Below are 70,002 nucleotides of genomic sequence, written 5' to 3' on the forward strand. Positions count from 1 at the left end.
CTCTCTTGACCAAAGGTTCGATCTGGAATTTTCTGAGCAGACTGGCTCCTCTTCCACAGTGCCTGGGCCAATGAAGCCAGGGACGGGAGAGGCTTGTGAACACAGACCTAGAGGGCCACCAGGAGAGCAGAGTCCTGGGCGTGAACCCCCAGCTCAACTCTCTAAGGCCCAAGGGAACCTTTAAGTCCTTCTAGTTTAACATTAGAATAGTCTAGGATGTCGGACTCTGAGTATGATGGTCAAGGTTGCTGATACACACTTTACCAGTGAAGCACCTCTGTCTTCTGTGTGTGTGACAGAGGAAAAGATGGGAAGGGGCACAGCTGACCACCCACTTGTGTGCCAGGGATGATGCCTCGACAGACTGCAGCTCATTTCACCCCCCAAACTGTGAGCCAAGTACTACTGGCCCTCTCGAAAGATGCAAGAACCCCAGCTCAGAGAGGCTTGCTGTCTTTTGGGAACCCCTACCGCTGAGAAGTGGTAGAGGAGGGACCTGAACCCAGAGTCTGACCCCAAGGCAAGCTCTTCAGGCATCACTTTAAGATGCTGGGGAAAAAATCACAGACTAAACCTAGAGCAAGCAGAAAGGAAGAAGATAAAAGATTAGAGCCCAAAGTATGGAATATAAAAGAGAAGATCAACAAAAACAGAAGTTGGTTCTTTGAAAAGACTGACAAACTTTTAGCTTGATTGACCCAGTTAAAAAAGAGGGAAAACACAAATTACTCACTTCAGGAACCAAGGAGGGGCTATTACTACCTACCTTAAAGAAATAAAAAGGATTCTAAGGGAATCCTATGAACCAGTGTATGCCAACAAGTCCGATACACCCCATAAAGTGGACAAATTCCTCAAAAAACACAGCCTACCAACTGACTCATGAAGAAACAGAAAATGCGAATAGACCTATAACAAGTAAAGAGATTGAATTAGGAATCCATAAACGACACACAAAGAAAAGCCAGAGGCCTTCCGGTGTGAATTCTACCAAACATTTAAAGAAGAATACCAGTAATCTACAAACCCTTCCCCCCATTTCCCCCCCAACCCCGCCGGCAAAAAAAAGAGGAAGGAACATGTCTGTAAAGTGTTCCATTAAGCCAGTATTCCCTTGAAACCAAAACCAAAGACATCACAAGAAAACTACAGACCAACACCCCTCATGGATATAGCAGAAGTCCTCAATAAATCTCGCAAACTAAATCCAGCAACATACAAAAAAGATTATACACCATGACCAAGTGAAATTTATACTAGGAATGTAAGGCTGATTCAACATTTGAAAATCAGTTCATGTAATACACCATATCCACAGAATAGAGGACAAAAAACACAGGGTCATATCAACAGTTGCAGAAAAAGCATTTGACAAAATTGAACACCCTTTCATGATAAAAACTCAATACACTAGAAATAGTTTGATAAAAGCTATTTAACCTGATAAAAGGCATCTACGAAAACCCCATAGCTATCATTGTACTTAAATATGAAAGACTGAATGCCTTTCCCCTAAGATCAGGAACGAGACAAGGATGTCCACTGACTCTTCTAGTCAACACTATACTGGACGTGCTAGTCGATGTAATTAAGCAAGAAATGAAATTAAAGGCATCCAGATTAGAAACTTATCTCTGTCTGCAGATGACATGACTTTGTATACAGAAATTCCAAAAAACGATTAGAATTAATAAATCAGTTCAGCCAGTTTGCAGGGTACAAGGTCAGTAAGCAAAAGTCAACTGGTTTCGGGACTTCCCTGGTGGTCCAGTGGGTAAGATTCCATGCTCCCAATGCTGAGGGCCTGAGTTCGATCCCTGGTCGGGGAACTAGATCCCGCATGCATGCCGTAACTAAGAAACCCACATGCAGCAACTAAAGAGCCTGTGTGCTGCAACTGAGACCTGGCGCAGCCAAAATAAATAATAAATAAATATTAAAAAAAAAAAAAGTCAACTGGTTTCTATATACTAGCAACGAACAACTCAAAAATGAAATTAAGAAAACAATTCCATCAACAACAGCATGAAATATGATAAAATACTTGGAAATAAATTCAGCAAAAGAAGTGTAAAACTTGTACTCTGAAAACTATAAAACGTTTTTGAAAGAAATCTAAGACCTAAATAAGACTGCCCTGGTGGCAGAAGTCCTGTACCCCTTGTTCACGGATCAGAAGACTTAATATCATTAAAATACCGATATACCCCAACTCATCTACAGATTCAGTGTCATCCCAGTCAAAATTCCAGCTGGCTTGTTTTGCAAGAATTAAAAAGCTGTCCCTAAAATTCACATGGAAGTGTAAGGAACTCAGAAAAGACAAAAACACCTTGAAAGACAAAGTTGGAAGGTTCACACTTCTTCTCAATTTCAAAATTTGCTACAAAGTGACGATAATGAAGACACTGTGGTACTGGCATAAAGACAGACATATTTATCAATGGCATAGGATTGAGAGTCCAGCAATGAACCTTAACATGTAGGGTCAATTGCTTTTTGAGAAGGGTGCCAAGACAATTCAACGGAGAAAAACAGTCTTTTCTCAGATGGTGCTGGGGGAGCTGAGCAAAACCACATGCAAAGGAATGCAGTCGAAACTCTTTCCACACACACACACAAAATTAACTCAGAATGGATCACAGATCTCAATGGAAAAGCTGCAACTACAAACTTAGAAATATATATAAGAGTAAATCTTTATAATTTCAAGATAGGCAAAGCCTTCTTAAAGATGATACCAAAAGCACAGGCAACATAAGAAAAAATATACATATTGGACTTCATCAAAATCATCAAGAAAGTGGCAAATCAAAAGTACAGTTAGGTATCACCTCACACCGGTCAGAACGGCCGTCATCAAAAAATCTACAAACAATAAATGCCGGAGAGGGTGTGGAGAAAAGGGACCCCTCCTACGCTGTGGGTAGGAATGTAAACTGGTACAGCTGAGACAGGCCTGGGACCTGGGACCCTTTGCTGCAGTGCTTGCACATGGACACGCCTCTCCTTGAGCAACAAAAGACAAAGAAACTATACGGGACTAAAAGTAACTGCGTGCATGGGCAGTTGGGGCAAATTCTGGACAAAATATACAAAAGACCAAAAAACTCAAATGCCGCTTCTGAAGAGCCGGGAGCAAAAGCAGGGTGGTGAGAGCAAAAGCAGGGTCCTGAGCACGCCCCCTGCACTCAACCCCCGCTAAGGGGTGGGCAAACCTCCTAAGCCACCCCTCTGGCTCGACCGCTGTACACACCCCTACCCTCACCCCATATAAGGAAGCAGCTCGCACCCCCTCAGGGAGCAAGCCAGCAAGGGTACCTGTTTTTTGCTCCCCTCTGCTGCAGCAGGGGTCCCAATAAAGCCTTGTTTGAATCTCTTGTCTGGCCTCTGATCAATTTCTTTTGGCCGGGGAAGGCCAAGAACCCTGGTCACTATCACAGCCACTATGGAAAACAGTATGGAGGTTCCTTAAAAAACTAATAGAGTTGCCACATGATCCAGGAATCCCACTCCTGGGCATATACCCGGAGAAAACCATAATTCAAAAAGATACACGCACCCCAATGTTCATTGCAGCACTGTTTACAATAGCCAGGACATGAAAGCAACCTAAATGTCCATCAACAGAAGAATGGATAAAGAAGATGTGGTACATATATACAATGGAATATTACTCAGCCATAAAAAAGAACAAAATAATGCCATTTGCAGCAACGTGGAAGGACCTAGAGATTGTCATACTGAGTGAAGTCAGTCAGACACAGAAAGACAAATATCATATGATATCGCTTATATGTGGAATCTAAAAAAAAAGGGTACAAATGAACTTATTTACAAAACAGAAGTAGAGCCGCGGATGTAGAAAACAAACTTATGGTTACTGGGGATAAGGGGGAGGGAGGGATAAACTGGAAGATTGGGACTGACACATACACGCTACTATATATAAAATAGATAACTAATAAGAACCTGCTGTAGAGCACAGGGAACTCTACTCAATACTCTGTAATGGCCTATATGGGAAAAGAATCTTTAAAAAAAAAAAAAAGAGTGGCTATATATACAACTGATTCACTTTGCTGTACACCTGAAGCTAACACAACATTGCAAATCAACTATACTCCAATAAAAATTTTTTTTAAAAAGTGAAATGACAACCCAGAGAATGGGGGAAGAGATCTGAAAATCACATATTGATAAGGGACTTGTACCCAGGCTACACGAAGAATCTTAAAACTTAATAATAAAGCCAAATAACCCAATTTAAACGGCTCAAATAGACATTTCTCCAAAGATATACGAATGGCCAACAAGTTCATGAAAAGACTCTCAACAGCATTAGCCATCAGGGAAATGCAAATCAAAACCAAAATAAGATACCACTTTGCATACCCTAGGATGGCCATGGATCAAAAAGATAGATAATAACAAGTGTTGATGAGGATGCGGAGAAACTGGAACCCTTATACATTGCCGGTGGGAATGTAAAATGGTGCAGTGACTTTGGAAAATTTGGTAATCTTTCAAAAGCTTAAGTATACTGTTAGCACCTGACCCGGCAATTCCGCTTCTAGGAATATAGCCAAGAGAAATGAAAATAAATATCCAAAGAATATTCATAGCAGCATTTATAATAACCCCAAAGTAGAAACAACCCATATGTTCATCAATAAAATGCAGTCTCTCCATACAATGAAATACGATTTGCCACAAAAAGGAAGGCAGTACTGGCATATGCTACAATGTAGACGAACCTTGAAAACTTGATGCTGAGTGAAAGAAGTGAGACTTGAAAGATAACAGACTGCATGATCCCATTTAAGTGAAATGATCAGATAGGGTAAAAAGAGAGAGACAGAAAGTAGGTTAGCAGCTGCCAGGAGCTGGGGAGGTGGGAAGATAAGGATTGTGACAACTAATGTGTCCAAGGTTTCTTTTGGACTGATGAACATGTCCTGGAATTAACAGCGGGGTTGGTTACACAACTCTGTGAATACAGGATAGGGAAAACCACTGATCTGTACACTTTAGATGGGTGAATTGTACAGTGAGTTATAGCTCAATAAACAGGTTAAATTTAAAATAAAATTTAAAAAAAGTAAGGCACAGCTCTTGGCGGAGACCAAGTGCCCCCAAATACAAGCTACAAAGTCCAAGGGAACTTTGTATCTTTCTGGACTTCCCTGCAGGCGGCCCCATCCCTTGGTTGGTCCAGAACACCACACTTCTCCCGCCTCTGCAGCTCCTCTTCTGTCTCCTTGCAGACTGGGCCTCAGCCACTCTCGCCCTGCATCATCTCATCCGTTTACACTGACTTAATTCACCAAGGGCTCCCAACTCCACACCTCCAGCCCCATGTGCTCACTGGCAGCTTCCTGGACACCCCTCTCCTCTCACGTTCCAGAGGTCCTCAAACTCTGAATGTTCGGCATGGAACTCACCCTCAGCCCCCGGCTCTACCTGTCCCCCTGCAGGGCCAGTTCTTTGCTGCCAGTGGCCCAAGGGTTAGTTGATCTATAAACCCAAGTGTCATCCTGGAATTCCCTTCTCCTTTGTGCCCCATAATCCAATTAGTTTCCAAGCCTTCCTCCCCCCCCACCCCCCATTGCACCTCTTTAATGCCAACCGAACCCTTTCGTTTCTCGTTGCTCCTATTACATCTATCATAATAACCTCCAATTATTGAGCAAACATTGCGTGTGGGTGGGTGTGTTAATCTCACACGTTGCTAACAGAGATTGAATAGTTGATCTCCACGGTGCTGGCAACCCCAGTATAATCAGTACTCTCACTTTACACATGAGGAAGCTTGTCAGAGTGGAGTAAATTGCCCAAGGTCTTAACGCTGTCATCAGGCACATCCCACCCCAAATGCCAGGATTTTAAGCAGCAAAATGCCGCCTGAGGTCACCAACAGTACTGCATGATGGTTCAGCTGTTACGTACGAGGATCTGAAGCCAGACGCCTGGTGTCAGATCCCATCTGTAGAGCTTACGCGTCGGGCTAATTTGGCAAAGTCGCTTCACCTCTCGGGGGTGATGACAACACGGTAAGGCTAGTCCTGTATCTAGTCTGCAAGCTGTTGCCATTCACGGGGGCACTTGGAGCAGTTCCCGGCATGGAATGTCCATACCATTATTGTGGCAACAGCCGCTTGCAGACAATTTCAGAGATGGCCCTACCATGCGGATCCGATCATTCTCCCTTTAGGTGACCTCAGGGGACAATGTCGTAACTCCTCAACAAGTCTCGCGCAGTTACCCGCCCGGCCGCCGGCCCTTGCAGCCTCTGCGCCCAGCAATCCCGCGCGGGACACACGTTTGCCCCCGGACCTTTGCACGTGCCACCCCCGCGCTCCCGGGCTAAGGCGGGCTGGACCTTCGGAACTCGCCAGGCCCTCCGGCTCGCGAGTCCTCGCACCGCCCAGCGTACACAGCAGGCGCTCACCGCTCGTCCCCGGGACATAGACCGAAGTCCCAGACGAAGAGGAGCGCGCGCAGCCGCAGACAGGCCCTGCCGTCAGCACAGGCCCGGTTCTCTCCCCGCCCCCTGACGTCATCTCACCGCGCCGCCCGCCCCGTCGCCAGGGAAACGCAGGACGCGTCCGCGCGCAGAGGCCGCTGAGGCTGCGCGCAAACGGGGGACTTTCCTCCGACGGTCCCTGGCGATCTTCCCAGTGGACCTTCCTGCAGAAGAATCCCGGGGATTCTGTTCCCTCTCTGGTTTTAGGACACTGCTTGACGTGCATTTGACAGGGAACGTGCTTTGGACATCTCTGGGTGGAATTGGGTGGACATAATGACTTTGGGGGCAGTGGCGAGGTGGGGAGAGAAGAAGGGTTCACACACTACTCGGGGTTGTTTTGCTGGGTAGGTAGAGATGCCATGGAGACCGACATAGGAGGAGCCACTTGGGGGAAGACAAAGGGAGTTCTGTCTTGCATATGTTTTCTTAGCTACTTCCTGGTAAAGCTGCCAGGAGCTGGTGTGAGCAGTAGGGCAGGGTGCGAGCTCTTTCGGTAACTCAGCTGACGATGATCTGGCTGTCCTCTGCTGGGGCTCTGCCGTCAGTCCCCATCCGCCCACTCTTGTCCTTTTGACATCTGGCCCACTCCACCCTGTTAGGCACACCCATTCCCTGCTCATTTTGAGTCATTTGCTCTGTTGGCCGTTGTTGGTAACTGCAATTATTTGAACACATTGTTAACACTAAAGTCTCCTCCAAAACTCCGGCCACTTGTCTCTCCTTATCCCCTTCCTCCTTTCTCTCCCACAACCACCACCTCCCTTACCAGTTCAGGGTCCAGAGAAGAGTGGTTGGAAAGGAGTCACCAGGTCACTGGGTTGGGATGGGCCGTGATGATTTGGTACCAAGTATGGTCCTGTCACAGCTCTGCCAGGACCACAAGCGCCAACCTCCTTCCCCGTAGTAAATCTGCATCAAGTAGTAGGCAGCTGAGAATGGTATTGGAAAGAGTTATGCAATTCAATATGGTTCTGTATGAGATGCACACAGAAAGCGCCGAAGCTTTGATCTTCGTGGCAAATGTTACAGGCATGAGTCAATGAAAGAGTTTATTTTTGGAAATCATAAACCCAACAATTCAATCCAAAGGGTTTAAATACTGAAGGAGGCTTGGCATCAGGGGAGTGTCTGGCTGAGGACCTAGAAAGTAATGGGGAGGATGGGCTCCTACTGAAGTGGCGTGAAGCCCATGTTCAGTCAGCACGATTGGGCTGGCACTCAGGACACTCAGAGCCTAGAGAGCCTTCCCACTGAAGCCTCAGCTGCTGCTTTCCCTGAGCTCCACCGGCGTCCGGCACTTAGATGTTGAGGACCCAGCCTGGAGGGTGTTTGGGAGTCCCACCTGGGTATCTCTAGAGTTACACTGTCCAGTACAGCAGCCACTAGCCTCATGCGCCTATTTTAATTCAAACGTGCATTAGTTAAATACATTTCACATTAAGTTCCGCAGTTGCGTTAGCTACAGTTCACATGCTCCATAGCAACCTGTGGCTACTGTTTCAGACAATGCAGACATAGAACATTTCCAACCTCACTGGAAGTTCTCTAGGCTATCAGTATCCTGAGACCACTCCCAACCCCAGGCCATGGCTTGCAACCTTGACCTAAGCCTGGCTCTGACACACTGCCTTCCCTCATGGACATTTTCACTCAGAAATTATCACTGGGTGTGCCCAGTGTGCCAAAAACTAAGCTAGGGCTATGGTGGCAAACAAGCCAGATAGAGTTCCTGACCTAAGGACACTTGTGTTCCAGAGGAAGGAAACAAAACACACTACAACGCTTGGATAATTATAAGAAAACAAAACAGGGCAATAAGATATGAGATGTCTGGAGGGCTCTTTTTTTGGTGGGGCGGGGGTCGTTCGGGAAGCCCTGTCTGAGGAGAGGACATTTAATCTGAGCTCTTAATTGGGAGAAGATAGGGAACGAGCATTCCAGGCAGAGGGAACAGAGTGGGAGAGAGGGGAATGAGCTTCCAAGTTCCAAGGACGAGAAGCACCCTGTGCAGGACTTAGCAGGTGAGGGAAGGGAAATGAGGTGGCAAGGGAGGCAGGAACCAGCCTGTGTGGGGCGTCGGAGGCAGGAGGCCAAGAGGCAGGAGCCCAAGCGGGAGGATACCTGCAATTTTGATTCAATGTGTGGGCTTCCGGCAGGGAACCGGCATGAGCTTATGCAGGGATACCGCCCCCATCGAACTGGAATTTTCCACCTCCCCCTAAACATTGGTCTCTGGATTTATGACCTCTCATTGCTGCACTCAGGTCCAACTGCTTGCCACTTGAAAGCTGATACTTGAGAGGCAGGTGTCGGTGTAAAGGAAAGGTTGCTTTATTCAGGAGTCAGCAACCAGGGGAGAAGGTGGACTCCTGTCCAAAGGCCAACGACCCACTGCCAATCAGCAGGCAAGGGCTTTTATTTTTACTTTTTATTTAATTAATTTATTTTTGGCCGCGTTGGGTCTTTGTTGCCGCGCGCAGGCTTTCTCTAGTTGCGGCGAGCGGGGGCTACTCTTTGTTGAGGTGCGTGGGCTTCTCATTGCGGTGGCTTCTCTTGTCGCGGAGCATGGGCTCTAGGTGTGCGGGCTTCAGTAGCTGTGGCTCGCAGGTTCTAGAGCGCTGGCTCACTAGTTTTGGCGCGTGGGCTTAGTTGCTCTGCGGCATGAGGGATCACCCCCGACCAGGGATCGAACCCATGTCCCCTGCATTGGCAGGCGGATTTCCTGCGCCACCAGGAAAGTCCCAGAGGAGCCTTATAGTGTAAAAAAACTTCCCTCCTTCTGCAGCCTCTGCACCCCGTATATCTTGACTGTTGCACTTTTCATATTCCTTGATCATTGTCTTACCTGTCTGCCTCCTCTGTCGGCCTGAAGGTTCCTCAAGGGCAGGAACTTCCTTCGCCCTGCATCCTCAATACTTAGCCCAGGTCCCTCCACATGTTAGCAACTAATAAGGTTTGTAATTATTAATCTTTTGGCTATCTCACCTGGCTAAACATCTTTGGATAGCGGCGGAGGTTGAATTATGTCTCCCCCCAAAGACATGCCGAAGTCCTAACCCACCGTACCTGTGACCTTATTTGGAAATAGGGTCTTTGCAGGAGAAGAGACGCAGAGAAACACAAGAAGGCCACATGACCATAGAGGCAGCGATTAGAGTTAGTGGCCACAAGCCCAGGAACACTTAAAATTGCTGGCGACCCCCAGAAGTTGAGAGGCAAGAAATAGATTCCCCCTCCGAGCTTTCAGATCTGTGAGAGAATAAACTTCCGTTGTTTTAAACCATCCAGTTTGTGGTAATTTTTTATGGCAGCCCTGGGAAAGCGTACAGACAGCATGAAAATCAACTCCATGGTCAAAGACTATGAGGTTTAGCATTCATTTATCTTTTACGTAATTCAACAGACATTTGGTTTTTGCTCTTCCCTCTGGTAAATCACATGATCTGAGTTAGTTTTCACTCCTTGATTCTGACAGAGACCCTTTAGGGAAAATCCCAACTGAGGGACTATAATGTACAAAAAAAATGAAGAATCTTTGAGGTTTTCGGGATATCACTAGATTCTGCACTGTGCAGTTGACGTTGGCCTAAACCCGCAGTACCCGCCCTTCTCTGCTCCTCCTGGGAACACGCAGGTGACAGCTGACGTTCACCTGTCCTAACAAACACCCCCGGGCAGCGGTCAGACGCAGGAACGCACCAGCTGCAACTCTCCCACACGAGAAAGCACGCCAGAGTAAAAACGGAGACGCGCGAGCTTTCATTAGAGGACAACCCTGAACATTCACAAACGTAGGCTCCATGACTTTGATCGGTAACAATACGGAGACAATCAGACGTCGGATGCAGGATTGACCTTTATGATTCCATAAATACACCACCTCCAGAATTCTCCAAAACTCAGCTCCGGTCATGTTACTATCCGGCACCGACACCCTTGGATGTTTCCCCGGAGAATAAAGCAAAGGTTAAATTCCTCAGCCCCCAGAGTGAAGTAAGTCAGAAAGAGAAAAACAAATATCGTATATTAACGCATATATGTGGAACCTAGAAAAATGGTACAGATGAACCGGTTTGCAGGGCAGAAATAGAGACACAGATGTAGAGAACAAACGTATGGACACCAAGGGGAGAAAGCGGCGGGGCGTGGAGCTGGTGGTGTGATGAATTGGGAGATTGGGATTGACATGTATACACTAATATGTAAAAAATGGATAACTAATAAGAACCTGCTGTATAAAACAAAATAAAATAAAAAAAAAAATTCCTCAGCCCCGAACTCCCCAGCCGAATAACGATACAGAACCCAAAGCAGGAAAGGAAGTGGGTCCGTCTTCTACCGCTTCACTTCCGGCCGCGGCGTCCCGCCCCCATGACGCAAACACGCCGCGCCGTAACGTGCGTCATCCCGGCGCGCCGCCGAGGCTCTGGCGGAGGCAGAACATGGCGGAGGTGGGAAGGGTTGCTGTTCGCGACCCGGATTCGCTGCTCCCTGGGGGCTTCTGGGCGGCGGTGGCCGTGTGGGTGGAGAGGCCGCACGTGGCCAACAAGCGGCTGTGTGGCGTTCGCCTAGAGGCCCGGCGGAGCGCCTGCTTGCCCCGGGTCGAGCATTCCGGCCCCCGGCCGAGCTCAGGCCCCGAGCCGGAGGAGCGGGCCCCGGCGGGATGCGGGCCCAAGGAGGGGCCGGGACACGGCCAGTGCTTCCCCGAGGGGGGGCCGGGCCCTCGGCCGGGCGCAGTCCCCGAGCAGGGCCCCCAGGAGAACCAGGGCCGGCGCCAGCAGGGGGAGGACCAGCGGGAAGCAGCCAAAGCGCCTCTGCTCTCTGGGGCCCCTGGGCAGCCCGGCAAGGCTGGAGCCGGGGAGGGCGACTTCCCCGCCACGGACCTGGATTCTGTCTGGGACGATTTCTCCCGGAGCCTCGCCAGCGGCAATCGAGAGATGCTAGCCTTCTTCACCCGCTCCGGGGCGGAATCGCAGCTAGAGGCTCAGCACGAGCTCGACGTGATTCTCAGAACCGTCATCCCAAAAATGAACACACACTTTTGTGCTCCGAGGAGAGAAATAGTCGTGCAAGGTAAGAGTATTTCTGATAGTGGCAGGTGTCAAAGATACATAGAGCCGGACACTAGTGAAAGTGGCAAGGATAGGTTTTAATTGGTAATGCACTGTCACCGTAGGGAGAAGAGTCCAGCATGAACTGAACTCCACTGTGATTTGTGCAGAGGTGACTGGGCTTTTTACAGGGAGAATGAAGGAAGAGGATGGAGCGGTAGAGCCCGGGAGGTGAAAAATTAACCAGAAGCAGGAAAGGTGGGGGATCGGTCCCTGTGACACCATCTGGGTTTGCTAACTGGTGCATGTGGATGTTAGGACCTCCCCTCCCACAGAGGCGGTCCCAGGGGCTCTTGCTCAGATGTGGGCTGGAACAGTCTGTTCTTCTCTCAACCTTGAGTTTTTTCAGGTGGGCACTTTAAGGGGGCCTAGGGTCATGCTAGGGATGTGGCCTTGAGCTGTTGGGAGCTGTGACAATGTTTGTTCAGGTCTTCATAGGCCAAGGTTGAACCCTAATTGAGACAGGCCTCAGAGGAGCCTGCCTAGAGTTTGGTCCCGAGGAGAATCTCTCGCAGAGGCTGCAGTTAGAATAAAAACCAGCCAGTAAGTGAAAAGGCACTAAAGGCACTTAGTCTGCCAATTTCCTTGCCATGCCCCAGGGAGGTTGTATATTTTTTATTGTTTTTGGAGGGGGCACGTAGAAATGTGACTCCTTAGTACAGAGGGTGGGGTTGTGGATTGGGGTGGTGTCTGGAAGGCTTGGGGAAGATGGTGAAGGAGCGCTGGACCATGAGTGGTAAAGGGATAAGGGAAAAGGCCAGCTCCTGGGGCAGCTCGTGGAGGCCTCCCTACATCTCAGAGCCGCACCCGTGCCGAATTTGACTCATGCTCAGAGCCTCATGACTTCCCCTGCTGCTGCATCTTTTCTGCCTCTAGCTGGAGATGGTTCTCAGCTCTTCAGGGCTCACGTGGCTAGACGCGGCCCACGTGTGTAATCCAGGATACCCTCTCTCTCTTCCGAGGTCCACAACCCTCTTCACAGCTGTAGAGTCCCTTTTTGCCATGAAACAACTCCGTGTGGTCACAGGTTCTGGGTTTCAGGGTGTGGGTGTCTCTGGAGGCTGTTCTGTCCACCACAAGCAGCGCTGCTGAATTACTGGTGGGTGCATACCCCCTCCCCGCCCCCCAGTACTGAGGGCCTCTGTGCCCCTGTAAGACTCTTCGCAGGTGTCCCCTCCTCCAGGAGGCCCTCTCTGACCCTGCTGCCCAGACTAGTTTAGGAGCCCTTCCAGCTTTTATCACCTTTTAAACTTCACCTCTCCTGGCCTGAGGGGATGAGCGCATCAGTGCCCACGAGGCCTTCAAACGTGGATGTCTGCATTCTCACGTGGGCTTCACAGAAGAGCAGGGCGGGCTAAGCCTGTCCTCTTCCTCTTGGTGAGCATCGCTCCTCCACGGGGCTGGGGGGGGGAGGCGGGGGGCAGCCCTTTCAGGACTACGCTCAGCTCGGCGCGCGGTGCAGGCTGGGGGATGGGCCGTGGCCAGGACATTCGCTGATGTAAATCGAGTGGGGAAAAGCCCTGGGGGTTGAAGGCACGGTGGATTCAGTACTGTTTTTTTTTAAGACCGCTTTTGATGAGACTCTGAACTAAGCACTTTAATCGATTATCCCTTTCTTTTTTCCCCCAGATGTCCTCAATGGAACCGTAATTTTTTTACCTTTGGAAGAAGACAGTGAAGGGAATTTAAAGGTTAAGACGAGCAACGTGTATCAAATTCAGCTCAGTCAGAGCGAAGGAGAATGGTAAGGACCGAATAACTTAGTCTTCTCTCAGTGATTGATGCTTTAAATCAATGATTTTTAAAAATTAATTAATTATTTTTGGGGGGCTGCATCGGGTCTTGGTTGCTGTGCGCGGGCTTTCTCTAGTTGCGGCGAGCGGGGGCTACTCTTCGTTGCGGTGCGCGGGCTTCTCACTGCGGTGGCTTCTCTTGTTGCAGAGCACGGGCTCTAGGCGCACGGGCTTCAGTAGCTGTGGCTCGCGGGCTCTAGAGCGCTGGCTCACTAGTTGTGGCGCATGGGCTTAGTTGCTCTGTGGCATGTGGGATCTTCTGGACCAGGGCTCGAATCTGTGTCCCCTGCATTGGCAGGCGGATTCTTAACCACTGCGCCCCCAGGGAAGTCCCCGGTCAGTGATTTCTTTAGGCAGCTGTAAGATTCCGGTCGCCAAGGAGCAGCAGGGACTCTCCCTCAGGCAGTTCGGGTTTGTGGGAATGTGCTTTCTAGTTGGCATTTCCCTGACGCGTCCTTGTTCCTGTTGGCGCCTGGGTGGTCATAGCCTGGCTGGAGGGCCCGTACATTCTGTGTAGCCTTGATGGTTAGTAGCACCTGGTTCTAGCACCGAATTCAAATAATCACCGTCCATTCGTCTTTTGTTATTTCTTACACCTTGGTCATGGGTGGTAAGTGGAACCTTCTTTTTTATTGTCCACTGAGGCTCACGTGGTCTTAGACGTAGGGGGTGTTCTGTGATGTTTATCATAAAAGCAGCAGTTTCATCTGTTCCCTTAATTCCACGTGGTGTTTGGGCCTGTCTGGACAGTGTGACATTTTACTTACTTCCATTTGGTATTTTTTAAATGAAAAAGTCAGAAGAAGGTTAAATCACTTGCTGTTCTTCTGCTGGTGTTTTCCTGAGAGCCACATGCGTCTGTTCTTTCAAGACAGCCTCGGGGATGGGCTTTGCACGTGGTTTCATAGAGAGCTGAGGGGTACATTGGGAAGAGCTTGGTTTTGGAGTCACATAGACCTGCGTTTCCCCACCAGCATTGAGCTTGGGTACGTTGCCTCTGTGGCCCTCAGTCTTCTCATCTCTGAAACGGGTTTAATCATTTTTGAGCCCCCCCAGGAGGGGGCTGGGCCGGGCTTCCCAGGGACCTGTTGTAGGCTTACCCGCTGGGTGGGGTACTCAGGGTCGGCCGGGGTGAAGCCTCTTGCCGGTTGTTAAATGCTCCCCAAGGGGCCTTGCCCCGAGGCCCTTTCCTCTCCCCTGGAGAGTGAGGGCAGACCCCGTGGAAAAGCCGGGTGTGCCCGTGTGAGTCACCCAGGGGGTGCCGATGGCGGAGCTGCGGGGTGAGCGCTGGAGGCTGCTGTCCCTTCGCCTGGTTGGGGAAGCCCGGCCCGAGTCCGGCCGCGGCAGGCGCTCAGTGTGGTTGATGCGGTGGAATCCCAGCCCCTGTGCTCCATGAGCTTCCGAGTGCCTGGGTGGCTACTCCCCATCTTTCCCGGCTGACATCTCCTGTCGTTGCCCTGCCGGGCAGCTGTCACCTGCATTGCATTGGGAACTGGCCACACCGTGGGGCCAGGTATGGGGCCTTCTCAGCAGAACACGAGTTAAATGGACGTTTGGTGGCTGCCACCGTGGGATGCGTCACTCCTGGTCTGTGCTTGGCTTCAGCAGGACCTCGGTGTGCCCACCGTGTGCTTGTGCTGGGCACCTGGGGGTCAGCAAGGCCTGGGAGAGACAGATGAACGCTCTAATGCCAGGTGGTGCTGGGTGCCGGGCAGAGAAGAGGTGGCTCAGGCCTCTATTGCCGGTCCCTTCATCGGCAAGGGCAGCGCTGTGCCCATCGTACCAGGGTGGGCGGGAGAGGCCCCTGAGGCCCGAGCGGGTGAGGGGGTAGCCGTGATGACCCCGGTGACACCTGGGAAATAGCGTGGGGCCCAGGAAGAGCAGAGGAAAGGCCCGAGGCTGTCAGCCCCAGCAGGATAGCTTCCGAAGGGGAGGGACGGGAAAGGTGAGCGTCTTGGGGCGTGTTTCTCAGTGGACACTTGGCACCTGTTACTTATGGGAGTGAGCTGTGTCCCTTTGATGCGCCTGGTGGCAAAAGCCTGACAGTCGTAACTCTCACCAGACCGGCGACCCCTTGCCCCTGCCCCTGGCCCGCGCCTGCCTCCAGCTCTGCCCCCTCACCCAGCCGCCTGTGCTTCTGGACGCCACCTCCTTTTCTGTGCGCCAGCAAACTTGATGCTTCTCCCCGTCATCGCACTGCCTGGGCCGCAGCCTCGGTGGATGTGTTGTCGTGACCTGGGCCCGCGGGTTGCGCGTTTACTCAGCGCCCAGACAGCGAGCGCCCGCCGTTATCAGGCACTGCTGGGGCCGGGGTCGAGCGGCGAACAGAACAGACAGGGCCGCGGCCTCTGCATTTTGGTGGCAGAGGACACACGGTGACCTAGAAGGACTGTGAGCCACAGGGACTGTGTATGTGTCCTCAGCTTGGTGACCGAGCGCTCAGCTTTCTGGATGGGAAGTACTCAGTGGACCAGCGTTCTACATCTGGGTAGCACATGTGAAATGTATAAAACCTAGAAAAGTTAAAGAAATCCATAAACGTTTTAGCATCTAGCTAATCGGTGCATGAAGTGGGAGGTGAGAGGAACTTTGTCGTTGGGCTGATGGGCTTCGTAAGATGTGTAAATGCATTTTAACAACGTTTGCAAGAGAGGAGGAACTCTTTCTGCTTTTTAAATGTGTTTTTCTCTGTAGGATGAGAATTCTGTAACTAGTTGCAGATTGTCTTGTGTTTGGGGTACCATATTTTGTCATCGTAGCTGTCTTAGTTTCTCTCTTCTTTTGGCAAAGAAATGTGTAATTAGAAAATAAGAATTGAAACCAGCTCTGCTTACTCATATTTCTCTTATTTTCAAAGGTTCATATCTGTTTTAATTTTCTGTCCAGAAAGATGGCATTCAGATGGCATTGTGTATCCCAAACCCACCTGGCTTGGAGAAGAGCTGCTGGCCAGATTGGCCAGGTGGTGTGTGGAGAGCAGGCAGAGTGGGTTCAAAAGCACCCTGTCCCTCATTTCCATCATGAAGTACAGCAGGGTTCACCAGGCGCTTAAAGAGAAGTATAAAGACATAGCCAAGGTAATTCTGGACAGAGACGTCTGTGACTTCCCCCACCCCCACTGACACGAGGTGATGCACCAGGCTGCTCCAGGTGACGTTGTTTCACCTGTGTGCTACAAATGCAGACATTAAGTTAAAACATACCCACCTAAGGCCCACATCGCAGCCTGGACTTTGACATAGTTAGGGATGCAGACCATAAAAACATTGGCAGTTACGCTGTGGAAAAGGATTTGGTTTTTGTGTTTTGTTTTGTTTTGGCACGTTACTATTTTTTTTCAAGAGAACAAAAGGAGAATAATTTAATTTAAAATAATTGAATATTTAAATACTAAGTTACCATAATTCTTTAGTATAAACATAAAGGTATTGGAAGAAAATATATGAAAAATTAAAGTACAAAAGCATGTACTTCCAAAAAGGAGACCAATTTTGTAAAATGTCCTTAACTTGAAGATGTAGAAAGAAGGTAACCACAAACATCTGTGTATTCACACCCAGCTTAAGAAATAAAGCATCACAAGCATATCTCCATTTATTGTGCTTTGCAAATATTGTAGTCTTTACGAATTGAAGGTTTGTAACGGCCCTGCACGGAGTATGTCTGTTGGCGCCGTTTTCCAACAGCGTTTGCTCACTTCGTATCTCTGTGTCACATTTTGGTAATTTGCACAATATTTCAAACTTCTTCATTTTTATTGTATTTGTCACGGTGACCTGTGATCAGTGACCTTTGATGTTACTATTATAGCTCACTGAAGGCTCAGATGATGGTGGCATTTTTTAGCAATCAAGTATTTTATTTTTTGGCGGCACCAGGCGGCTTATGGGATCTTAAGTCCCCAAGCAGGGATTGAATCCACGCTCTCTGCTGTGAAAGTGCTGAGTCTTAACCACTGGACTGCCAGGGAATTCCCAGCAATAAAGTATTTTTTAATTAAAGTACGTCCGTTGTTTTTTTAGACGCAACGCTATTGCACACATAATAGACTACTCTGTAGTGGAAACGGAACTTTTATATGCACTGGAAAACCAAAAACTCTGCGTGACTCGCCTTACTGCGATATTTACTTTGTTGGGGTGTCCGGAACTGAACCCGCAATATCTCCGAGGCGCCTGTGCTAACAGAGTTGAACCTACTTTGTACTCTTCCTGTTCGTATCTCCCTCCCTTCTCCTGGAAGTAACCACAGTTCGTCGTTGCCACGTATTTTTGTATCAGTCCCCTCTTGCTGTGTAGCAGAGCATCCCCCAGAGTCTCAGGCGTTCCGGCTGGGGCTGGCTGACCTCGGCTGGCCTCGCCTTCTCTCCCAGGTCCTGGCCTAGTGCTTCTTCGTTATCTTACCGTTTAGTACCTTTAAGAAGGGACTTCTTTATTCTTCCAGCTTTTAAAATTGTCCTTGGCGAGATGGTTCGTCCAAACTCTCTAATCCACTAGACTGGAAACAGAAATCTGAACGTTTAGTATTGGCCATCGGTTTTTTTCTCATCTGCCAAACTCCCGTCCTGCACGTTACTGATGTTAATAACGAGGCCTCACACTTGCATAGCCAGTATTTTCTAGTTTCACAGTACCTGCTGGTCATCCTGCGTGGTAATTAAGGCAGAGTCAGTCCCCGCTTTACAGATCGGGAGACGGGGACGAACAGCTGAGTGACACTCCTGACAGGTGACGGCAGCTCACCGACAGACCAGAGGGCGCAGCGCTGACCTCCTGACCCCTGTGCCTGTGCTTCCTCGACCCCCCGCCCCGCGTTTCCTTGTCTGTCATACTTGTCTAGATAAGTGACGAGGGTAGCATAGCTCAGCATTTTCCTCTGATGCCCAGCGGCCCCACCTAAATGTCTTACAGACATGTCTTTACTCCACAGTCTTGCTTCAGACTCCATTGGTCTTGATGTGTCCTGTTACACACAGATGCGGTGAAAACTTACACATGCCCTTGAAAATGTTGTAGGTGTGGCCTGAAGTAACTGACCCTGAGAAGTTCGTGCATGAGGACGTGGCTCTCGCTGCCTACCTGCTGGTAAGGTTGTGTGGGCTGAGTTTAGGTGGAAGGGCGGGAGGTTGCTCCGGGTAGCTCAGGGCTTCTACACTTCTTTTGGCCGGGGTTGGTTACACAAGTGATTTTTGTTTTTAACTTTGCATGGTGCTTTTGCATGAATGTAGAACGAGTCTGAATTGTGAAATGAACCTCAGGAATTGAACTGAAGCAGTGCCTTCCTAATTAGTAGTCAGCACGGAGCACGGAGATGCTGGCTGCGTTTGGGAGCTGCCGTCGGGGCCCATCTGATACGCACATGCCTACCTAGCAGTCCTCACGTTCGGTGTTTCCAGTTCTAGACCTTCTCGGCTGCCTTGCTGACCACCTGGATCTGGGCAGGCCTTTAACTTCGTAGTCTTGATTTTCTCATCTATGAGATGTTTAGAGGAGATACCTTGCAATTGCCTTTCAGCCGTAATTCTCTTAGTCTTCGAAATAACATTGCTTCTCAAAGTATACGACACTTGAAGAATTGAGAGGACGCCTGAAGGAACTGACAGTAATCTGTACAGCTCTTGCCCAGAGATGACCACGTGAACGTGGACTCTGGGTGGAAGAAGAAGGCTTTGACGCCCGCGCAGCATCCGGCCAGGGCCGTGGGCAGATCCCGCCTCGCTCTGCTCACCCGGGCATCACATGCGCGTAGGCCCAGGGCCTCGGAGGAGGCCGCTCCTCCTGTTGTGGGAGAGGATCTGCAGTTCCAGGTGGGGTTGTGTCTGAATTACTCTGGGGTGAAGTGAATCACAAACTGACTTTGTTTTTTTTTTTTCTGTTTGCTTAGATTCTATGGGAAGAAGAGAGAGCTGAGCGGGGAGAGACAGCCAGGCAGTGCTTTGTCGACCTCGGTTGTGGGAATGGCCTCCTGGTCCACATCCTGAGCAGAGAAGGGGTAAAGCACGCTTGGGGCCGTTTCTTGTACCTTCGCTAGAGTGTCTTCAGGCCCAGCGCGAGGACTTTCTCTGCTGGTCCGATTGGGATTCAGAGGTGGCCTGGCTCTCGGCACAGTGGCTGGTTGCGAACTCTGTGGAGCGGGCAGCTTGTAAACAGGACCAAAGACAGCGGTCTCGTTAGACTAGAAGAGGGTTCTCAGACGCTCGGCCTGCAGAATAGCACGCTTTCAGCAGCTCTGATGCTTTTGTTGTCAGTATTTTCTTTGGAAAACCCACCATTTCAAGGCACGGAGAGGGGAATAAAGGATAAGGTGGGTTCTGCCCTAGAGAAGTTTGGATTCTAGCTCAGAGGACAGTCAGGCACCCATGTATTGTATTGATACACATACACATGTAAAACTGTGATAGTCAGTCTTGCACCCATTTTCTGGATTGTGAAGCAGAGGCATTGAGAGCTGAGAACAGCCCCGGCCCTGGGAACAGTTCAGGACTCGCAGGCGTCAGCTTTCCCCCGGCGTCTCGCGGCGTCCGGCGAGGCCAGTGCACTGGGTGCTGGCCCAGTGAGCTTCGTGCTTGAGAGTGACAGTGGAGATTGAAGCCCAGTCGTGGTGACCCGAAGGCTGGTTTTCTTGTGACTGTAGCATCCTGCCTTACGGACAGACGCATTTTTCCTCACCTGTGGGACTTTGGAATGGGGCTGTTAGACGGGGCTTTCTGAGGTGCTTTGTAAAGAGTGAGGCTGCAGTTGTGACCCCTGTGAACAGGTTGTCTGTGGGGTGTTAGCGCATCTGGTGGTGACTAGGAGCCAGTGGGTGGAGACATGGGGGTGGGGTCCAGGGAGAGCTGCGTGCGGTCAGGGTGCGCTGGATGAGAACGACCCTGAGGACGAGGCTCGTCTGGGGGATGGAAGAGAAGGTGAGCCCGAGAACTGAACTTGACCAGCTCAGAGGAGCCGGCTCCCTTTCCGGGCGGGCGTACTTCCCGGGGCTGCGTGTGGCCGTGGCGGTGTTTGCACACCTTGGCTCTGTGCCCCTTCGCGAAGCCTCGGCAGCACAGGTGCTGTCTGTGCCCCACAGGACGCGAGTGTCTGTTCTCAGCTGCCGAGGAGCTGAGGGTCTCCTGCACTTAACGCAGGGGGTGATACCTGCAGAGTTCGATCTGTTCTTGCTAATTTGTTGTGGTGTACTGACCTGGACCTTTGATTCCTGAAATTCCTCGTTTCAGCATCCAGGCAGAGGGATTGATGTCCGAAGACGAAAGGTTTGGGACATGTACGGACCAGAGACGCACTTAGAGGTACTGGCGCTGTCCCTGCCCTTGACCTCAGCGCGGTTATTTGAAGGGGTGTCTCTGTGTACGGGCCAGTCAGAGATGCTCATAACCACAGCAGTCCACATTCGTCTCAGTGCCCTGAGACTGTAGAAGCGGATGAAGCTTTAGACCTCCACAGCCTTCTGGTTAAACCGAAGGAGGGATGCCGGAGCCGGAGGCGTGTCTCCTCCCCCGGGTCTGCCGCAGGCCCTTTGCATCTCCTGTGGGTGCCCGAGGGGGCTATTGGCTGCCTGGGTGGCGGGGGCGGAGGACGACCCCTCCTCTGCATCTCCTCTGGTGCCTGGGACAGGCCGCGTGTTCAGACTTCCGATAGGCAGTGGGTGCCCACCCTGCCGGGACCGGGCCGGGGCGGGGGCACCATGGGCAGTCCCACTCTGTGAGCAGCGTGGCCAGGAGTGGCCTCCAGCAAGACGGCGAGCTGGCAAGGAGCCGGAGGAGGGGAGCGCAGTGGAGTGGCCGGGCCAGGCTGCACACGCACAGCCGTCCAGCGGGGACGGACAGCACGCCTAGCCTCAGTCGTGACCGCGGGGCTGCAGGGAGCCCCGTCCGCCCCGCCGTGGTCCAGAGCAGCTCCGAGCCATCAGAGAGGGAGGTGTCCTCCGCAGCACCCCGCGGCAGGTCAGGGCTCTAGCGTTTCCCGGCGTTGGTCTCTAAGAGCCCAAGCCGGCGGGGGAGCGTGGCGGTGGGGCTGCACCCTTGGCCCCGGGGCGCCACGGGGCCTCTGCTGTCCAGCTGCCCGCATCGCCTCTGGACCCTGTCCCTGAGCGAAGACGCGCGGGGGTGACCGGGACGCGACGTCTCATCCGCCCGAGGGCAGGCTGCTGACCGGAGAAATGAAAAGGGCATTTGCTTTTCGTCGTGGAGAATGTCAGGAATATACCGAAGTGGGGAGATGCCCGCGCGCCAAACCCCAGCAGCTCGTCGGCTGCCTCAGCGATTCTTTGTCTCATCCCTCCCCCTCCCCCTCCCCGACCACAGCGTCAGCCCAGCCGTGGTTTCCAAGCAGATCTCGGGTATATCATTTCATCTGTGAAAAGAAAACGAAACTTTCAAGACTTATTTGGATGTTTTCTCTTTGCCTTTCTATTAAAGTTGAGAATATTATTGCAAAATATAAAAACATTGGAGGAAGGGAGGTTCGTTGCAGCTGCCCGACAGCTTTTTATTTGCTCAGTTTCTCATTATATATTTATACTTTGCTTTATGCTACAAGACTTTACATTTGCTTGTATATTCATACATTACAATAAATTAGAACATTTAAAAAAATCTCAGGTTTGGGGAATGATGGTAAACCAGATGAAGGACTAGGGGAGGCTCTGCAGCTACATGTACAGACCACGTGTCCTTACACAGGTAATAAAATTGGGCTCTGAATTTCGATGAGGCTGACGATCAAAGCTAAGGGAATAACGTGGTTGATTCCCAAATCCCCTGTGTCCCAGGAGAAAAAGCAAGATAATTTCTTTGGGTAAAAAGTTCACACAGCGGTTGAATAGGCTCTGTTTAAATCATGACCCCACGGAAGAGCTGGCTGGCACAACGTGCCCCTTGGAGAACAGGTAGAAGATTCTGGTTCTTTATTCGAGGTTCCCTATGGAGTGGGGGATACCTCACCCCATCACTCAGTGAAGGCCTGCTAGTAGGAGTGCCGTGTCTCACCTCTTGTGCATTTTTTTCTCGTTACACCTGGACCTCTGGTCGCCGAGCTGGAGGAAGAGTCCTGCATCTTCCCGTGTTAAATGTGAGGGTGGAGGCTGGCAGGTAGACAGGTAGAGCTTTCTTGTCTAGCATGTTGTTGGAAAGAAAACTGTAAACATGATTGTGTTAATTACTAAGCGTAATTCGTTTTTGTAAATACAGACCTTTTAAAGAGGCAGGCAAATTTAAATGTAGAATGGGTGGGAAGAAAGAATAAATGGTATTAAAAGTTTGTTTTTGATAGTATCAAAAGTTTGCCTACTTTCGAATTATGCATAGACCATTTTCAGTATTTCAGCATTTTAATATATGTGAAAATAGAAGCACATATGCTTATTCAAGAACCAAAAAGATGAATTTAAATTCAATTTTTATATCCGTCAGCTTTGCAAAACACTCCCGTGGGCTTCAAAGTGGGGGTTAACATCACATCTTCCCCATTTGTTCTGACCCAGAACTAACACGTCTGCTTACTTGCCGTGGGGGTTCATTCTTCAATTCTAAAATTAGTGGATTTTGAGTGGTCATATAGTCTCTCTTTCCAGTTTTTTTTTTTTTTAACCCTTTGTTTTACATTGAAGTATAGTTAATTTGCAGTGTTGAGTTAGTTTCGGCTGTACAGTCTCCAGTTCTCACTGACATCTTCACCATTGAGACTGTTGACTTTGATAATTAATGACGGCCTGCTAATTAGCAGAAAGGATAAGGTGTTCACTTAAAGTTCTTAAATCCTCAAAGCAAGCTGTTCCCAGCTTAACTACGGAAACTATCACAGTGGTGAACATGCCTGTTCAGCGGGTAAAAACTTGCTGTCTGAGAGTTCACGAAAGGTAATAGTGTAATAGCAGAGGCTGATACACACTTCTGCAAATTCTTCCTATATTTTCTCTTTTCATAGATGCGCTCATTCCACGGGTTGTGTAAGTGCATCAGGGTCTATGTCAAGTCAGCCTCAGACCTCCCAGCTTTCCGCTCACCCCTCTGCAGGCCGTTTCTTGTCCCTCCTCCTGTCAAAAGTAAAGTGGTTCACGTGTCCCCTGTCTCCTTTAGCTGCTCTTATGTTTATGTATAAAGGCTATTTTTAATATCAAAAGAAGAAGAGCATCCAGAAGTGTTGCTGGCTCATCGGCGCAGCGATGATGCTAAAAGTTGTCGGTAGCCGTGCCCTCGGGCAGGCCGGGCTGGGCACACGCTTCCTCACTCCTGGCCCAGCTTCCGCCTTTTGCAGATGAAGACCTGCAGCCCGGAGGGGCTGAGACCGGGCCGGGAACAGCTGCGGTTCTGCAGGGGTGGTTGCGTTTGTTGTTTCCCTCCGTGCTCCGGTTTTATTTACTACATGTTTTAGTCTTGTTCTGTGTCTTTCTTGTAGGAAAGTGCAATCACACCAAATGATAAGACCCTCTTCCCGGACGTCGATTGGTTAATCGGAAACCATTCCGATGAACTAACGCCATGGATACCTGTGATTGCGGCCAGGTGAGTAGGTGGAGGTGTTAGCACAGTGGTGGCTGGGGATGTTTTGATGCCTAAACCTCGCTGTCCAGAACCGTAGCCACTGGCTGCTTGTGGCTATCGCGTACTTGAAACGTGGCTGGTCCAGATTGATGAGATGATAATCTGCTGGATATATTGGGTTAAATTTAAAATAAATTCCACCTGTTTTATTTTGCTATTGAAGGTACGGATACTAGAAAATATAAAATTATGTATGTGGTTCACATTATATTTTTGTTGTGATTACTTCCACAGTGTTTATATCCAGTGTTGAAAGATGTGTTTTTCCTGATAACAGGAGGGTTTGTCTTTCAGAGTAGAGACCTCTGCTGAAATGTTCTGTCTCAATTTTGGGCTCTCTGCCTCGGTCAGACTTTAAGACGCACGTTACCTTGCTGCCTTTGCACATTTCATTGCCAAGTCTCTTTTATCCAAGGTTCTTTTGGACTGTTCTATTTATTTATTTTTTTAATGCCCTCCCCCTCCTTTTCTTTTAGGTACAGTTGATTTACAGTGTTATATAGTTTCAGGAGTACAACGTAACGATTAAACATTTTTTTGGTCATACTCTATTTGTAGTTATCATAAAATGTTTCCTGTGTTCCCTGTGCTGTACAGCGTATCCCTGGAGCTTATTTATGTTATACATAGTAGTCTGTACCTCTTAACCCTCTACCCCTGCCTCGCCCCTCCCCGCTTCCCTCTCCCCACTGGTGACCACTAAGTCATTCTCTGTATCTGTGAGTCTGTTTCGTTTTGGTTATTTTCATTCGTTTTATTTTGTAGATTCAGCATACAAGTGATAATGTACAGTATTTGTCTTTTCTCTGTCTGACTTCATTGCACTAAGCATACTACCTTCCAGGGCCATCCTTTTGGACTGTTTTAGAATAATATAGGTCAAGGAGCAAATCATAATCTTTTTTGTGCTTACCTCTGAAATTTCCTGTCCGACAGCTGAAATCTCCAAGTACTTCAGAAAGTTTTAGATTACAGTTGATGATCATAACTGCAATAGAAAAAAATATTTTTAATAAACGTAATTAGATTCGTATTTTATTGAAAAGATGCTATGCTGCATTGTTTCTAGAAATTAAATTGGGGAAGGCTATAATTCTTCTTTCATATAAAAAACAAAATCGGCCAGTAGCACATCGTTTGCATTTTGCCCGGGCGCACTATTGCCGCGTGGCTTTCTGAGGACTTTTCTTTATTGAATCTCTTTAAGACTTTGGCTTTCCGTGTCGCTGATTGTCTTTGAAGGTCGTCCTACAGCTGCCGCTTCTTCGTCCTGCCCTGCTGCTTCTTTGACTTCGTTGGGAAGTATCAGCGGAGGCAGAGCAAGAAGACCCAGTACCGAGGGTACCTGGATTTCATCACCGAGGTGGGGTCGACCTGTGGCTTCCACGTAGAGGAGGATTGTCTTAGGATTCCTTCCACCAAGAGGGTGCGTCCTGGTCACCTGGGCTGTCCTCGGCGGGCGACACCGAGTTGTTTAGATGGAGAGCTTGGGGCCGTCCTTGTCACAGAAGCGTAGACGACACTGGGATGGTCGCGGGTGTGACTGTCCCAGAGGTGCCCTTGCTGATCCCAGCATCCCCGTCCGTCACTGGCGGGTCCGGAGGCTTCTTCTGTGCCTGCAGCTCCCCTGCTTTGCAGGCGCTCTGGCACTTCCTTCTCCCGCCCTGTGGCAGCTCTGCAGGAACCCTCAGCAGGTCTTCATCCCTTTTCCAGAAACTGTGACTGCCCCTCGGGGACCCTCCCAGAGCGGGTATCAGCTTGGCATCTCTACAGGTTTCTGGCCATAGTGCTGCCTGGGGCTGAACGCTCTAACTTCTGACTTAGGGTCCCAAATTACTGGCTGAAATGGCTTCAGAAGTTCAAAAGGATTTCACATTTCCTCATTAAGAGGCTTATTAATTCAGATTTGCTTGAAATGAACTTTTCCAGGTAGAAATTGACCCTTGCACTGCCTGTGACCCTGCCAGGTGGTCGGGGCCGACCTGCTTACCACGCAGGGGGCTTGAACTACTGAGAGAGTCAGGGGACCATTGACATTGGTTTCTTTAATCTCTGTTAACTTTCTTTCATGAGACTCTGTGGACGTCAGTGCTTTTTGTGAAAAACTAAACACAAAAACCTGTCACCCGATCTCAGCTTGATCGCGTGACGGTGGTGAAAAGGATCGAGGGTTTGAGCTTGACTCTCGACTTTGCCACTTCCTGGCAGTGCGTTCGGGGGCACGTTACAGACACTCCCTGCCTGTGTCCTCACTGCCAACTAGGGAGGAGCAGCTCGCCGGCCGGTGCTGGGCCCTCGCTCGGGCTCACCTGCGTGTGCTGGGCCCCTCTTCGGCTTCAGGTACCATTGCTGTCGCTGCTCAAGATCGTTTGGGAGCGTCCTTTCAGGCTCACCTCTAGAGCCTTCACGTCATTCTCTCACATGCCCTCTATTTTGGCAAGTCAGTCTTCTGAGGTTGGAATGGAATTTTGCTGGAGTTTGGGTCACGTGGGTACGAGGATCCTACAGTTTTGATGTTTGCATTTGCTATTCCGTTACTGGTTGCTGGAGACCACGGAGCATTGCTTAATCTCTCCGAACCTCAGGTTTCCTATGACTGGAAGGTTCGGGGGTCAGATGCAAGTGCGGGTGTCCACACACAGCGGCTGTTAATTGAGGACTGATGACGTGCCACGCCTTATTCCACGCACACAGAAGTTGTCACCTGCCCGAGATCACACATTTAGCAGGTGGCACAGCTGGAGAGCAGTGAGGGGTGGCTCTGATGCAACCAGATTCGCCTTCATCGGGTTCGGGCCCGGAGAGGACGTCCAGAGACGCTGTACCCACTGCAGCCTCGCCGGACGGGGCCTGGCTCTCCCCGGGGCTCCTGAGGGCAGCCTTCGTCTGAACGTGCGAACGGGGAAGGGGACAGCGTGAACTGGACATCCCCGCCGTGCCAAGTGCTCTGCTAGGTGCACACGTGCTCTCCTCGCTCTGGCAGCGCTGCCCCTTGAGAGCCCTGCAGGGTTACCGTCAGGGTCTGCGTGTGGGGCGGAAGAGGGGTGCAGTGGGATGCGGCTGGTTGGCTCAGTAAAGGTGACCTTGGTCTGTCGTGTTTGTTAGGCGCTGTGGAAGTCAGGAACGAAGCTTCCTGTGGACTTCTGCTGATAGTATATTAAGTCATCGGTTGGTTTGACTTTTTAAAATAAGGATTCTTTTCATGATAGGTGTCGAAGGCTTATGTGGAATTTATTCTCCAGAACGAGAGAGTTCCCTGGAGAACGGTAAGGTACTATTGGAACCTGCTAAAGTACTTCCTGTGCTCTTTTCACGTGTAGGTGTGTCTCATTGGGAAATCCAGAACATACCCGCCCGCTGGGGAAGATTCTGTGGACGAGCGGAGGACCCGCTACATCAACAGCAGGCGGGGCGGTCCTGTGAGCCCGCCTGGCTGGGTCCCTGCCCCTCGCCCACCCGGGGCCGCTGCCGGTGGTGCCGATGGCCCCAAGGGGCATGGAGCCCTGGACGCTGGGGCCGGGCACGCTCCAGAGGCCCCCGCCGAAGGACTCTGGCTGGCTGGATTTCGCCCCAGAGAAAAAGCCAAGCGCGTGAGGAACTGTGCCGCCCTCCCTCGAGATTTTATTGGCCGAGTGGTTTTGCAAGTGGCGAATCTGTTGTTGGGCGGAAAGCAGTCAAGCGTGACAAGCTCTCAGAGCAGGAGTGCGACGGGCTGGAGTCGGGGAGGTAACGGGCACCCTGGGTCAGAGCAGGAGCGCGACGGCCTGGAGTCGGGGAGGTAACGGGCGCCCTGGGCACTGGCTGGGCTCCAGGCAGGGGCTCTTCTCTTCTCAGAGCCAACTTCAAACTGTGCGGTACGCGGGCCTCTCACTGCTATGGCCTCTCCCGATGCGGAGCACAGGCTCTGGACGTGCAGGCTCAGCGGCCATGGCTCACGGGCCCAGCGCTCTGCGGCACGTGGGACCCTCCCGGACCGGGGCACGAACCCGTGTCCCCTGCATCGGCAGGCGGACTCTCAACCACTGCGCCGCCCGGGAAGCCCCCTTTAGTCATTTTTTAAATATTTATTTGGCCGCACCGGATCTTAGTTGCCCACCTGCGGGATCTTCCTTGCGGCGTGCGGGATCTTTAGTTGCAGCAAGTGGGCTCTTAGTTGCGGCATGCATGTGGCTCTAGTTCCCTGACCGGGGATCAAACCTGGGCCCCCTGCACTGGGAGCACGGAGCCGTAACCACTGGACCACCGGGGGCGCCCCTGTGCGGTCACTCTAATTAGGTGTCAGGGAGTCCTCATCATTTCTGTCAAGCCGTTAGGAGTGCGCACCTGGGCTGAGGGAAGGAGCTTGTCGGTGGGCTGCTGCCCGAGGGTGCTGTAGGGCTTCCTGAGCAGCCAGGCGCTCGCCCTCTGAGCTTTGGGGTCACTGGAGGAGATGGAGGCCCCACCCTCAGCCTGTTAGCCTGTTGGGGATGCTGCCCGCTGGCCCCGTGGGTGGGCCGGCCCAGGGAGGGGTGAGCAGTGGGTCCTTCTCCCCCCGCAGCGTGGATGGCGCTCTGCGGAGTCTCTCTTCATCCTCACGCCCCTCCCATCCCTTGTGTACGAGTGATGCGGCAGTGCCCTCGAGCTTGATCCCCTCCAGGGATCACCTGACCCTGGGAGCATCTGGTTGGGAGAGCCTCTCTGGGGACCCGGTGGCGGCCATAGCCAGTGCCGCCCTGGTGGAGGGGGCTGACTATCCACATAACTGCGGACAAGGCCCAGGCGCCTGGGGAGTTCTGTGGGTCGGCACCCCCTTCCTCGGTGCGCGCTGCAGAGGCGGGCCAAGGTGGAGAGGGAGGACACTGCCTCGGGGCTCGGAGCGGGGCCTCGAAGGGCTCAGGGTCCTCGGACCTGTAGGCGGCTCTGAAAACATGGACTCTGACTTTTAATTCCCAGGATGGTCCTTTCCTCTGCGGGGTCCTTTGGGAATGACTGTGCCCGAGAAACGCTGGCCTGTGCCTGGGGTGGGACGCCCTGATAGTGAGCAAAGATGGGGTCTCTACCTGGGCTCAGTTTGGGTGGGTAGCGGTGGCTCCGATGATGATGGGGTCTCAGGCCTGCCCGCCCGTTGGAAACGTCGGGGAGCCGGGGTGCCGTCCTCCCCGGGTGGGTCTCCGAGGGCCGGGCTGGTCTGAGGTACTCCCACTGCCCCGCCCGGCGTGAGAAGCCTACCCCGGCGGGGGCGGGGGGTACCCTCAGCCTCGCAGCTGCACGCTCCGCCCTTGGTCACTGGACTTAGTGACCCCTGCCCCAGCGTCAGGCTCGGGACCCCCAGTGTGTCTGAGCCCTGCGCGATGTCAGTGAGCGGGTCTGTCCCCGGGACCTCACTCATCCCAGGCTGGGGCCTACCCTCTGCCAGGCATGGCGGAGGGGACGCCGGGTGGGAGGTGGCAGGCTCAGGACACGCGCACGTGGAAGGGTGAGAGGCAGCGGTGCAGAGCTGCACGTGCGAGCCCGCGTCGTGGAGCTCGAGGCTGGGGGGTGGGGGAGGAGGGCAGGCTTCTGGGCCGGGATTTAATTTTCCCGCGGACTTCCCGTCTCCTCTCAGAAGGGGTTCCAGGTGGCTGCGAGGCGGGCTTGGCGCGTGGAATGGCAGTCCCCGCCCCGAGCAGCGGCTGGGCCACGCGGCAGGGCTGACTTGCTGTGTCTGGGAGGCTCGGGGGTCAGACACGGCACGCGCGGCCTGACATCTCAGGTGCGATGGCTCTGCCTGTGGAGTTCCAGCAAGCTGTGGATTCAGTTTAACTAAAGTTCTCACGTGGGGGAAACCCTGTCTTCAACAGGGAGCCTGTCCTTGGCGGAAGTGGCCGGGGAGCTGGACAGGGAGACGCTGCAGAAGCTGAAGCGGGAGTGCGGGGGCCTGCAGACGCTGCTGAGGAACAGCTCGCAGGTGTTCCAAGGTGAGGGGTTGGGCCGGGCCTCCCTCGGTTCTCAGCGCCTGAGGACGGGCTCCACGCTTCCCGAGGCAACGGGAAGTTGCTCTCATGCAGATTCTACCACCGCCCTCTCCTGCCTTCCCCCCCTTTTTTTAATGAGATAAACCTTATTTGAGAGGAGTTTCAGAGCTAGAGGACAGATCCCCTCACGTGCATCTCAAGTCGCGGCAGGATGTGGGTGGCCCCTCTGCTTCTCTGATGCTGCCAGCCTCTGCCCGGCACGCCCGGGCCCAGCCCCGCCCCCGTCCAGGACGCGCCCCCTCCTCCCACGCTGGTCGCTGGGGAGCTTTTCCGGGTGGAGCTTCAGTACTTGCTGTGCTTTGGCCTCTGGCTGAGCTCCCAGCCAGGCCCTGGGCCTAGAGGAGGGAGGCCTCCCTACCCTGGCCCATGTGCCTGCACTCCCCTCCCCACACACACTGGCGCCCTGGGATCCAGGTGGGCGGAGGGAGGAGGGCCCAGGGCCTGCGTGCTCTTCCACGCAGGCTGCAGAGCGCTGCAGAGCGGGGTGCCGCCGCCCCTGCCCTCCTGGAGTTTGCAGCCTGACAGGGAGGGGAGACGTCGCAGATGTTTACATGGGCACCTGGGGTTCAAGAAGTTCTGTGTACACATCCGCCAGAGGGTCCATAAGTCGTCGTGTTTGCTTCTTAAAGCTTTTCCCCTTTGTCTTTGTGGAAGTATTTTAAAGCACATCCCATCTGACATGCTAGTCACCCCTGAGTACTTCTGTGCGTGGCTTTAAAAATAGTGGGAGTCTTCTTGCATCACCCTAGTGTCGTAGGGGACATTCTCGCCCAGGGAGGCCTGGCCTCACCTCAGACAGGCATCAGGAAGGCTTCGCTTAGGAAATGACATCTGAGCTGGGACTTGGTGAAGTGAACAAGGAAAACACTTCAGGCAGAGGGAGCAGCGTGTGCGAAGTGGCAGGATGGGGCCTTGCTGAACGGGGTGGGGGCGGGGTAGGTAGGGCTGGCGGGCTGCAGCCCCCTGTGGCCGTGAGGGGGACCTGGGCCTCTGTGACGGGCAGCGGCGCGCTGACTCGCTGTGATGGTGGGAGGAGCAGGCCCAGCTGCCCCGTGAGCTCGTGCAGGCGGCCCGAGAGGCGGCCGGAGAGCAGTGCATCAGGCAAGGAGGCCATGCCTGCCTGAGCCCCTCTGTCCGTGCTGGCGCTGCACGCCCAGATGACAGCCTCCCTGTCCCCACCCGTCCCCAGCGCCCGGCGGGTGGGTGGGCACTCCCTAGGGACAGGTGCCTTGGGGGTCTGTGTGGGGAGGGGTGACGGGCCCTGCCGGGCTGGGGCCTTTGCGGAGGTGGGGAGGCCACTGTGGCAGCACGGAATAGAAGTCTGACCGGAGGGCGCTGGCCAGCACTGGGCCTGAAGGCCTTGTCCCGCGCCCCGGGATCTGGGCCAGTCCCTACCCCCGCACCTTTGTACTCCTACCGCCAGGGTGGTTGCCCCGTGACGGGGGGCGTGGGCGGAGGGACCGCGCACGGAGATGCAGAAGCACATCTGTCCACTCCTCGGCCTGTGCACCTCCTCGGGAGGTGAGCGCTGCCGCCTTGCGGTCCCACCTCCACGCGTGCACCTGAGCGCTCCGTGCGCACCGCCCGTGTGTGCACCACCCCGAGGCGTACACACCTGCACCACCCGCCCCTTGTGCGTGCACCTGAGAGCTCGCGTGTTCTCGCCCGCAGCACCTTCGGGGGCCTTCCAGAGCTAACGTTGGTTTTCATTTCAGTCGGCTAAATGCTGCTGTTGCTGTGGCAGTGAGGGTCCAGGGTTGGGGGCTGTGGAGGGCAGCCCACTGGTGGGCTGAGAGGCAGGGGGCGGATGGGCCTTGCGGCTGGGAGTCCCCGCCCAGCTGGGCTGTACTGCGTGGAGCTTTCGTGACTGAAACTCGCTGTGCCCAGGGGACTGCTCCGCTTCCTGCTGTTCCCAGCACGGTTTTCTGTTTGGTTCCATGAAAGAGTGTTCTTTTCTCCTGCATCGTAAATATGCATGTGTGCGATCGGTTTTCTGTGCGGTTTGCATCGCTGAGCGCGTTTATTTTTGGAAACGCTTCTGAGTACGAGGCTTGGGGGTTGAACTCCAGTAAACATTCTATACCCAGTCACACAAAAAATAAGCACCAAAGCTGGGTCTTATCTCTGCAGGAGATTTTTTTTTAAACTAACATGGTTAGTTTTACACGAGTGAGGAGGTGAAAAGAGTTTCCAATGCTTCAGCTCCACCTGCCCTGAGCACCTTGTGGGCCGGGCATGTGCCCGCGCTCAGCCTTGAGGACACGGACGCAGCTCAGCGAGGTCGGTCCCTGGCCCGGGGTCTCCGGCGAGCTTGGGGGCTGGGCCGACCCCCCGGGTCGAGAGGGACCCCGAACTGGTGCTGCCGAGCGCGCCGCACCGTCCCAGTAAATTTACCTCCCTGGTGGGATTCTGGAAGAATCCTCAGCCGCTTCCTCAGGACACTGTGGCTCAGGTGACGTCTGTGGTCAGAGACAGAGGGGGAGCCCGAACAGTAGGTCCACCGAGTCTGAGGGACTCACGCTTTGGGGAGGAAGTGGGTTCACAAAAGTCGGGTGAGAAATGAGCTCCGTAGAGCACGTTTTATGCCTGTGATTCACTTAAAATCGGGAAGTCTGCTGGTCTGGCCTGCCAGCCGGCTGGAGGGGTGCAGGCAGAGGGCACGGGCCTGCCCAGACTGGGGGCGGGGGCCTGTCAGCCGGCCTGGCCCCCCCCCTCCCCGCAGGGCCACCCCTCATCACCAGTGCCTGCTCTACAGGCCCTACAAGTCCTGCCTGGGTCCCCTTCCCCCGACCCTGCAGGGATTGCTCCGGAAATGTGGTATGCTGGTGGAGGGCCCGCTGCGAGACAGCCCGCCCTGAGGGAGCGTGGACGGGCCAGCCTCTGGAGGGTGAGGGTCTGCATTTGGCTTTGGCCCCAGCGAGCCCCTCACCCTCTCGCCCGGACTTCTCTTGAGCCTTTCCAGGCTGTCAGGAGCTCCTCGTCTTTCTGGGGCACCCACGGCGGGAGTCTGGGGGAGTCTCACCTCCCAGGCTCCTTTGCACACGGTCGGGGGGCTCCGGCCACCCTGCCCAGGCTGGGGCGTGTCGTTCGCGGCTGCGCCAGGAGGGGCTGCTGTGGGAGCGCCTGTGGAAGGCCGTGGCTGCTTGCCCAACTGCCGGGCCAGGACAGCCGAGCTCTCAGCGTCTGCCTCGTGGGAAGCAGGGCCGGCCTGGCCCTTCCTAAGTGCTTCTCGGCCGCCCCCTGAGGGTGAATCCCTGCGTTGTGTCCCTTGTGCGGAGAGGCACCTCTGCAGTTCCTTCCTCTGGTTTCAGGGGACGGTTTTCGGTAAGCATCAGTCTGCAGAGACAGTCAGTCTCGTATTGCAACGAGGCAATGTGAAAGCGAAATTCAAGCTTGAACGCACTCTTCCAAGTTTTCCTTAGAAGCTGGAGAGCCAGATTTGTTCAGTAAGCTTCCTTTATTTCTGCCGAGCCTTTCCGTCTCCAGATGGCCGTATAGTTTCCAGGGAAAAGCAGGACGGGTTTGGTTGCTCTGGCCCCATCTCACGTGGGGGTGTTGGCGTCTCGGGAGGAAGCGGCCAAGCGGAATCTCCCAGCGTGGCTTCAGCCGAGTTGGGGCGACTGGTTCAGGAGGCATTTGGGCGGCCCCGGGCCCTCCCCCTGCGCCGCCCAGCTCTGCGGCCACCCCGCCCACACAGGTCCCCCCCGCCGCATCTCAGCCCCCTGCTGCTCTGTGAGGGCCTCCCGCCCTGCCCCTGCCGACAGGGCTGCCGTGCCTCTACCCCCTACTTCCCGTTTACGTTTGGGGGCTCTGCCTGTGACCCTGCTGGCCCCCGCAGCCTGCCCCTCATCTCCACCTGCCTGGACAGGGCCTCTCCCCTGCTCGCTCCGCTCCCTCCTTATGATGCGGATGCGTGCCCTTGAGGGCCAGTGCCGCCACGCAGACGTCCTGCCCGCATCGGGACCACGCTCGTGGTCGGCGTTAGCCTTGTTCCATGAGCCGGTGCCCACGAGCGGCCACGCCCGGGTCCCGTCACCAGCAGGACCTCAGGCACCGGCTCCTTGCCCTCCACCTGGTGTGCGGCAGTCCCTCCTGACGGCTCCCAGCCCCAGGCGCCTGCACCCGGTCCTTGCTCCCCTCGGCCCCTCCCTCGTGCTCCCGTGTGTGTAGGTGGGACTGCAGGCCACGGGCGGGTGGGGGGCTGGGGCCACAGCCCCGGGATCCCCGCACCTCTCCCCCCCAGCCGCCGGGCCTGCGGGGGCTGCGTCTTCTTTGGCCGCTCCCCGGCCCTGGACAGCTGTCCCCACAGAGCCCGGCCACCTGCCCAGCTCGCAGTTCACTCCTCGGCTGTGTCTTTTCTCTTTGTTCCCAACCCCAGTTGTGAACGGGCGAGTTCGCATCCGCGACTGGAGGGAAGAGAGGCCTCGGAAGGAAAAGGAACCAGAAGCAAAGCGGAGGCAGTCTTCGGAAACGTTCAAAACCCGCATCTGTTGGTTTTTCGCTCATCACCCTGACGGTTGTGTTCTGCCTTCCGACCGCTGCCCGTTCGCCCACGGGCCTGGGGAGCTGCGGCCGGCCACCACCAAGAAGAGCAAGCAGCCTCTGTGAGCTGCTCCGCCTGCGGGAGGCCTGGGGCAGGGAGGCCGAGCCTGAGGGCAGCTCCCAGCTCCCCCGAGCGCTGCGCTTCTGCCCTGGTGGCGTTCAAGGTGTTTTCCTTCCTCCTCGCTCACGCCCCACTGAAGCTACAGTCACTCACACCTCCCCCCGCCCCGTCCCAGTGCTGGGTTTGTTGTAAGTGTGGTCGCCCTTAAATGTGTTCAGCATCTTTACATCAGGAAGAGAGAGTGACAGTCTCGTGGTGTCTCGTGGCTCAGGAGGTGCAGGAAGTGCTTGAACTGGCCCTTCTCCAGCAGGGTGGCCGTCCCCGCCAACCACTAGCCGTCCTGGGGTTGGCCGCCGCCTCCTGCCGTAGATCTTCTCCCCACAGGTACCGTTAATTCTCGTTCCAGGAAAACAAAAATAATCCCCAGATCCCGATGTGCTTCTATGTAAAATTGTGTTTGTAGTTCTACACAAAAGGCCGTGTCAGTGACGCTGTTCCGCCCCTTGATTTTCTGTGGAACGTATCCGGTGGCCTTCTCCTTGTGGAGCGTTCCTCGTGCGGCATTCTCCGTTCATTCGTGAGTGATGAGAAGGAACCCGCTCCCTTCCGCTCCGTGCAGCGTGGCTGGGACTGGGGCTGCCGCGGGGCATAGGGCCCTGCGCTCGGGAGGCCCTGGTCAGCTGGGAGCCCCCGGTGCCAGGTCGAGGTCAAGGACAGGCCAGCAGGCGCCTGGCCAGCCTCCAGGAATGGGCAGAGTTGGCCGGGTGGGCACATGGGCTGTGCCTGCCTACCACCCGCCCAGCCTCTCCCTTGCGTGAGGCCCCGCGAGGACCTCCTGGAGGGCCTGAGTGGCTGCAGTGGCGCCGCTCCAGCCGTGCTTGGCTTGGCCTGTGCAGGTGGAGCCACCCTTTTCTTTTTTTCTTGCCGCACTGTGCGGCATGCGGGCTCTTAGACCAGGAATGGAACCTGCACCCCTGCAGTGGAAGCTCGGAGTCTTAACCACTGCACCGCCAGGGAAGTCCCAGATGGAGCCGTTCTGACCAGTGAGGTGGGTGGGGGACCACTGGGGCTCCCGGGGGCGGTTTCCTGCCTGTGGAGACCCCTCCTGGTGTAGGAAGGCAAGGGGGCAGAGCCAAAGCTGGGCGGAACCCAGGTTCCCAGAGTCTCTGAGCTGTTATTCCCAGAGCCGAGGTGCCTCCACTCTTGAAGCCGCTGAGCCGAGGCTGCTATCGCTTGCTGCCCGGGACGAGCCCCCTGGCCTCCCTGTGTCGGGATCCTCCCCCCTTCTCCTCTTGGAAGGGAAGCATCCCTACGGGTGAGCCCTGGGGCTGCCCCAGGCCTGCCCCACGTGCAGGGTGTGCCCCCCAGGCAGCCCGTCTGCCCGAGCCGGCGAGCCCCCGCTCTCATTTTCCGGTACGAGGGTGATGCACTGCGGCCACCGTAGCCTGGGTCTGCAGGATCTGGACTCAAAACCCCATCCAGAGCCGCCTGTCCTGGGGCAGGCGGGGTGGCCCTCAGGCAAATGAGCTGCGCCCCTGCCCCCAGGTCCCGGGACGGACATCTTGTCCTGAAAAGCCCCGCGTCCTGTTTGGGGTCAGGGAGATGACCTCAGCCCTCCCTGTTGCCCCGGGGACACCTGCCCCAGCTGGCGGCGTGGTCTCTGCCTGTGCCGATGGGGGCTGCCCGGCTGAGAGCTGCGCTGAGTGGGGCGCCACGCCTGCAGTTCCCCCGTGTGCCACCCAGCGTTGCCGAAATGGCTGCGCTGGGCCGTGTCGCCCAGATCCAACTTCTGGGTTCCGGGAGCCATTTCTTACCAGCCCCCAGGACCGCCGTGCCCTCTGCCCAAAGGTCACCGTGACGTTGGGCGTCACACACGCTATAGCATCGCAGCTGTGCCACACGTCTGGGCGCACAGGCCAGGTGATGGCTGAGCACGGTGGCCTGGCTGCGGCCTGCCCCGAGGACACGCCAGGTGATGGCCCTGAGCCTGAGCGTCTTGTGGGAAGTGGGCTCTCGTGAGCGCCGCACAGGTGGCTGTGAGGTGGACTAGACCAGGCCCACGCGGTCTAGCCGCAGGCCAGGTGGCGTCAGGGCCCACAAGCGGCCTGTGTCCAGGTGGCCCGGCCTGAAGTCCCATTTCCTACAAGGACCCAGGGAGCCCTGTGGACTCATAGGTGCGTGGCCCTGCAGCTCTCGCCCGTCCCCAGAGCCTGGCTCACCCCGTCTGCCTCGGAGGAGGTGCACCAAGGGGAACAGAGTGGTTACCGTAGTGACTGGCCTGCCACCAGCCGGGGCTGGTCGGGGTTAGCAGGGCAGGAGGTGACCTCCCGGTATCCCGAGGACTGGGTGGCTGTTAGCCTGGTGGCTGGTGCGTTTAGAGGCCATGGGCCGAGTCAGTGCTGGTGGTGGAGTGAGACCCAGAGGCGAGGGTCCTGGGGGGTTCCTGCGGGCAGGGGAGTGACCTCAGGTCACGTGGCACATCTTCCAGGTGCTGTCCAGCCTCTCTCCGTCCTCCACCCTGTTCTGTGTCCCTGGCCGGTGGGGGGTGTGCTCCCCTAGGCAGCCACCTTCCTGTCCCACCCAGAGGTGACCCCTACCCCTGTCTCCCCATTAAAGAGCGCTGTCACCTCGAAGGGGATCGGGAGCTGAGGCTGTGCTTCGTCCCTCTGGGCTCTGCTTCTGGGATGACTGCCCACCAAGGGTCACCATGGAGGCCCAGGGCTGCTGCAGGGAGAGCCCCGGCACGGAGAGGTGAGAGCACCCTTTAACCTCCTCCCTGCCCGTTTCCGGCTGGCCCCTTCCTGGGGTCGTTTTTCTTGGGGGCTCTGTGGTTAGGGGAAGAGGCAGCTCACAGGAAAGTGCATTAGAAGTGGGTGAACAGTGGGCCTCCACTCAGGATACGGTTACCATAGCTGCTTGGAGCCACCCAACTCACCCCGGACGGAGCCCTCGGTCCAGTGGGGGTGACAGGACTTTTGGGAAGTCCTGGACCCAGCGAGGCTGGGCTGCCTGCAAAGAGATTGCTCTCGTCCAGACAGGAGGCGGACAGGACAGCCACGGCCGTCCCCCGAGTCCTGTTGCACTTGACGGTTTATATCTGTTATAGTTAAACCTCACCACCCATAGGGTGTCAGTGACCTGGTGCCACAGAAAGCAAATTGAGGCTCAGAGAGGTTGGGTGACTTGCCCCAAATCACACAGCAGCTGCCAGAATCGAGATTCAAACCTGGGACCCCCCCCTCCCAGGTGGCTCTTTCCTGGGGGGGCCCTTGAGCCGAGGGGCCGAGCAGAGGTTTAATCTGGGTGTTTATTTCTCACCATTTAGGGCAGGTGGTGCTGGTCTCCCATGGTCAGTGGTGAAGTGTGTTTTCAAAATGAATCCGTTTTCGTAAGAAGCAAGTCAGTATATAATACAAAATGTTAAGTAGATGATTTGGTTGGTTCGGGGATGGGGCCAACTTCACAGAAGTGGTATGGACGCGAATGGTCCCAGTGTGGAAATCGCTACCCTCTAACTTCCTCCAGAATCAAGATGGGGCAGCATCCACGTCTTGCTGTTTCACAGGCAGAAACCACTGATCTCCTTGTCCCCGCCCCACCCTGAGCCGCAGTGGCAGTGGCTGTTTCCTTGTCTATCAGGCTTCAAGGATGCAACTAAGGGGGGAGGAGTGGATGGGTTTTCGGGGTCGCCGGCCGGGCCCCACGCAGGAGCTCGGCTGGGTGGTTGGTATGGTGTCAGTTGCTGCAGTGGGTCGGACTCCAGGAAGGCCCGATGGCTCAGGACCGGCAGGGAGGTTAACTGAAAGCGTATTAATCCACTTGGCCTTCACAACCAGTAGCCTTCCGCCTTGGGTGGCTAGCAGTCCAGTGACTCTTAGTCTACAAAGGCCCTCCCCATTCAGGTGGTTTATCCAGCTGAGGGCTGCGAGGCGTTTGCCCACTGGGGCTTCTCTGCTTTTTACCCCACACCGGGCATCGTGGGCTGGATGCACCGTTCCGGTAGAGTCAGTGGGGACGGGTGCGGGGCAGGAAGAGACAGCCAAGCTGGTTTTCTCAGCCAAGCTGAGAAAACAATAAAACCAGCCCAAACAGACCTGGGTTTGAATGTGGGGTGCACCTCTTAGCTGTGTGACCTCGGGCAGGTTAGGGAGCCTCGATTTCCCATCTGTAAAATGGGAATGTGAATGCCGGCTGTGAGAGAGGCTCACATGGTCCACCCAGTGCAGACCCAGTCTCTCCCTCCACCTGAGGCTCAATCTCTCCACGCCTGGTGAAGGTACATGTGATATATTTCTTACTATAAATCACAATATCACCCCTGCCCACCCACAGCTGATGGGACCAGGCCAGAGGATCAGACCCCAGGGAACCAGCTGGAAGCAACAGACTCAGTCACGTGGGAATGTGAACCCGAGAGGTGCAGGGTGTGGGCTCAGGTGGAGGGTCCCGAGCAGAAAGGCAGCAGGGCCACGTGCCGACTGGCCAGGGGCAGGGGACTCTTCTCCTGCCCAGTAAGATGTAGGTTGTGGGTGGATGTCCCGGGTGAGGGGTTAGCTGGCAGTGCTGCAGCCTCGGCTTTTGAGACTTGGGGTGGCTAGAGACCCCCCCATGGCCTCCTCTGTGGCCCTGGAGAGGCAGCAGGGTGGGCGGGCTGGGGTCACGGGGTGAGGTGGAGCTGATGCAGGGGAGGTGCAGGAAGCTGGCCGCTCATCCTCAACCCCCAGAGAAGGGTGTCCTCATCGTCCCTCTCTTTGTACTGATGAGAAGTCAGAGACAACAGAGAGGTTGAGACACTTGCTTAAGGCCATACAGTCAATGGCAGCACCAGAGCTGGAACCCAGGGCTGTCTGGCTGGAGTGCACGCGGGACGTGAAAAGAGAGAGGGCTCCCTGCTCTAGTGGGTACTTTACGAGGAGATGGCACTCAGAGGGACGTCCAGGAGCCGAAGGAGGGTGTCACAGAGCTCCAGACGGGTCAGTCCCCCGACTTTCAACAGCAGGGGGGTGAAGCGAAAGGAATTTCTCCTAAACCCTCAACGCCCCAGGAAACGACTTTGCTGGAATTCCCCGTTTCTTAAACTGCCTTTTTAACCATGAGAACTTGATGCCACTAAAAGCAAAGCAGAGCCCTCTCAGCCGGGCCTCGGCCAGGGACCCACAATGCCCAGCGCCCCCTTAGCCTGATTTAACCTCGGGCTCTGCAGCCCCTGCCTGGATCGGGCAGTTCCCTCCCTCTGCCGGGGGTCCCTGCAAGCAGCGGAGCGAGGGCTCTGCCTGGGGAAGCAGGCCAAGTGCTGCATTGCTCTTCCCCTTGGCGCCACCCCTCCCCAGCACCCACCCGTCCGAGGCTCCAGCAGAGGCCCAGCTGGGAGTGCTGGGAGCCGTTTCCTGACACACGTGAACACCCCAACTCAAGCTCCCTCTGGCTCCAAATGAAAAATGTGGCTTGGTTAGCAGGGCAGCCCATCCCCCTGTCCCGGCTTACTGAAGGCCTGGCTGCAGCCGGGAAGCTGGGGGCCTCGGTACCGGCTGGCCTCTCCTTAGATCGGCTGACGGAGCTGCCCTCGAAGCCCCCCTGGTGCCCGGTCAAGGGGTCAGCCGACGGCCTGGCAGGACTGAAAGGCCTGTGAGCATGCCAGCTTCCCCTGCCCGGCCTGGGGCCAGCCAACCCCTCTAAGCACTGTCCACCACCAGCACTGAACTCGCCACAGAGCCGGATTGGGCTGCGAGAGGCAGGAAGGTGACGTTCCAGGCACTTAGGCTGTTAGTAGCCAGTGGCTAGGGGCTGCAAGGGCGGGTGAGGGCTGCCGGCCCTGCCTGTGGCCGTAGGCTACTGTTGGGCTGGTGAGGGTGGCAGCCGCAGAACCCCCTCCCCAGCTACTCCCCAGCCAGAGGGACGCCTGATGCACCCAAAGGCCGCTGCATGTCACCTGTTTGTGCAGGCGGACACTCGGAGGCCCCAGGGGGGCTGGGTGGAAGGGAAGCCTGTCTCAGCCCCTCAGGGCCTTGGGGTCCGCCAGCCCCGACTGTGGCCATGTGGTTTTGGTGACCCAGACAGTGGCTGTAACGTAAAGTGCTGGCTGTGAGCCTCAGCCGATGTGCCCACAACACAGTCATGTTTGCCAGGGTCCTGAGACTGGTCTGTGGGGTTTGGGGCAAGTCCCTTCCCCTCCCTGAGCCTCAGCCTGCTCGCCTACCTGTAAAGTGGGGGAAGAGCCCCTCTCCAAGCCAGTAGCTTCTTCTGAGACCTCGGGCTGCCCGTCTCCTCTGGGCCCTTCCCTTTCCCAGATCAGGCGTTGGCTGGCCAGCCCCACACCCCATCCCGTGAAGCCATGAAGGGCTGGCGGCTGGCCGCTGGGAGGGGGCCCAGTCAGGCGCTCCTCTCCTGAGCACACGGCAGGTGACGTTTGGGGTTTCCATGGAGACTGGAAAGCAGAATACAGGTAAGCCTGAGATTGGGACTGTACCTCTCCTAGAGGAACCAAAGAAGCGCAAGCAATCGTAGATGGGACTCTAGCCTTTGGGGTTGGGATTGCTCCACAGTCCCGAGCAGCGGTGCCTCCCGTGAAAGGGGAGCCCGAGGAGGCAGGGAGGCGCGCCCGTGTCCCTCGATGGATGCCCACTGGCCTTTCCCGACGGGCAGGACAGCTGAGGGCCGCAGCCGCTGACCGCTGGGCCACCCTGCACAAGTGACGCTCGGGAAACACCAGGCGGGCGGTGGCTACCTCTGCACCCAGCCTGTGCGAAGCAGGGGGCTAGGTCCCCCAGAAGTGGATCCCGAGGCGGGGATCCCGGAGCATCAGGACCAGGTAGGGCAAGGAGTTAGGCCAGAAAGTAGTCTCGCTGGAGTCGTGCTGGGTCCCTCGGGAGCTGTGTGTGAGCAGTGCCGTCCAGCAGGCCCAGCTGGAAGCAAGGGCCCTTTTGTACCTCCTGTGCTCTGGGCTGGGCGGGGAAGCAACCCCCCAGGGGTGGCCGTGCTGAGGGCGATTTCCGTGGAAAGAGGCAGAGCCAGGCCTTCCCTGTCCGCTGCACTGCTCTCGTGAGCAGGAACCCGTCTCAGCCTGGAAACCGCAGCCCGGGCGGTTGGGCCCCGCGAGGAGGGTCTCACCGGCGAACCGGAGCAGAGGCGTTTGACACGTGCCCCCCAGCATCAAAGCCCACCTCGGGTGGCTTCCAGTCACGGTGTTTGACTCAGTGTCCGTCACTCAGGATGCAAAAGGGGTGGCACGGTGGGTGGGTGGTGAATTCATTCTTGGATTGCTGAGTTTGGGGTGACATCCCCGTGGAGACACTGGGGGCAGTTGGGTTCATGTGTCTGGACTCGAGCGGGATCTGGGCTGGAGCTGTCCTTTGGACCACCCAGGTAGAGATGGAGATGGTACGTTAGTTTCCTTTTGCTGCTGTAACAAACTAGCACAGAAATGGCGGCTTATACAACCCCAATTATCATCGGGTCTCACGGACTAAAGTCAGGTGTGGTCAGGGCCACACCCCATCTGGAGGCTCCAGGGCGAATCCACTTCTCACCTTTTCTACCTCCTAGAGGCGCCCGCACTCCTTGGCTTGTGGTCCCTCCTCATCTTCAGAGCCAGCCCTGTCACATCCCCTGCCCCATTTCCGCAGTCACGTCCTCTGCTGGTGACCCTCCCTCATCCACACTGAGGGACCCTCTGGTGCCATTGGGCCCATCCGACAGCCCAGGACCATCGCCCATCTCAAGGTCAGCTGGTGAGCAGCTTCCTGCCGTCTGCACCCTTTGCTCCCCCTTGCAGCGTGACCTCACGGCTTACAGGGATTCCCGCAGGGACGTCTTGGGTGGGGAAGACACTATTCTCGACCCCAGATGGTGCCTGGGGTAGTGGGAGGGGATGAAACCAGCAGGGAGTGTGTGCAGAGGGTGGAGCTTGGGGGCCATCAGAGGGGTGTAGACGTGGATCTGAGGTGGGACTGCAGTGTGGAGCCGGCAGGGCCAGCGAGGGGGCTGAATGGGGGTCCCTGCGGCTCTGGGACACGGAAGCCGAGAAGGGAGCCATGGGGCTGAGGGGCGCAGGCCCCCAGGGTCCCGGGTCTGCTTCAGAGTCTGTGCTGCTCCCCGGCCTCCGCGCTCTGCCTGGCCACCTCTGCCTGCGACCGTGACTGTCGGCTACCCGAAGAGGACAAGCTGATCGCGCCGGAGGCTCCTGGGGAGTGAGCTCAGCCCAGGGTCTTGATGAGGAAGGGCGAGCGTGGAGATGGAACCAGAGGATGCTCCCTGTGGTCGTATGTAACCAACCGTGGGAACTGCCTGAGCGTCCCACCGGGGAAAGAGGCCGCAGCTGCTGCTTTAGTGTCCGATGGGCGGGGTTTGGGGGGGGGGGGCGGTATCCTCGCAGCCATGCAGGGCCCTGTGCTGAGTGTCATGGAAATGCCCTGGACGCCCTGAGCTTTCACAATAGCGAGTCACAGAGAGCAGGGGTCCCTTCCTGAAACCGTGCGCGCTCAGAGAAAATCGGGAAGGACACATGGGAAAATGCTGAGTGATGATTCCCAGGGGACTGATGCCGGGGGCTGCTTGCTTTCTCCCCAGTGGTGGTCTGTGATGATGGCCCCCCAAAGATGTCCCTCACCGTGGGGAGCCGAAGCCAGCCACCCTCCTCGCTCCCCCTGTGTGGGGGGCCCCCAAAGAGCACGGGTGTGTCCATCGGCCAGGCGGCTCTGCACCTGCCCCTGACAGAGGGACAGACCCAGGTACGTGGGCACGTGAGCCGCCCAGTGATCTCACAGGTTCGAGTGCTAAGTCGATGGGAACCTCCAAGGAACCGCTTCACGGGGCATGATGGCAGGTGACAGTCCGGCAGAGACAGGAAAGGGTGAGGGAAGGGGTGCGGGGCCGTGACCTGGGAGAGGGGGCAGCAGGGCCGAGCCCCGGGGGGTGGGGGCTTGTGCCACTTCGGCAGCACAGAGCAGGGGCCTCCGGGAGCCCCGGGCCTCTGAGAGGAGGCGAGGCCCACGGCGGCTCCTATAGGTGACATCGTCCCTGTCTTGATCCTGCTCAGAAGCCTGGGGTCCGCCGGGTGTCTACTCCCCAACCCCAGGGCTGGTCAGCAGTCTAGCCCTGTCAGCGTCGCCACGACTCCTCTATCAAGTTGCGTCCCGCACCCCGCCCTACCGGCCAGTCCCCGGTCTCACGTGACGTTGGGTGCTGGGGTCAGCCTCGCAGCACGAAGCTTGAAGGACCTTGCTGGCTGGGTGTGCTCAGCACGAGGACCGGGCGGGACAGAGAGTGGACACAGCAAACATCGTGGACGAGGGAGCGGGTGCTGCCGGCCTGCGTCTGCCACGGCACATCCCAGGCTCCCTCTTCCGGGCCCTCGGCTGTGCTCACGGTTGCTGACGGCCTCTGTCTGCGCAGGCCCCTGTCTGTGTCCTGGCCCCGCTCCCGGCTGGCACAGAGGGAAGGAGGCACTGCAGCCTGTGCTGGGTGCATCTCAGGGGCCAGACCCCTGGGGGAGGCTGTCGTGTGCCTCCCATGGCCGGCAGGACCTAGGGGTTGGGAGAGCAGAGCTGGACGAGCTGGACGGGCGTCTGGCTCAGCACCTTCCTCCAGCCCTGCAGTGGCTCCCTGCCCCCAGCGACACGCCTCCCGTCGCCTGCCCGGAGGACACCTGTTGGGACCTGGATTGGGGCGGTAGGGACAGGTTGGGGGAGTCACTGCTGGGGTCTCAGATGAGGGAGCCAGGCAGACCCGCCTGGGCTCTCAGCTCAGCCACTGAGTATGCGTTCGGGAAACTCACTCACCAGCCTGCGCCTCAGCCTCTTCATCTGTAAAATGGGGCACTGGCCTCCCCCGTGGGAGTCTCGGGAGGGCGGGATGAGAGGCTGGTGGGATGCCGGTACCTGCTTGTTAAACGTGCGCATTCTGGGTGCACCAGGGGCTCACGATGACCCCACCGTTTGAGCTCCCGACGGGGAGCCTTCCCTTGGCGTCATTTCCCGCAGGGATCCACCTACACCAGTTTAGTCTGACTTGGGCGCAGAGAACTGCCTGAATTGGAAGAGCAGCCCCGGGCGGCTTTAGGCGCCCCGGAAGCCGGTTTGTGCCGAGTCAGCTCCGCGGCACGTGGGCAGTACAGCCCGAGGGCCGTCTCCCTGGGTCTGGGCTGTCCAACCTGTGCGGTGCTGTCCCCTTCCTCGACGAGAGTGACAGAAACCGGGAGAAACGGGAGCGACCTCTGTGAAGGGCTGAAGGAAAATAACTGCCAATAAAACCCCAGTGGTTCCTTCTTTGGGAAAAATCGACGGGGGTTGTCAAAGGTGCATGGAAATGTGAAGAACCGAGAACAGTCATGGCGATCTTGCAAAAACAGAGCTACGCTGGAGGGACTCACTGACGGTTTCATCCCTGTGATAAAGGGGCGTAATCGAGCCGGGGAGGTGTTGGCACCCGGACAGGCAGCCAGACCGAGAGGGTGGGACATCCAGAGCAGCCCCCGAGTCCCTGCGCTGATGGGGGAGGAAGGTGCCTCTGCAGGGGAAGCGTGCACTTTCCCGTTCAGGTGCGTGTCTTTGGGAAAGTGAGCGTCGCCCCCGGCTCTCCGCACACCCCAGCTCAGTCTATGATGGACCGCAGATCCGAATGTGGAGGTCAGAACAGAAAGCCTTTTGGAGGATAACGTAGAACACCATCTTCAGGGCTCGGGTGGGCGGGGGGAAGGCAGAGGTTTCTGCACCAGGACACGTGCGTTGAGTCCTACTCATAAAGACAGCATTGTAAGTTGGGCTGTAGTAGAATTAAGGATGTCAGCCCATCAAAGGCTACCGGTAAGAAGAGGAACCAGCGAGCTGAAAACGGAGGGGTTCGCAGTACGTACAATGGACAAAAATATCTGAATCTACGATAAAGAACAACTGCAAACCATTAAGAAAAAGGCAGATAAAACATACAAACGGGGAAAAGGCTTTAAAGAGACACCTCAGGAAAGAGGATACTCAGGATCGGGAAACCTGAAGAGGTGCTCGGCTTTCTCAGTCCGTGGGGAAGCGCAGATTGAACCACACGCTCAGTCATTCAGCACCCACCAGAAGGAAGTCCTGAAATACGCCAGGTGTTCCAAGTGCTGCGGCAGCCGGAGCTCGTGGGGCGCCGCTGGGGCAAGCGGGTTCTGGCGCTTTGAGCCAAAGTTTGGGTCACACCGTCTGGCAGCATCTGCTGGCCGGCGACTCAGCACTCCCACTCCCGGGTGGACACCCAGCAAAAACGCGCACGTCGGGCACCCACTGGAAACCACTTAGGTGTCTCCAACAGCGAGCGGCCGACCCGAGCGCGAGGGAGAGCTGCTCAGCAGTGACACGGCCTCGCGTGGCACATAGCGTGGGTGGATCCTGGGCGCGGGACTGCTGCGCGGGGCAGCCGGACAGAGGAGATGTGTCGTGTGTGCCGCCTTTGAGAAGGTCCCGCCCGGGCAGGGCCATCTGTGCCTGCGGGAGAAGGATGTGCTGCTTTCAGGAGGGATGTGGTGCTTGCGGGGGGCGGGCAGAGGCCTCAGAGCGCAGGTGCCGGTCTGTGTTTTCTGATCTGGGCAGCGGCTGCACGGCTGTGGCCGCTTCATGAAACTTCGTCCAGCTGCCCAGTGAGGGTACTTTCTCTAGCTACTTAAGAAATTTACCAAATACTCCCCCCAGCTCAGGGCTGCGCAGTAAGACAATTCACAAGACTCCCTGGCACACAGGCGTGTTGGGAGAACCACGTGAGATGCCCGTCCACACGCACCGGGACTTCGAGTTCATTTATTTAACAAATACTCTCAGAACTCCTGCTCTGGGCTGGGTCCTGTTCTAGGCTCGGAGGAAGCGATCTCAAAGAATCCAAGCTGACCGCTAGGAGCTCACCATCCAGTGAAGGGTGCCCGGTGACTCGCACCCTGGGTTCTCTGTGCCAGGCTCTGAAACGGTGCTGCAGACACAGCCCCCGTCCCCACGCTGCTCCCGGGATGACGAGGACTCAAAGGCTAACACGAGTGTCACCAGGGGCAGAACCAGGGCTGTGGGAGCCCAGAGGAGTGTCGGACCCAGGCTGGGGAGGGGTGAATCTGGGAAGGCTTCCACGGGGAGGTGACCCTGGGATGAGCCTGAAGAACGTGTAGGAGGCTGGGGCTGGACTGGGGGTTGGTGTTGCCTCTGGGCCAGGGAGCAGGGTGTCCCACTGCCTGCAGTATTCTTTCACCAAAATACTCCTGCAGCTCACTCACTGCTCCCTCAGCCTTGGCTCAAATATCCTCCCCCGGGCCAGATGATCTGAGGCGGTTCACTTTTGCTTCTAGAAACAGGACTTTGTGTTCTGCCTGGCTGGACCCCAGGAGTCCGGCCCAGGGCCTGGTATGTCCTAGCAGCTCAAGAAATATTTGTCTAGCTGCTGCTCGGTCAGCTGGCTGACGTAGCAGCCAGGACCTCCGTGCTCTGGGCCGGCTTTTCTGTGCTTGCGAGATGGGCCTTTCGGCTAAAAATATGCCAGATTTTGCTGCTGGAGCTCAAGGTCCCAGTCTCAGCACTAACACTTAAATGTCCTGTGATTTTGGTCAGAACACATCTCTTCTCTGAGCCCTGGTTTCCCTTGTGTTTCAAGGGAGCTACACCTGCGCCCTACGTTTGGTCAGAGCCCGGCATACGGCAGGTGCTCAGCGGCTGCAGAAGACACTGTTATTTTGTACGAGGCCATTTATTGGAAGGATTGGGCTGCCTGAGTCTTGGCCAGTCAGGGCCGTGGCCACCGGCTTCAGCATGAGTACCCCTAGGGGCCGACACGTTGACCGACGGGCACAGCCAGCGAAACCCTTCTGTGCCGCTTGTCTGGACTCGGATCTCGTGACCCGGAATACACCGCAGGCTTCCTGTGACTAATCCCGCCTGCTACCTACCACCCCCAATCCCCCGCCCCACCCGGAGGCTGCCAGCTGCACCAACATTGTCTTCTATTTGTAAACAAACTGTCTGCTTTCCTTCTGCTGAAGACAAGAGAGACGTAAGTGGTGGGGGCCCGGCCCAGACTCTCTGCAGGTGGGACAGACCCCTCCTGGCCTCTGTCCCTGACAGCCTGGCCTTCGTGCTCCTCTGACTTCCCTGGGGCCTCTTACACAGCCATCATGAAGGTTCTGTGTGGGTGCTGAGGCTGAGGGGATCAACTGCTAAGAGCTAAGAGGGAGTCTCGAATAAGCTGGTTTCTATTCCCAGGAGGTCCCTGAGCTGCGGAGTTTAGGGTTGGGAGAGAGGAATGGGCCGACAGAAAGGAACCTGGTTCTGTGTGAGGATGAGAGACCCCGAGTCCCCGCGTGGCGGTGCGGGGCTGCGGCAGCAAGACCCTCAGGAAAACAGACCCTCTTTTTTCTCACACGTTCAGATCGGCGCTTCTCAAATGATCTATGGGGAAGAACGGTTTCAAAAACTTCCCAATCTGTCAGAGCAATACCTTTGGAAAATACAGTAAACTGTTAGAAAATGAAATAAAAAGGTAGTCATTCAAAAGACAGGCTCATTTAAAAATCATTGTTTTAAGATTTAACAATAAACAATAAAACATAAACATAAACAATAAACAATAAAATCTCTTTGTCAAGCTGTCACAAACGTTTCTGTCTACTCTCGATTTCTCTGCCTTTTTTCCCCCCGACCAGTCACAATGGTTTGCCAATGGCTCTGGGCCAGGGCTAGCTCGGGGTCATGCTGGCCCAGTGGGGTCAGCCTCAGGAAGATGGCTTGTACTTGGCCTGGGAAGGTGAGTTGCCTGGAGCTGAGAGGCCTGTGGGCCCTGGGGGTTGGGCATCCTGAGGGGGGTGGCTGGTGCCAAGTCCGTTGTGACCCTGAGAGGTGATGGGGGTCACGGGCAGAAGTTTGCAGGTGGATGTGCTGCCTCTGAAGACAAGGAAGATGGTTGGGGAAGGAAGGTTTAACTTTGGGAGCGGGGGGGTTCCCTTTGGACCGTGTGAAAAGTCAGTCTGATTAGACAGGTTTACATTCTTTCCTTTTTACACTGTCGTGTCTTTTAATTTCTCAACCTTCGGAGGGAATTCCATGATTCTTTACAACTTTGGCAGGAGGACCAAAGAGGGAAACGAGCGGTGGGGAGATAAACGGCAGTGGGGTTTGCTCCTTGCCCCTCTGATAGCCCAGGGCAGCCTGGCAGCTTCAACAGCACATCGAGAGGGGGTTGGATGGCTGCAGTGGGGCCTGGGCCTTGGACAGAACGTCTGTGAGCTGCCTAGGTAGGTTCACGGGGCCATAGGGAGCACTGGAAAGACCCCTCCTCCAGGAAGGGAGCAGTGGTTCAAGGGACAGGATGGGTCCTATAGGTAAACACCCCTATGTTTGCAGTACTCAAGAGGGAGGATAAAGCTGCCAGTAGAGGCACATTCATAGGAGCTACCACTTATTGAAAGCATTACATTCTCTCATTCAATTTCCATAACGGCACTGCAAATGGGGACAGTTACTTCCATTGTATAGGTGAAGAAACAGACCAAGAGAAGTGAACTGACTTGCCCATGTTACACAGCAGGTAAGCACCAACGCATTGATTTAACCCGATCAGGCTCCAGAGTGCAGGCTCCTTCTGATGCACCACACTGCCTTTTATTACGACTGAGCTCACGACACAAATGCAGACATATTCGGCCAAGGTTGAAATGCACTGGCTTATGCAAAAGGGGAACTGCCTTCTGCGTTCCTTCTGTGGAAATGGAGCCTGACTTTTTGTTCCCCTTCCAGTTCCAGGCTGTGAACTCCAGGAAGAGGGAGACTGTGTCTTTCTTGATTACCACTGAATCCCCAGGGTCTGGAATGGGTTTGGTGCATAATAGGTGCTCAATAAATGTTTGTGGAATGAATGAATGAGTGTACCTGTGGGGATCTAGGATCTATCCTCACAGTTACCCATCTTTCCAGCCATCCGTCATCATCCATCCATCCATCCATCCAACCACCCACTCATCCATACACACACTCATCCATCTATCCATCCATCCTTTACCCACCATCCAGCTGTCTATCCATTCACTCTCCCTTCCTTTCTTCCTCCTTCCCTCCCTCCTACCCTCCCTGATTTCTTCCTTCAGTTCAGCAAGATGTTATCGAACCAGGGACATTCCATGTGCTAAGTACTGTGTTATCCCAAGCGGTGTCCCTAGTGACATTTGCAGTAATGTAACCTTGTAACAGTGTAACCCGCGCTACCAAGCAGACAACTTCTTGAGCAGCCTGGCGTCTCTCCTAGCTGATCTCAGACATTGCATGAGGGCTTAGTGTACAGATGGAGCCTCTTCTTGATGGCGATGCTCTGTCACTCAGTTCATTACTGTCTGGAAAGAGAACGAACTTGAACAACTGCAGAAGGTGCCTAGTACTGGGTGACTGGTCATAATTACCAGACAGCCTTCAGTGCAGCTCTAACTGGTTGGGTGGCCCAGTGTTGCAGCCGCATAGCATTTGTTCCAAATGAACCATTAGCAATGAGTTATTTCCAGGATTTAAAAAAGGAGACAGCAGGAAGCCGCTTGACAGGTGAGACGGGACAGAAGCCTCCAGCAGACACAGGCAGTTTTTGGTTTCCTGCTGCCATGATTCATCCAGAAATTTATTTTGAAATTCATTTCTATCCAGTGGTAATCAGGGCCAGACCCTGGGGAAGTTCTCTCCCTTAGTGCCAGGGAGGGAGGAGGGGGAGGGAGCTGAGGGAAGGGCTGGCCATTTGGAGGGGAGGGGCACTGTCTCCTGGGTTTGGGAGGCAGTGGCAGGCATGTCCCAGCCCTCTCACCAACCTGCTGTGTGAGGTCGGGGCCCCCACCCTCTCTGGGCCTCCAAGTCCTCGCCTGAGGACAGGCTGGGTCGCTCTCTCGTCCTTCCAGCTCAGGTGTCCTCTGATGTTGACAGTCTCCTGGGTTCCTGCTCCTGTTTTCAGCCCCAAGAGGTCATGACCGGGGAGGGCACAGGCTCTGGGGTCCGGAACACCTGGCCTTGCCACGCACTCTGAGTAACCTGGGTCAGACCCTTCTGCCCTTACCTGCACAGGTACCCAGGGCAGCACCTCCTGTCTGCAGGAAGGAGGGAGGGTATGGCGGGGCTGCTGGGGGGGGGGGGGGCAGGGGCTGGGATGGAGGCCCTGCAGGGTCTGTGCACCCCTGGGGCCAAATAACAGAGGGGAGCCCCAGGCGCCTGTTGAGGGGGTCCGCTCCGCTTCGTCTCCAGCCCCCTCACCCAGAAAGCCCCCAAAGACATCCTGGTGGAGGCTTGTCCCTCCGGCCAGGAGGGGCCCAGGCGATTTGGCCCCCTCGTCCTCCTGCTGGTGGCCAGCCTCGAGGCCACGTCAGCTGCAGGCCCACGGCTGGGAGGCGGCTCCCTCCTCTCAGGGTTTTCACGAGGTACAAACTCCTGGCAGGACGCGAAGAGGGCGGGCACCTGGGGAGAGAGAAGGAAAAAGTGACTTCCAAGAACTGAGTTGCATTCAGGAATCTCTTTGCTTTGACAGTGCCCCTTCCCTGTGCTGGCCCTCACTGGCCTGACTCTGCCCGTCCAGGCTTCAGTTGGGTGTTAGGGCAGAAGGGGGGCAGGAAACCTGCAGAGGATCTCCTGACTGGGCTGGTGTGGGGTGGACGGCAAAGGGGCTGGGTCAGGGGAGTTAGGGCTCCAGGCGGGACAGCAGAGCAAGGGGTCTAAAGTACCTTGGGGCAGTTTAACTTAACTTCCCGTCTGCAAAATGAGAAAGGGCCTTCCCGGTGCAGGGTGGCTGGGAGATGACCGACCGAGGGCACGGAGTAGCCTTTGCTGTGGACGCCTCTCTGCTCACAGCCCGCCTGCAGCCAGGCCCTGACTCTTATGGCACCCCAAGGTGCTTCTGGGACCCTCAGGCGGTCCACCTGTGGGGACAGAAGACAGCGTAGTGGGGGCTGCTGTAGGATTGTCTAGAACTTTCTCCAGTTCTTTCCAACCCTGGTGATCTGAGTGTAGGGTGGGATTGTGCCTGTGCTCTGGGGTCATTTGCCTGTTTCTGTCCCAGTGCCGCCTCAGCCGAGGACACGGGCAGGGGTGAGCGGTGCCCACCCTCTGGGAGGTGGGAGGCGAGTGAGTCGCATTAGGGACTGAAGCACCGTTCTAGGAAGATAAAAGGACCCTCTGCTGAACCCTCATGCTCGGCACCACGTCTGACCTGTGTTGGGGGCTGAGCAGACTTGGGGAGTGGATGAGAGAGCCCCCCCATGGTCAGCAGGACCACAGCCCCGTTTCTGGAGGGCTCAGAGGCACCTGGCACCTTGGCTGTGAGAGGACTCATTCAGCCGCTTACTGGGTGGTCCTGGATCCTGCAATCAATCTCTTGGAATGTCATCTTCAGAGAGCCAGACGGATTGTGCCAACTAGAGCTCTGGGCGGGAGTAGTGGCTGGCGTGGTCGCCCTTCTGGGGCACCAACTTTGTGAGACCCTGGGTGAGCCCCTTCTCTTGGGGCCTGAATTTCCCCATCTGTAGAGGGATGGGGAATGAGGACCATCCTCTGAGCCTCTGGTGGGAAGGAGATGCGGCACAGAAGTCTGGTGCGGAGTTGTGTTGGGGAAGGAGTGGGCTTGGTGAGACCCCAAGAGACGGGCTGAAGGGAAGAGCAGGTGAAGTTGGAGCTGCAGGCATGGCCAGTGAAGTGGAGTGGAGGTACCGGAGTAGAAAATTAGGAATGTTCCTTAAAGGGGGACAGATAGCGGGTGCTCACCCCCTTAACCTCTCCTCTTCCCTTCTTCTTGGTTGGGATGCATATGTGCTAGTCGGAGCTGTAGCAGCCAGATTGTGACTTTGAAGATACATACCGCACAGCGAGTATGTGGAAGCAGGAAGGGAGCAGGCTCTGGGGTCTCTGCTGACCTCATGTCTCCTGACATCTTTTACCTGAGAAAGTAAACTGCTGGACTCTTTAAGCCACTTAATTCTGTTTTCTGTTGTGTGCAGCCATACCTGGTCCTACCTTGCTTGGCCATCCTTGGGGCTCAACTCGATACAGGACCAGATGGTACGAGCAGAAGGGAAGGAGGGGAGGAAACGTTAGGGGTTCCAGAAAGAATGTGAAGTAGCTACTGGAGAAGCCGATTCAGCATGTCTTTACTATTTTGTAGGAAATCCTGTCTGGGCTAAACCTACCAATATTACCAATATCAGGAATGAGAGAGGTGACGTCACTACAGATTTCACAGATATTAAAAGGAAAATAGGGAACAGTACGTACAACTTCATAAAACGCAACAACTTAGCTACAGTGGACACATTCCTTGAAAGACATGAACTACCGAAGCTTAAAAAGAAAAAGATTCTCTTTTCAGAGTGTAGCCCTGTAGCTATTAGAGAAATTGAATTACCCCAAAGAGAACATTCAGGCCCAGGTGGTTTCACTGGAAAATGCTACCAAAATCTAAGGAAGAAATAACACCAATTATCCCCAGACTCTTCTGGAAAATAGAAGAGGAAGGAATATTTCTCAACTCCTTCTATGAAGCCAGCCTTATCCTGATACCAAAACCAGACAACGACATTACAGAAAGTACAGACTAACTTCTCTTATGATCGTAAGTGAAAAAATTTTAAACAAATTGAATGCAATAATATATAAATAGAATAATATGTTATGACCAAGCCAGATTTATCCCAGGAATGCAAGGTTGGTTTAACATTTTAAAAGCAATCGATGTAATATACCACATTAATAATCTGAAAATGAAAACCCACATGATCATCTCAATAGACGCAAAAAAAGCTTTGATAAAACCCAACATGTATTTTTGATAAAAACTCTCAGCACAGTAGGAATAGAAGGGAACTTCCTTCAGCTGATCAAGGACACCTTTAAAACACCCCTGTTCATATCGTACTTTGTGGAGGAAGACAGACTGCCTCTGAGAAGAGGGACAGGACAAGGTTATATGCTGCCCCACTCCTGGTCAGCATTGTACTGAAGGGCCGGCCAGTGCAAGGAGGCAACAGAAAGAAATAAAGGGCATGCATATTGGAAATGAAGAAGTAAAGCTGTCTTTTTCACATACACCATGGTCATCTATGTAGGAAATCTGATGGAATCTACAAAAAAGCTATTAGAACGAATAAGTGAGTTTAACAAGGTTGCAGGATACAAGTTCAACATATAAAGCCATTTTTAATACACTAGCAATGAATGATTGGAAATTGAAATATAAAAGAACCATTTACGAGAACATCAAAAAGTACGAAATACTTAGGAATAAATCTGACAAAAGAGATGAAAGGCTGGTGCACTGAAAACTTCCAAATACTGCTGAAAGTAAAGACCTAAAGACACAAAAGAGGTTAAGATGACTCTTCTCCCCAAACTTATCTGTAGATTCGACGTAATCCCAGGCAAGCTCTCAGTGGGCTTTTTAGTAGAAATTGACAAACCGATTCTAAAATTCATATGGAAATGCAAAAGACCCAAAGTGTCCAAAACAAGTTGAAAAGAACAAAGCTGGGAGTTCCCTGGTGGCCCAGTGGTTAGGGCTTGGTGCTTTCACTGCCCAGGATGCTGGTTCAGTCCCTGGTTGGAGAACTAAGGTCCTGCAAGCCACGTGGTACAGCCAAACAAACAAACAAGGCGAAGCTGAAGTATCCACTATTTGAAGGAGGACACACACAGCACAGTATCTCATGACATCCTTCCAAGGAGCCCAAGAGGAAGCAGGTGTAGGGAAGTTGTCACCTTACCCAGATCCCACAGCTCGTGGGTGCTGGGCTGGAGGCTCAGGTGGGCGGGGCCATGCCCGCTCTGCTCACTTCTGCATCCTCAGCTTCTAGCCTCGTGCCTGACACATAGCAAGGGCTTAGCAAATAATAGCAGTAAGAATCATAACAGCCAGTGGTCAGTGAGCACCTTCTCCACACCTGGCATTGTCTAAGCACTTTATATCAATATCAACCCTGTGTAGACAGAGTGGGAGCGGCAGAAGGCATTTTTCCTCACCTAGTCTCCTTAAGGAGGGATTTTCCTAAACCTGCCTGGAGGAGAGAGCTCTTCCCTGCTGGGGGAGCAGGTCGTGCACGAGCTTCTCCGCTCTCTGTCCCCTCTGAGTTTGCAGCGTGGTCGGACGTGTCCCCTCCAAGTTCGCAGCGTGGTCAGCTCCACCTGGTGGCCGGGTTTCGGGGCAGCCCCGACAGGAGGCCTGCAGGGGTGACTGCTGCCCGTGGCCCGACGATAGCCTAACCCTGGTGGGCGGCACTAGGAAGCCGCTGCTGCTACCCATCCCAGGATTGTTCTTCTGAATCCAGCCTTGTTTGTCTGTTTTAAGTAATAAAGCTGATGCTTTATTCCCAATCCCACCTGCCTGATTTCTTTGTCCCCAGTTGGCTCCATTCTTGGGCAGGACAGACGAGCTTGATCAGTGAAGACCTCCTCCCTCCGGGAAGTAATCCAAACGCCATCCCTATGGGGCAGGCACTATTTTTTTTTTTTTTGGCTGCATTGGGTCTTCTTTGCTGTGTGCGGGCTTTCTCTAGTTGTGGCGAGCGGGGGCTGCTCTTCGTTGCGGTGTGTGGGCTCTAGGCGCGCGGGCCTCAGTAGCTGTGGAGTGTGGGCTCAGTAGCTGTGGCTCGCGGGCTCTAGAGCACAGGCTCAGTAGTTGTGGCGCACGGGCTTAGTTGCTCCACGGCATGTGGGATCTTCCCGGACCAGGGCTCGAACCCGTGTCCCCTGCATTGTCAGGCGGATTCTTAAGCACTGTGCCACCAGGGAAGCCTGTGGGCACTATTATTATCCTCATTTTTCAGATGAAGAAATGGAAGCACAGGGCTTCCATTGAAGCACAGAGAGATGAACAAATGAATGAATGGATGGATGAACAAATGAAAGGCCAGTTTGCCTCCTGGGCTCTGCCGTGAACTACCTTGCCTTTGACGTGAAGAGCCGGGTTTGGCCGGAGGGAGGTGGGTGGGTCAGTAGCTGGCTCGGTGCAGACCATCTGGGGGCTGGACAGCAGCTGCCTTGGGCCTTTTGCTGTGACTGGCCGGACAGAACCCCCCAGGGCCCATCAGCTCCTCTCTCAGCGATGGGGTCTCAGCCCGGGACTTGGGTGGGCTCCATCCTCTCTGACCCCCTGCTCCTATCACAGGCTGGACACAGAAAGGGCAAGAAAGTCGTGTTGAAAGCACCGGTGGGTTTTAAACACGTCAGCTTTTCTGTTCTGACTTTTAGTGCAGGAGAGGAAGCTGAAGGCCTGGGTCCCTATGCTGACGCTGCTTAGCTGTGTCCCCAGTGGGGCGATGGGAAACAAGGTGGCAATGAGCAGCCCACCCTCCGCGCCGGGCTCCGGGATGCCGCCGAGGGCCGGAGAGCGCTCTCGGCAGGAATTCAGCCGCGCTGCTCCGGGGCCATCTGGAGAAGCCCTCTCCAGGGCCCGCCCGTTAGTGCTTGTACCTCCAGCGGGAGGTTGCCAGGGCTGATTTTCCACTGTGAAGAGAGACGCCCTGGAAGGGATGGGGTGGCCACGCGGACTGGAGCCCCGATTCCAAGCCAAGCCTGGGCTGCTCTTCCTTTTAACTGCCTGCTCCCCGTCGCGATGGCCGAAGCTGAGTCCTCTGGCTGTCCTGGGATGTGGAGCTGCTTTCTGTTCAGCAAACACAAACACCCCCCGGGGCAGACCCAGTTCCGGCCCACAGGAAGCCTTCCATCTACTGGGGGAAACAGACAAGGAAAGAGATGGTCACAACATCCACAGTCAGCATTGCAGCTATAATCATTTATGGAGTTTTTGTAATATTCTAGGAAGCTTATAAAGATTCCTTATTTAATTCTATTTTTTTTAAGTTGTCAAGTTATTTATTTTAAAATTTATTTATTTTTGGCTGTGGTGGGTCTTCGTTGCTGTGCGCGGGCTTTCTCTAGTTGTGGCGAGCAGGGGCTACTCTTTGTTGCAGTGCATGGGTTTCTCATTGTCGTGGCTTCTCTTGTCGTGGAGCACGGGCTCTAGGCATGCAGGCTCAGTAGTTGTGGCTCATGGGCTCAGTAGTTGTGGCTCGTGAGCTCTAGAGCTCAGGCTCAGTAGTTGTGGCACACAGGCTCAGTAGTTGTGGCTCGTGGGCTCAGTAGCTGTGGCACGTGGGCTCAGTAGTTGGGGCACACGGGCTTAGTTGCCCTGTGGCATGTGGGGTCTTCCTGGACCAGGGCTGGAACCCGTGTCCCCTGCACTGGCAGGTGGATTCCTAACCCCTGGGCCACCAGGGAAGCCCCTCCTTATTTAATTCTTACCACAACCTTTAGGGCATACATTATTACCCTTGTTTTATAGACAAGGGAACTGAGCTAATAGAAGTTAAGGAATTTTCCCAAGGTCACACAAGTGAAAGAGAAGGATTTCAACCTTTCACGACCTACCCCAGTTTATCAGACTTCATTTCTGTGTTTTCTGCTGTGGCAGAGGGAAGTGGAGAGGCTGCAGGAGCCCAGAGGAGACACCAAACCCAGGCCTGGCATCAGAGAAGTCTGCCTGGGAGCAGTGAGCACATTGGGTATTGAAGGATGAATAGGAGTTGGTTAAGGGGTAGGAGGGCATTCCGGATCGCAAGTCAGAGAGCTGGTCTTGGCTCCCCTCTGTCATTTAGTGTGGAAAGGGCAGGCACTTTCACAGATGGGGCTGAACTAATTGCTTGTCTGTGTGGGCAATGAAGACGTAGGGCCCTATCGTACACAAAGCAAATTCTGGATGCATTAGAGACCTACATGGGAAAAGCAAAACTCCAAAACGTTGAGAAGAACATCCAGGAGAATGTTCTTGTGATCTCAGGTTAGAGAATGCTTTCTTCACCAGGAGAGGAAAGTCCAGACCATAAACGGAAATAGCGATGTACAGCGTGTGCTGCAGGGTGCCGACGGCACAGTCGGGGTCGTTCACACGGCACATGCCTGCGAAGGGCAGCCTCCGGTGCTCACCGTGCCCTTCCGGAAGCCGGGTGCCTCCCTCCTCTCGGCCACGGGCCCCTTCTCCTGCTAGTTCTTCGCTCACACTCACTCATTTCTTCCTTCAGCGCGGCTTCTGCCCGGAGGCCTCCTGCTGGGACGTGGCGCCCCCTCACTGCTCTGGGGCTCGGCCTGGGATCGGGACACACCACAGCTGAGAGGCCCCAACAGGCGATTCTGTGCAGTTCGCACCATGGGGCTGTCGCAGAATGCTTGTCCCGGGTTCTCGGCAAGTGTTGGGAGACTTCATCGCAGTTTGCCTGGTAGCAGCACCCAGCACGTGCTCATCAGATGTCATCCTGATGTGGACATGCCAGTTTACGTGGCGAATCCCACGTGGCGCAGGCTGCACGCTCACGCACAGTAGGACCTGTAGGTTCTGGTCTGGGATGAGTTGGTTCTTCCCCATGGACGCCTTGCCCACGTGCTGTCCCCGGGTGGGGCTGGCTGTCAGGAGGGCTTCCCAGGGGAGGTGCTTCCCAAGGTGACACAAGGTTCAGAATCCATCTGCATGGAGGCCCATGGGACTCACGGAGGCTGAAAACTCACAGCCTCTCAGTAAGGCCCCTCCAGGGAACCCTGCTCAAAAGGACGCAGGCCTTCCTGTGAGCCAGAGAAGTTTCTGGGCCGCGGGAGAGGCAAAGGCCAGCAGAGAAAGCAGGACAGAAGGAAAATGCATTTCAAAAAAGGCTCAAGAATTTGCTGCTCAGGAAATATTTCTGGAAAAGTTCAATGGGGCACTGTGTGGAATCTCAAATATTCCCAGTTTAAGAGGAAGGAAGGATTGTGTTCCCAGGGTGTGAGGGCCGGAGAGGCCTCCGGAGCTGGCCTGGGGAGGGCCGAGGTCGGCGGTGGAGGGGGCTCCGGCAGGGAGGGTGCCTGGGGAGGGCGGATATCAGGCCAGAGCTGAGCTCAGAGCGTGGACACTTGGGGCGACCTTGCTCTGCCACTCGCTCACCCCGCTTGTGCAGAGCTGCATGGTCCACAGCCCTGGGCCCCGGCTTCCTCCTTCAGTGAAGCCCCTGGCAGCACACTGCCCGTGTCAGCTGCAGGAATGATTAACCAGCACAGCGTCCTGACTCTTAGACATGGACCACTGTGAGACACTCCCTCGTCTACCTGCCGCTAAGAGACAAAGCCCGCTGCCCGGAAACCAGACCCGGCACTTTCATCTCAGCGCCAGACCCCACCTTTCTGGAGACACGCTTAGTGGCCGTGAACTGGGCTGCGTGCTGAGAGGGGTCTGGGCGACCGCCTGAGAGGGGAGGATGCGGGTGTCCACGGCAAAGTCGGGACAGGCAGTGAGGGTGATGGTCTCATTGCCCGGGTGCTGGAGTCTTGGCACCTCCTGTTTCTGTCTTCCTGGGGCTCCTTGGGGAAGCAGGGCTGGCTGCTCCGTGCGCTCCCGGCTCCCTCCTGGACCCGGCCTGGTGCCCACACATCACAGGTCGAGTGTCAGGACTCTCGCCTCTGGGGAGCTGGTGTTTCCTCTCCTCCTTGGCCCAGGGGTCCAGTCAGCCACCCCAGAGCTGCCCGTGGTCTCCCCCAGCCGTAACCCCTGGCCACCAGTGACTTACTTTCCATCACCACGGTTCTGTCTTTTCCAGAACATCTTATAGATGAAATAGGACATTGGGATTATCTGAAGAAGACTTCGAGCAACGACTGTGAAAGAAACCCAAGGGGACAGGGAGGCCTGGAGAATGGCTTCCTTCCTCAGAGAGATGCCCTGGGGACCAGCCCAGGAGTTTCCTGTGTCAGCGGGGCCTTCCTTTGTCCACTGGGTGGCTCTCGTTGTACAGATGTAACCTTGTTCGTTTATCTGTTTACCCACTGAAGGACATTTGGGTTGTCTCAAGCTTATGTCTTGCCAAATGTGGGACGTTTTCAGCAACTATTTCTTGAGATTTTTTTCTGCACTGCCCCCTCCTTCCTCTCTGTCTGGGACTCTGATGACACAAACTTACATTATTCCTCACAGGCCTGTGAAACTTTATTCAGTTTTTTTCCTTTTTTTAAAAAGAAATTTTTGGCTGTACTGTGCGGCATGTGGGATCTTAATTCCCCAACCAGGGATCGAACCCGCACCTCCTGCAGCGGGAGCTCCGAGTCTTAACCATGGGACCGCCAGGGAAGTCCATTTTTTTCCTTTTATTAAATTGCATTTTTTATTGAGATATAATTTATGTAACATAAAAGTCACCGCTTTAACCATTTTAAAGTGCGCAAATCAGTGGTGTTAGTATATTCACGTGTTGTTCAATCATCACCATTATCTAATTCCACAATATTTCTATCATCCCAAGAGGAAACCCCACACCTGTTAGTGGTCATTCCCAATTCCCCCCTCTCCCTCATCCCCTCGTGACCCCTAACCTGCTTTCTGTCTCCATAAGTTTGCCTACTATGAACATTTATAAATGAAATCCTCTAATATGTGGCCTTTGTGTCTGGCTTCTTTCAGTTAGCCTAATGTTTTCAAAGATTCATCCATGTTGTAGCTATGTCAGTGCATCATTCCTTTTAATGGTTGAATAATCTTCCATCGTCTGGATGGACCACATTAAAAAAAATCTGGGCTTCCCTGGTGGCGCAGTGGTTGAGAGTCCGCCTGCCGGTGCAGGGGACGCGGGTTCGTGCCCCGGTCCGGGAAGATCCCACATGCCGCAGAGCGGCTGGGCCCGTGAGCCATGGCCGCTGAGCCCGCGCGTCCGGAGCCTGTGCTCCGCAACGCGAGAGGCCACAGCGGTGAGAGGCCCGCGTACGGCAAAAAAAAAAAAAAAAAAAAAAAAAAAAATCCATTCGTTGGTGGACATGTAGGCTGTTTCCACTTTTTGGCTGTTGTGAATAATGCTTCTATGAACATTTATGTGCGGGTTTTTGTGTGGACCTATGTTTTCATTTCTCTTGTTCTCTTCATTTTTCTTATATACTTAGGAGTAGAATTGCTGTGTCACATGAAAATTCCATGTTTAACTTTTGGAGGCACTGAGAACTTTTCCACAGTGGCTGCCCCGTTTGACATGCCCATCACCAGTGCACAAGGGTTCCAATTTCTCCACATCCTAACCAGCGCCAGCTGTTTCTAGCCATCCTAGTGGGTGTGAAGTGATGTCTCACTGTGGTTTTGATTTGCATCTCCCTGATGACTAATGACGTCGAGCATCTTTTCACGTGCCTGTTGGCCATTTAGACATCTTCTTTGGAGACATGCCTTTCGGATCCTTTTTGCTCATTTTAAAGTTGGATTATTTGGGTTTTTCATGGTTATATTCTAGACAGCAGATAGCTATCAGATAAATGGTGTGCCAATATTTCTTCCCACTCTGTGTGTTGCCTTTTCACTTCCTTGAGAATGTCCTTGACAGCAAGTTATTAATTTTTTAAAATAGATCTTTATTGGAGTATGATTGCTTCACAATACCGTGTTAGTTTCTGTTGTGCAACAAAGCGAATCAGCCATATCCATACACATGTCCCCATATCTCCTCCCTCTTGAGCCTCCCTCCCACCCTCCCTATCCCACCCCTCTGGGTCATCGCTAAGCACTGAGCCGATCTCCCTGTGCTATGCTGCTGCTTCCCAGCAGCCAACTATTTTACATTCGGTAGTGTATGTATGTTGATGCTTCTCTCACTTCGCCCCAGCTTCGCCCTCCTACCCCATGTCATCAAGTCCATTCTCTATGTCTGCCTCTTCATTCCAGCCCTGCAACTAGGTTCATCAGTACCATTTTTTTTTTTAGAGCCCATATATATGTGTTAGCATACGGTATTTGGTTTTCTCTTTCTGACTTACTTCACTCTGTATGACGGACTCTAGGTCCATCCACCTCACTACAAATGACTCAATTTCGTTTCTTTTTATGGCTGAGTAATATTCCATTGTATATATGTGCCACATCTTCTTTATCCATTCCTCTGTTGATGGACACTTAGGTTGCTTCCATGTCCTGGCTATTGTAAATAGAGGTGCAGTGAGCATTGTGGTACATGACTCTTTTTGAATTATGGTTTTCCCAGGCTATATGGCCAGGGGTGGGAATGCTGGGTCATATGGTAGTTCTATTTTTAGTTTTTTTAAGGAACCTCCATACTGTTCTCCATAGTGGTTGTATCAATTTACATTTCCTTCAACAGTGTAGGAGGGTTCCCTTTTCACCACACCCTGTCCAGCAGTTATTGTTTCTAGCTTTTTTGATAATGGCCCTTCTGACTGGTGTGAGGTGATACCTCATTGTAGTTTTGATTTGCACTTCTCTAATAATTAGTGATGTTGAGCATCTTTTCATGTGCCTCTTGGCCATCTGTATGTCTTCCTTGGTGAAATGTCTATTTAGGTCTTCCACCTGTTTTTTAACTGGATTGTTTGTTTTTTGGATATTGAGCTCCATGAGCTGTTTGTATATTTTGGAGATTAATCCTTTGTCTGTTGTTTCATTTGCAAATATTTTCTACCATTCTGAGGGTTGTCTTTTTGTCTTGTTTATGGTTTCCTTTGCTATACAAAAGCTTTTAAGTTTAATTAAGTCCCACGTGTTTATTTTTGTTTTTATTTCTGTTAGTCTAGGAGGTGAGTCATAAAAGATCTTGCTGTGGTTTATGTCAAAGGGTGTTTTTCCTGTTTTCCTCTAAAAGTTTTATAGTGTCTGGTCTTACATTTAAGTCTTTAATCCATTTGGAGTTTATTTTTGTGTATGGGGTTAGGTAGTTTTCTAATTTCATTCTTTTACATGCAGCTGTCCAGTTTTCCCAGCACTACTTATTGAAGAGGCTGTCTTTTCTCCAGTGTATGTTCTTGCCTCGTTTGTCGTAAATTAGGCGCCCATATGTGTGTGGGTTTATCTCTGGGCATTCTATCCTGTACCATTGATCTATATTTCTGATTTTGTGCCAGTACCATACTGTCTTGATTACTGTAGCTTTGTGGTATAGTTTGAAGTCGGGGAGCCTATTCTTCCAACTCCATTTTTCTTTCTCAAGATTGCTTTGGCTATTCGGGGTCTTTTGTGTTTCCATAGGAATTGTAAGATTTTATGTTCTAATTCTGTGAAGAATGCCATTGGTAGTTTGATAAGGATTGCATTGAATCTGTAGATTGCTTTGGGTAGTACAGTCATTTTCACAATATTGATTCTTCCAATCCAAGAACTTGGTATATTTCTCTGTCTGTTTACGTTATCTTTGATTTCTTTCATCAGTGTTTTATAGTTTTCTGAGTACAAGTTTTTCACCTCCTTAGGTAGGTTTATTCCTAGGCATTTTATTCCTTTTGTTGCAGTGGTAAATGGGAGTGGGTCTTTAATTTCCCTTTCTGATTTTTCATTGTTGGTGTATAGGAATGCCAGAGATTTCTGTTCATTAATTTTGTATCGTGCAACTTTACCAAATTCATTGATTAGTTCTAGTAGTTTTCTGGTGGCACCTTTAGGATCTTCTATGTATAGTATCATGTCATCAGCAAATAGTGACAGTTTTACTTCTTCTTTTCCAATTTGTATTCCTTTTATTTCTTTTTCTTCTCTGATTGCTGTGGCTAGGGCTTCCAAAACTATGTTGAATAGAGTGGCGAGAGTGGACATCCTTGTCTTGTTCCTGATCTTAGAGGAAATGCTTTCCGTTTTCCACCATTGAGTATGATGCTTGCTGTGGGTTTGTCGTATATGGCCTTTAGTCTGTTGAGGTAGCTTCCCTCTGTGCCCACTTTCTGGAGAGTTGTTATCGTAAATGGGTGTTGAATTTTGTCAAAAGCTTTTTCTGCATCTATTGAGATGATCATACGGATTTTATTCCTTAATTTGTTAATGTGGTGTATCACATTGATTGATTTGGGTATATTGAGGAATCCTTGCATGCCTGGGATAAATCCCACATGATCACGGTGTATGATCCTTTTAATGTGTTGTTGGATTCTGTTTGCTAGTATTTTGTTCAGGATATTTGGTTCTATGTTCACCAGTGATATTGATCTATACTTTTCTTTTTTTGTGATATCTTTTTCTATTTTTGGTATCAGGGTGATGGTGGCTTCATAGAATGAATTTGGGAGTATTTCTCACTCTGCAATTTTTTGGAATAGTTTGGGAAGGATCGGTGTTAGCTCTTCTCTAAATGTTTGATAGAATTCGCCTGTGAAGCCACCTGGTCCTGAACTTTTGTTTGTTGGAAGATTTTTAATTGCGGGTTCAATTTCATTACCTGTGATAGGTCTGTTTATATTTTCTAATTTTTCAGTCTTGCAAAATTGTACCTTTCCAAGATTTTGTCCATTTCTTCGTGGTTGTCCATTTTATTGGCATATAGTTGTTCGTAGTAGTCTCTTATAATCCTTTGTATTTCTTCAGTGTCAGTGTGATTTCTCCGTTATCATTTCTAATTTTATTGATTTGCATCCTCTCCCTTTTTTTCTTGATGAGTCTGGCTAAGGGTTTTTCAATTTTGTTTATCTTCTCAAAGAACCAGCTTTTAGTTTTATTGACCTTTGCTATGTTTTCTTCATTTCTATTTCATTTATTTCTGCTCTGCTCATTTTGATTTCTTTCCTTCTACTCACTTTGGGTTTTCTTTGTTCTGCTTTCTCTAGTTGTTTTAAGTGTAGGGTTAGATTGTTAATTTGAGATTTTTCTTGTTTCTTGAGGTGAGATTGAATTGCTATAAACTTCCCTCTTAGAACTGCTTTTGCTGCATCCCATAGGTTTTGGGTCATCGTGTTTCATTGTCATTTGTTTCTATGTATTTTTAAATTTCTTCTTTGATTTCTTCCATAATCTCTTGGTTATTTAGTAGCACACTGGTTAGCCTCCATGTATTTGTGTGTTTTACAGTTTTGTTTTTCCTGTAATTGATTCCCAATCTCATAGAGTTGTGGTCAGAAAAGATGCTTGATATGATTTCAATTTTCTTAACTTTTCTGAGGCTTGATTTGTGACCCACAATGTGATCTATCCTGGAGAATGTTCCATGTGCACTTGAGAAGAAAGTGTATTCTGCCACTTTTGGGTGGAATGTTCTATAAATATCAATTAGATCTATCTGGTCTATTGTGTCATTTAAAGTTTGTGTTTCCTTATTTATTTTCTGTTTGGATGATCTGTCCATTGGTGTAAGTGGGGTGTTAAAATCCCCCACTATTATTGTGTTACTGTCGATTTCTCCTTTCATGGTTGTTAGCATTTGCCTTATGTATTGAGATGCTCCTCTGTTGGGTGCATAAACATTATAATTGGTATATCTTCTTCTTGGATTGATCCTTTGATCATTACATACTATGCCTCCTTATCTCTTGTATCACTCTTTATAAATTATTAATTTTGATGGAGTCCAGCGTATATATTTTTTCTTTTATTGATTATGCTTTTGGTTTTATATCTAAAAAAACTGTTGTCAAATCTGAGGTCACAAAGTCTTATACCTATGTTTCGAGTTAGTAGTTTTAGCTCTTACATTGAGTTCTTTGTGTTAATTTTGAGTTAATTTTTGTATATGGTGTGAGGTAGGGCTCCAAATTCATTATCTTTTGCATGTGGCTGTCCAATTACTCCTCCACTATCTGTTAAAAAGTCTATTCTTTCCCCATTGCGTGGTCTCGGTGTCCTTGTAGCAAATCAATTGGCCATAAGTGTATGGGTTATTTCTGGTCTCTAGCTTCTACTCCTTTTGATCTATTTGTTAATCCTCATACCAGAACCACACTGTCTCAATGATGCTAGCTTGGTAGTAAGTTTTGAAGCCATGAAGGGTACATCCTCCAACTTTGTTATTCTTTTTCAAGGTGGTTTTGGTTATTTGGCCTCCCTTTCAATGAGTTTTAGTGTCAGTGTATCCATTTCTGAAAAACAGCAAGTTAGAATTTTGATGGTGATTGCATTGAATCTGTAGATCATTTTAGGGAGTATTGCCTAAAATATTAAGCCTTCCAATCTATAAACACAAGAAGTCTTCCCATTTATTTAGGTCTTTAATTTCTTTCAACACTGTTTTTTATTTTAATATGTATTTATTTATTTGGTTGTGCCAGGTCTTAGTTGCGGCAAGTGGGCTCCTTAGTTGCAGCATGCAAACTCTTAGTTGTGGCATGCATGTTGGCTCTAGTTCCCTGACCAGGAATGAACCCAGGCCTCCTGCATTGGGAGCATGGAGTCTTATCCACTGTGCCACCAGGGAAGTCCCTCAACACTGTTTTGAAGTTTGGTTAAATTTATTCTTTGGCTAAATCTATTCTTAAGTATTTCATTCTTTTTGATGCTATCAATGGAATTATTTTCTTGGATTGTCCATGGCTAGTGTTTAAGAATACAACATATTTTTGTGTGTTGATCTCATATCCTACCACCTTGCTCCCCTTTTTAGTGACTCAGATGTTTCAGTGGATTCTTAAGGTTTTCTATATATAAGATCATGCCATATGTGAATCAAGATAGTTTTACTTCTTCTTTTACAATCTGGTTCCCTTTTATCGTTTTCTTCACTAATTGTCCTGGCTATAACTTCTAGGATGATGTTCAGTAGAAGTGATGCTCTTGCCTTGTTCCTGATCTTAGGGAAAATCATCCAGTCTTCATCACTGAGTATGATGGTAGCTGTGCTTGTCTCATAGACACCCTTAATCAGGTTGAGGAAGTTCCCTTCTGTTCCAGTTTGTTGAGTGTTTTCATCATAAAAGGGTGTTGGATTTTATGATCATTTTTCAATCTTTTTTATCTCTTTTGTCCATACTGGATAATTTTTATTGCTCTATCTTCAAGTTCACTCACTTATTCTCTCATCATGTTCGTTCTGCTACTGAGTCCATACAATGAGTTTTTTATTTTGATAATTGTATTTATTTTCAGTTCTCACATTTTCATCTAGTTCTTTATATCTTCTATTCCTTTGCCTAGATTTTTAATCTTTTTTTTCAGTAGTGTTCACCTTTTCTTCTTGGGTTATTTTTGCAATATTTGCCTTAAGTTTTTTTTTTTTTTTGCTGTACGTGGGCTTCTCACTGTTGTGGCCTCTCCCATTGCGGAGCACAGGCTCCAGACGCACAGGCCCAGCGGCCATGGCTTACGGGCCCAGCCACTGGGTTCCTCCCAGACCAGGGCACGAACCCGTGTCCACTGCATCGGCAGGCAGTCTCTCAACCACTGCGCCACCAGGGGAGCCCTGCCTTAAGTTTTAATCGGACAATTATGACATCTTGGCATTGCTATCTGTTGGTGGTCTCTTCCCAGGTAAGTGGAAGTTTTCCTGGTTCTTCGTATGCCACGTAATTCTGGATTGTATCCTGGACATTCAGAATGTTATGTTATGAGACTCTGAGTCTTGTTTAAATCCTATGGAGAATATTGATATTTTTGTTGTAGCAGGCAATGGATCCGGCTGGGTCCAGCTCACAAGGATCCACCAGCTTTCTGTGGGTCGTGGTTTTAACATCAGTTCTGTTTTCAGTCTTTGCAGTGATTTATCCTGTGTGTGCACCACCCAGTGGCCAGTCCAGGACCTGAGAGGCGGTCTACCTTAAATGGGTTCTCAATGTCTTGTTTGGCTGTTTATGGTCAGGTCTACACGTGTGCAGCCCAGGGGGCAAGCCAGGGGTTCAGGAACAGTGTTATGATGTCAGAGTCCAAGTTCCTTCCTCTTCATGATGTCCCTGAGGTCCCCTCCTCTGTCTTTTAGCTGAAAGTCTAGGGCTCTGTTTACCTTGTTTTGCTATACATTCCCTGAGACTACACCTGAGTCTAGGGCCAAGTGGTAGGAGGACAGGGGAAAAAGCAACTGGTTTTGTCCCACCCTCTTGGGATTTCAGCTCCTCTGACTGGCAGAGGAAGGTGTGGGCACCTGTGGGCTCCCACTGCCACAGCTGTTAGTGCTGCCGCTGTAGTCTGAGAGAAGCCTGGGTACAGCCCACCTGCCAGCACGGGTGGAGGCCTGGCACCTGGAACTCCGTCCTCAGATACAGCCCCCACATTCTCCCTTAGCCGTCATCAGTCAGGTGCCCACCCACAGGGGCTTCTCCCTGCCCTGCTGAAAGCTCTCCCTACATGCAGGCTTCGTCTTGTTCACCTGGCAGCTCGCTGAAGCTCTGAGACAGGCTGAGCCTCAGCTCCACTGCAGGACATCTGTTGGCTGACTCTTTTCAGGGGGAGCAATATTCCCTGCTCCCCTACCCCCTCTACTCCTTCTCTCCCTCCCCTGCTCCTCCCCCACAAGCTCTCCCCTCCTCTCCCCCCTTAGCCCCTGCCTTCTATGTCCACGTGGCACTCAGTCTCACCTGAGCACACCTTACACGCACAGCCCAGGGCTTCTTTGTGTCCATCACCCCGTAGAGTCTGCAGTCCTTAAGGAAAGAACTCTTAGAAAACCAAGGCTCAGAGAAGCTGAGGAAGTTACCCAAGTTTGCACAGCTCATCACGGCCACAGCTGAGCCTACAAGCTGCATCTGCCAGACTCTGCCTTCCTTGCTCTTTGCACCACAGGCCTCCGGAGAAGTCACTGTCTTCCCTTTTATACTCCACACTCGCTTCCTCCCCTCAGTCCAGGCTGCATCTTGTAGATGACAGTCAGGGTGAAATACAGGAAGATGCTTCCTGCTGATGTGCAGAGTCTAAGCAGCAGGGCTACTGCTCCCTCCCTCTGTCCCTCCCTCCCGCCTTCTCTTCCTATCTTGTTTATCATTTGGATGCCATTTGGATCAATGGCTCACACTGTCCCTGACCTACCAAGGAAACCAAGAGAGATATTCATTCACTCACTCACTCATTCACTTATTCCGGAGACAGGGTCTCTGGGTTACAGCAGAAGACCAGGGTTCCATCTCTGCTCTGTCCTGTGGGACCAGGGCTGGTGGCTCAGCATTCCTGCCTGTCCCTCCCATTTGTCCTGGCTCAGCCGTCCTTCTCCTGTGGAAGGCGCTCCTGGTGGCCTCATGGCGCCCTTGTCACAGCTGCAATTTTCCATGTGGGTAGGCAAGTGTTTGCAAGGGCCCACCCCCCACCCCCCAGAACTGTAAGTAAGTCCTCTGAGGGCAGGCATTGGATCTGGTTTTCTGCACCACGACCCCACCCCTGGCACATAGTAGGCGCTCAATAAAAAAAAATGATTGAATTAGAAAGTTTTTGGGGGGGGTTGTGGGAAGAGGGGTTCTTTCCTGACCATTCCAGAAGAGGAGGGGCAAGAGTGTACCTGGACACCTTCGGCAAAGCGTCCTGCCCCTTTCCGAGGTCCCACTTTATCAGGTCGTCTCGCAACCCTCACGCTCCACCCCCACGCTCCACCCCCACCCAGAATCCAGCCTCTCCACCAAGCGTCTGTGACCACAGGGCAGAACCCTCACCCAGGCCGGTCCTGAGCCTCCCTCTTCCCACCACCCACTTCCCTGAACAAGTGTCCTGGGGCCGTACGGCAAAGCGCCCCCTGAACGCGCCAGTCCCCCATGGATTCCTCCTCCTGCAGTGGAGCCTCAGCCTCTATCTTTTTTATTTGGTTTTAGAGTCAGCACACAAATTTCTCTGCCCCAAGACAAGAAAAAAAATAACAATGAGGGTAATGACCGGTTACTGCTGCGGGAAGAGTTCTTAGCGCCTCCCGCGCTCTGTCTCACCTAGTCGCCTCGGCAGCCCTAGGAGGAGGGTTGTTATGACCCTGTTTTACAGGGGAGGGAAATGAAGCACAGAGAGATTTAGAAAGTTGCCCAGCATCACACAGCACGGCAGTGCTGCAGTCTGGGCATGTGGGCACTCTGTGTGTTGTCTCCACATGTGTGTCCTGTCAACCCCTCCCTAAGTAGCAGAAGCCTGGAATTTCACACTTGGTGGCATCTCCAGGAATTTCCCATGGCTGCAGTAACAAACCACCACAAATTGAACATCTTTTTTTTTTTGAATTGTATTTATTTTTTTATACAACAGGTTCTTATTAGTTACCTATTTTATACATATTAGAGTATGCATGTCAATCCGAATCTCCCAGTTCATCCCCCCACCACCACCACTTTCACCCCTTGGAAAAACTGAGCATCTTCAAGGAGCAGACATTTATTCTCTCATGGTTCGGGAGGCGGGAAGTGTGAATTCAAGGTGTCAGCGGGGCTGTTTCCCTCTGAACCCTTCCTGCCTCTTGCAGCTTCTAGTGGCTGCCGGCAACCCTTGGCTTGTGGCTGCATCCCTCTAATCCCTGCCTGCATCATCACATGGCCTTCCTCTCTATGTGTCTTCTCTCCTTTTCTTCTCTTATAAGGATTTAGGATGCATCCTAATCCAGGGTGATTTCATCTCAAGATTCCTAATTCGAGATGGGGTTGGTGGTCTGGACCGATGGCCTGGGCGCCCTGGGGTGGGTGCCACAGGCTGGGCATTCCCATTCTCTCTCCCGCAGGCAGCAGCGACTGGAGTGCCCATCTTCTGGGGAGCAGGTTGTTAAATACTCAGGAATGTCTGGAGCAGCTGTAAAGGGCTGGTCGCTCTGAATCAGCCAAGCTGGGTGTATTTACGCCATGGAAA

The 70,002-nt window shown here is 53.2% G+C and overlaps 1 protein-coding gene across 1 annotated transcript; it reads left to right on the forward strand.

Annotated features, from left to right (window-relative positions):
- The first annotated feature begins 10,971 nt into the window (after positions 1-10,971).
- TRMT44 (tRNA methyltransferase 44 homolog) lies at positions 10,972-42,759 on the forward strand. Its single transcript, XM_065877289.1, has 18 exons — positions 10,972-11,602; positions 13,270-13,384; positions 16,291-16,510; positions 18,449-18,517; positions 19,317-19,424; positions 20,650-20,721; positions 23,828-23,934; positions 25,216-25,399; positions 27,294-27,699; positions 29,793-29,909; positions 34,345-34,570; positions 35,754-35,884; positions 36,350-36,584; positions 36,777-36,937; positions 40,113-40,194; positions 40,899-41,011; positions 41,259-41,377; positions 42,646-42,759. The coding sequence occupies exons 1-18, from the start codon at positions 10,972-10,974 to the stop codon at positions 42,757-42,759; spliced, it is 3,210 nt and encodes a 1,069-aa protein (XP_065733361.1).
- The last annotated feature ends 27,243 nt before the right edge of the window (positions 42,760-70,002 follow it).

Source organism: Phocoena phocoena, chromosome 5 (assembly GCF_963924675.1).
Source record: "Phocoena phocoena chromosome 5, mPhoPho1.1, whole genome shotgun sequence".
In the NCBI taxonomy this organism is placed as follows: domain Eukaryota; kingdom Metazoa; phylum Chordata; class Mammalia; order Artiodactyla; family Phocoenidae; genus Phocoena; species Phocoena phocoena.

Bases quoted from the DNA above. Each gene is read 5' to 3' on its own strand.
- TRMT44 (XM_065877289.1), top strand. From the start codon at position 10,972: ATGGCGGAGGTGGGAAGGGTTGCTGTTCGCGACCCGGATTCGCTGCTC. The intron at 34,571-35,753 runs GTGAGCTGCTCC...TGTTATTCCCAG, and splicing joins AAGAAGAGCAAGCAGCCTCT to AGCCGAGGTGCCTCCACTCT. The intron at 36,585-36,776 runs GTGAGCGCCGCA...GCCCGTCCCCAG, and splicing joins CTTGTGGGAAGTGGGCTCTC to AGCCTGGCTCACCCCGTCTG.